Genomic DNA, 72,089 nt, shown 5'->3' on the forward strand with positions numbered 1-72,089 from the left:
GCGCCAATGGATGACCATTGATCATGATAGCCAGGCTTAGCTAAGTGCATCCCCCTTTGGGAGCTGGTTTCTTATCACAAGAAAACATCTTAAATCAGCTTGCATGAATTCTTTCTCTGTGGCTGCACCACAGAGATGAACAGAGAAATTAGGCCTAATTTGGGAAAGCTCAGAAACACTTAATTCTGCCTTATTAATAAGCCTCACCGCTACAAGTGTGTCAGGAATGGTCAAATTAATTGTTGAAAGCTATTCTTTCATTGGACATTTTGGGTTGAACGGAGTGCTAAATGAATGTACGTTAAGGCTCAAGTGGCCTAAAAGTCCGAAACAACTAATACATTTTAGCTCTATTTGTTAATATGCCTGTGATTTCAAAGCCCATGGCAAGAGTTTGAAAGCTAAATCAGGTTCTTTCGAACTGTTGTCTGTTGCGCAATTTAGACGCCATTCCTTTCTGGGGCAAAGCACTGTATATAGCCATATAGGTCAGAAAAAAATGTTTAGAAAACATTGAAAGGACTATATTCCTACGTATCTTTTCAGCCCTAAAACACAGCCATGCCATCAAAAACTGTCTACATTGTATGGGAATTTAAACCCTAACCCTAGCTTAGGGTTTTGCTAGTTAGGGTTAGGGTTCAAATATTTCTCAAAGACAATCTTCTCAATATTCCACTCATTAGACTGGAAAATGTCCTTCTCTGAATCAAAACATGAGTCTGAAAAGACAATACAACACTGCCAAAACCAAAAGAGTGTCAGGAATGGTCAAATTAATTGTTGAAAGCTATTCTTTCATTGGACATTTTGGCTTGAACGGAGTGCTAAATGAATGTACGTTAAGGCTCAAGTTGCCTAAAAGTCTGAAACAACTAATACATTTTGGCTCTATTTGTTAATATGCCTGTGATTTAAAAGCCCATGGCAAGAGTTTGAAAGCTAAATCAGGTTCTTTCGAACTGTTGGCTGTTGAGCAATTCAGACGCCATTCCTTTTTGGGGCAAAGCACTGTATACATCCATATAGGTCAGAAAAAAATGTTTAGAAAACATTGTAAGGACTATATTCCTAAGTATCTTTGAAAGGACTATATTCCTAAGTATCTTTTCAGCCCTAAAACACAGCCATGCCATCAAGAACTGTCTACATTGTATGGGAATTAAAACCCTAACCCTAGCTTTGGGTTTTGCTAGTTAGGGTTAGGGTTCAAATATTTCTCAAAGACAATGTTCTCAATATTCCACTCATTAGACTGGAAAATTTCCTTCTCTGAATCAAAATATGAGTCTGAAAAGACAATACAACACTGCCAAAACCAAAAGAGTGTCAGGAATGGTCAAATTAATTGTTGAGAGCTATTCTTTCATTGGACATTTTGGCTTGAACGGAGCGCTAAATGAATGTACGTTAAGGCTCAAATGGCCTAAAAGTCTGAAACAACTAATACATTTTGGCTCTATTTGTTAATATGCCTGTGATTTCAAAGTCCATGGCAAGAGTTTGAAAGCTAAATCAGGTTCTTTCGAACTGTTGCCTGTTGCGCAATTTACACGCCATTCCTTTTTGGGGCAAAGCACTGTATACATCCATATAGGTCAGAAAAAAATGTTTAGAAAACATTGAAAGAACTATATTCCTACGTATCTTTTCAGCCCTAAAACACAGCCATGCCATCAAAAACTGTCTACATTGTATGGGAATTAAAACCCTAACCCTAGCTTCGGGTTTTGCTAGTTAGGGTTAGGGTTCAAATATTTCTCAAAGACAATCTTCTCAATATTCCACTCATTAGACTGGAAAAGTTGCTTCTCTGAATCAAAATATGAGTCTGAAAAGACAATACAACACTGCCAAAACCAAGAGAGTGTGTCAGGAATGGTCAAATTAATTGTTGAAAGCTATTCTTTCATTGGACATTTTGGCTTGAACGGAGTGCTAAATGAATGTACGTTAAGGCTCAAATGGCCTAAAAGTCTGAAACAACTAATACATTTTGGCTCTATTTGTTAATATGCCTGTGATTTCAAAGCCCATGGCAAGAGTTTGAAAGCTAAATCAGGTTCTTTCGAACTGTTGTCTGTTGCGCAATTTAGACGCCATTCCTTTTTGGGGCAAAGCACTGTATACAGCCATATAGGTCAGAAAAAAATGTTTAGAAAACATTGAAAGGACTATATTCCTACCTATCTTTTCAGCCCTAAAACACAGCCATGCCATCAAAAACTGTCTACATTGTATGGGAATTTAAACCCTAACCCTAGCTTAGGGTTTTGCTAGTTAGGGTTAGGGTTCAAATATTTCTCAAAGACAATCTTCTCAATATTCCACTCATTAGACTGGAAAATGTCCTTCTCTGAATCAAAACATGAGTCTGAAAAGACAATACAACACTGCCAAAACCAAAAGAGTGTCAGGAATGGTCAAATTAATTGTTGAAAGCTATTCTTTCATTGGACATTTTGGCTTGAACGGAGTGCTAAATGAATGTACGTTAAGGCTCAAGTTGCCTAAAAGTCTGAAACAACTAATACATTTTGGCTCTATTTGTTAATATGCCTGTGATTTAAAAGCCCATGGCAAGAGTTTGAAAGCTAAATCAGGTTCTTTCGAACTGTTGGCTGTTGAGCAATTCAGACGCCATTCCTTTTTGGGGCAAAGCACTGTATACATCCATATAGGTCAGAAAAAAATGTTTAGAAAACATTGAAAGGACTATATTCCTAAGTATCTTTGAAAGGACTATATTCCTAAGTATCTTTTCAGCCCTAAAACACAGCCATGCCATCAAGAACTGTCTACATTGTATGGGAATTAAAACCCTAACCCTAGCTTTGGGTTTTGCTAGTTAGGGTTAGGGTTCAAATATTTCTCAAAGACAATGTTCTCAATATTCCACTCATTAGACTGGAAAATTTCCTTCTCTGAATCAAAATATGAGTCTGAAAAGACAATACAACACTGCCAAAACCAAAAGAGTGTCAGGAATGGTCAAATTAATTGTTGAGAGCTATTCTTTCATTGGACATTTTGGCTTGAACGGAGCGCTAAATGAATGTACGTTAAGGCTCAAGTGGCCTAAAAGTCTGAAACAACTAATACATTTTGGCTCTATTTGTTAATATGCCTGTGATTTCAAAGTCCATGGCAAGAGTTTGAAAGCTAAATCAGGTTCTTTCGAACTGTTGCCTGTTGCGCAATTTACACGCCATTCCTTTTTGGGGCAAAGCACTGTATACATCCATATAGGTCAGAAAAAAATGTTTAGAAAACATTGAAAGAACTATATTCCTACGTATCTTTTCAGCCCTAAAACACAGCCATGCCATCAAAAACTGTCTACATTGTATGGGAATTTAAACCCTAACACTAGCTTCGGGTTTTGCTAGTTAGGGTTAGGGTTCAAATATTTCTTAAAGACAATCTTCTCAATATTCCACTCATTAGACTGGAAAATTTCCTTCTCTGAATCAAAACATGAGTCTGAAAAGACAATACAACACTGCCAAAACCAAAAGAGTGTCAGGAATGGTCAAATTAATTGTTGAAAGCTATTCTTTCATTGGACATTTTGGCTTGAACGGAGTGCTAAATGAATGTACGTTAAGGCTCAAGTTGCCTAAAAGTCTGAAACAACTAATACATTTTGGCTCTATTTGTTAATATGCCTGTGATTTAAAAGCCCATGGCAAGAGTTTGAAAGCTAAATCAGGTTCTTTCGAACTGTTGGCTGTTGAGCAATTCAGACGCCATTCCTTTTTGGGGCAAAGCACTGTATACATCCATATAGGTCAGAAAAAAATGTTTAGAAAACATTGAAAGGACTATATTCCTAAGTATCTTTGAAAGGACTATATTCCTAAGTATCTTTTCAGCCCTAAAACACAGCCATGCCATCAAGAACTGTCTACATTGTATGGGAATTAAAACCCTAACCCTAGCTTTGGGTTTTGCTAGTTAGGGTTAGGGTTCAAATATTTCTCAAAGACAATGTTCTCAATATTCCACTCATTAGACTGGAAAATTTCCTTCTCTGAATCAAAATATGAGTCTGAAAAGACAGAACACTGCCAAAACCAAAAGAGTGTGTCAGGAATGGTCAAATTAATTGTTCAAAGCTATTCTTTCATTGGACATTTTGGGTTGAACGGAGTGCTAAATGAATGTTCTTAAGGCTCAAGTGGCCTAAAAGTCCGAAACAACTAATACATTTTGGCTCTATTTGTTAATATGCCTGTGATTTCAAAGTCCATGGCAAGAGTTTGAAAGCTAAATCAGGTTCTTTCGAACTGTTGCCTGTTGCGCAATTTAGACGCCATTCCTTTTTGGGGCAGAGCACTGTATACAGCCATATAGGTCAGAAAAAAATGTTTAGAAAACATTGAAAGGACTATATTCCTACCTATCTTTTCAGCCCTAAAACACAGCCATGCCATCAAAAACTGTCTACATTGTATGGGAATTTAAACCCTAACACTAGCTTTGGGTTTTGCTAGTTAGGGTTAGGGTTCAAATATTTCTTAAAGACAATGTTCTCAATATTCCACTCATTAGACTGGAAAATGTCCTTCTCTGAATCAAAATATGAGTCTGAAAAGACAATAGAACACTGCCAAAACCAAAAGAGTGTGTCAGGAATGGTCAAATTAATTGTTCAAAGCTATTCTTTCATTGGACATTTTGGGTTGAACGGAGTGCTAAATGAATGTACTTTAAGGCTCAAGTGGCCTAAAAGTCTGAAACAACTAATACGTTTTGGCTCTATTTGTTAATATGCCTGTGATTTAAAAGCCCATGGCAAGAGTATGAAAGCTAAATGAGGTTCTTTCGAACTGTTGGCTGTTGAGCAATTCAGACGCCATTCCTTTTTGGGGCAAAGCACTGTATACATCCATATAGGTCAGAAAAAAATGTTTAGAAAACATTGAAAGGACTATATTCCTAAGTATCTTTGAAAGGACTATATTCCTAAGTATCTTTTCAGCCCTAAAACACAGCCATGCCATCAAAAACTGTCTACATTGTATGGGAATTAAAACCCTAACCCTAGCTTTGGGTTTTGCTAGTTAGGGTTAGGGTTCAAATATTTCTCAAAGACAATGTTCTCAATATTCCACTCATTAGACTGGAAAATGTCCTTCTCTGAATCAAAATATGAGTCTGAAAAGACAATAGAACACTGCCAAAACCAAAAGAGTGTGTCAGGAATGGTCAAATTAATTGTTCAAAGCTATTCTTTCATTGGACATTTTGGGTTGAACGGAGTGCTAAATGAATGTACGTTAAGGCTCAAGTGGCCTAAAAGTCCGAAACAACTAATACATTTTGGCTCTATTTGTTAATATGCCTGTGATTTCAAAGTCCATGGCAAGAGTTTGAAAGCTAAATCAGGTTCTTTCGAACTGTTGCCTGTTGCGCAATTTAGACGCCATTCCTTTTTGGGGCAAAGCACTGTACACAGCCATATAGGTCAGAAAAAAATGTTTAGAAAACATTGAAAGGACTATATTCCTACCTATCTTTTCAGCCCTAAAACACAGCCATGCCATCAAAAACTGTCTACATTGTATGGGAATTAAAACCCTAACCCTAGCTTAGGGTTTTGCTAGTTAGGGTTAGGGTTCAAATATTTCTCAAAGACAATCTTCTCAATATTCCACTCATTAGACTGGAAAATGTCCTTCTCTGAATCAAAATATGAGTCTGAAAAGACAATAGAACACTGCCAAAACCAAAAGAGTGTGTCAGGAATGGTCAAATTAATTGTTGAAAGCTATTCTTTCATTGGACATTTTGGGTTGAACGGAGTGCTAAATGAATGTTCTTAAGGCTCAAGTGGCCTAAAAGTCCGAAACAACTAATACATTTTGGCTCTATTTGTTAATATGCCTGTGATTTCAAAGTCCATGGCAAGAGTTTGAAAGCTAAATCAGGTTCTTTCGAACTGTTGCCTGTTGCGCAATTTAGACGCCATTCCTTTTTGGGGCAAAGCACTGTACACAGCCATATAGGTCAGAAAAAAATGTTTAGAAAACATTGAAAGGACTATATTCCTACCTATCTTTTCAGCCCTAAAACACAGCCATGCCATCAAAAACTGTCTACATTGTATGGGAATTAAAACCCTAACCCTAGCTTTGGGTTTTGCTAGTTAGGGTTAGGGTTCAAATATTTCTCAAAGACAATCTTCTCAATATTCCACTCATTAGACTGGAGAATTTCCTTCTCTGAATCAAAATATGAGTCTGAAAAGACAATACAACACTGCCAAAACCAAAAGAGTGTGTAGTGATTCATAGCCGTTCAGGGACGCCAAATATGTAAGAAAACTGGCTCTCTGAAGGCACCAGTTCTGTAGGGTTTGGGCATTTACTGAGACAATTATTAATTGTAGCAGTAAATCACAAAGTTGATTCTTTTGATGGCTTTAGAATCCAACCATGCGACATAACTCAAACAACGCTCACACACAGGTACTAATACACGAGGATACATTTATTAATACATAGAATATGCCTTAAACTAACAGATCTTATCGAGAGGGTTATCAGAATACAAAAGATATATATTCAATCAGTTACGAAGTGTTACATATATCAAGAGGACATACGTTCAGTATATCATTCATTAAGACCGTTTCATAAATGAACTTGGTTATAACTTCTACATTAGATACTCGAAACAAGTACATAACTCTTAGGAATTAAATTGATATCAACTGGTTGGGATAACAATTGAATTCTTGAGCTGTAATGCTTTGAAGTTGAATACTCATCCAATCTTTGGGGATTCAGATCTCCTGCGGGCACAAAGAAACAGTTGCAGGCTGTTGCTGTCCAATCCGCGCTCTCTGGCTCGGTGCCAGGCTGTGCTGTGCGGCTTGCGACGGTGCGCTGCTGATGCTCACTGACCGGCTAGTTAGTGTTGGCTTTAACTAGCAAAGTTTGTGCACAGGAGAAAAGATGACTGTGGGTCCCAGCAAGTCAGGAAGAGGACTGGTTCGTTCCTGATGAAGAGCTAGTTCTGAATAGTGATTCAGCTGTCCACAATTCCGACCTGTTCACGAGGCCTGCTGCTGGTTACTCTCTGGCAACCTCCACTCTAGACTCTTAGAACAAAGGAAAGTTCTGGCACTCGGACACACTGGCCGTTCCGTGGTTGTCCGGGCTGAGTCTCAGGATGGTCAGGAGGCGCGCTGCGAGGATGTCCTGCCCTTGGGAGCCTTCTGCTCCTGGGCCGTCCTGCCCTGGAATTCTCCTTTGAATTCCCTTTAGAACAGTCCACAGAATCCTCTCCAGAATCCCTTCTGAATCTTGTTGAATCTCTGTGTTGCCTGTTTTTACCTGGAGGAACTTCAGCTCATTGATTGGCTGAAAGTTCCATGGGCATCAGAGTCCCACGTGGGTTACTCGGCCCTACCAGTCCCTGATTGGTTGATCAAGGTGAGATATGAGTCACTTACTCCTGACACTTAGGAATGCAATCCAGATGTCCAACTCGCACTCCCTAAACAGATAGGCGCCAATGGATGACCATTGATCATGATAGCCAGGCTTAGCTAAGTGCATCCCCCTTTGGGAGCTGGTTTCTTATCACAAGAAAACATCTTAAATCAGCTTGCATGAATTCTTTCTCTGTGGCTGCACCACAGAGATGAACAGAGAAATTAAGCCTTATTTGGGAAAGCTCAGAAACACTTAATTCTGCCTTATTAATAAGCCTCACCGCTACAAGTGTGTCAGGAATGGTCAAATTAATTGTTGAAAGCTATTCTTTCATTGGAGATTTTGGGTTGAACGGAGTGCTAAATGAATGTACGTTAAGGCTCAAGTGGCCTAAAAGTCTGAAACAACTAATACATTTTGGCTCTATTTGTTAATATGCCTGTGATTTCAAAGCCCATGGCAAGAGTTTGAAAGCTAAATCAGGTTCTTTCGAACTGTTGTCTGTTGCGCAATTTAGACGCCATTCCTTTCTGGGGCAAAGCACTGTATACAGCCATATAGGTCAGAAAAAAATGTTTAGAAAACATTGAAAGGACTATATTCCTACGTATCTTTTCAGCCCTAAAACACAGCCATGCCATCAAAAACTGTCTACATTGTATGGGAATTTAAACCCTAACCCTAGCTTCGGGTTTTGCTAGTTAGGGTTAGGGTTCAAATATTTCTCAAATACAATCTTCTCAATATTCCACTCATTAGACTGGAAAATGTCCTTCTCTGAATCAAAACATGAGTCTGAAAAGACAATACAACACTGCCAAAACCAAAAGAGTGTCAGGAATGGTCAAATTAATTGTTGAAAGCTATTCTTTCTTTGGACATTTTGGCTTGAACGGAGTGCTAAATGAATGTACGTTAAGGCTCAAATGGCCTAAAAGTCTGAAACAACTAATACATTTTGGCTCTATTTGTTAATATGCCTGTGATTTCAAAGCCCATGGCAAGAGTTTGAAAGCTAAATCAGGTTCTTTCGAACTGTTGCCTGTCAGGCAATTCAGACGCCATTCCTTTTTGGGGCAAAGCACTGTATACAGCCATATAGGTCAGAAAAAAATGTTTAGAAAACATTGAAAGGACTATATTCCTACCTATCTTTTCAGCCCTAAAACACAGCCATGCCATCAAAAACTGTCTACATTGTATGGGAATTTAAACCCTAACCCTAGCTTTGGGTTTTGCTAGTTAGGGTTAGGGTTCAAATATTTCTCAAAGACAATCTTCTCAATATTCCACTCATTAGACTGGAAAATGTCCTTCTCTGAATCAAAATATGAGTCTGAAAAGACAATAGAACACTGCCAAAACCAAAAGAGTGTGTCAGGAATGGTCAAATTAATTGTTGAAAGCTATTCTTTCATTGGAGATTTTGGGTTGAACGGAGTGCTAAATGAATGTTCTTAAGGGTCAAGTGGCCTAAAAGTCCGAAACAACTAATACATTTTGGCTCTATTTGTTAATATGCCTGTGATTTCAAAGTCCATGGCAAGAGTTTGAAAGCTAAATCAGGTTCTTTCGAACTGTTGCCTGTTGCGCAATTTAGACGCCATTCCTTTTTGGGGCAAAGCACTGTATACAGCCATATAGGTCAGAAAAAAATGTTTAGAAAACATTGAAAGGACTATATTCCTACGTATCTTTTCAGCCCTAAAACACAGCCATGCCATCAAAAACTGTCTACATTGTATGGGAATTTAAACCCTAACCCTAGCTTCGGGTTTTGCTAGTTAGGGTTAGGGTTCAAATATTTCTCAAAGACAATCTTCTCAATATTCCACTCATTAGACTGGAAAATGTCCTTCTCTGAATCAAAACATGAGTCTGAAAAGACAATACAACACTGCCAAAACCAAAAGAGTATCAGGAATGGTCAAATTAATTGTTGAAAGCTATTCTTTCATTGGACATTTTGGGTTGAACGGAGTGCTAAATGAATGTACGTTAAGGCTCAAGTGGCCTAAAAGTCTGAAACAACTAATACATTTTGGCTCTATTTGTTAATATGCCTGAGATTTAAAAGCCCATGGCAAGAGTTTGAAAGCTAAATCAGGTTCTTTCGAACTGTTGGCTGTTGAGCAATTCAGACGCCATTCCTTTTTGGGGCAAAGCACTGTATACATCCATATAGGTCAGAAAAAAATGTTTAGAAAACATTGAAAGGACTATATTCCTAAGTATCTTTTCAGCCCTAAAACACAGCCATGCCATCAAAAACTGTCTACATTGTATGGGAATTAAAACCCTAACCCTAGCTTCGGGTTTTGCTAGTTAGGGTTAGGGTTCAAATATTTCTCAAAGACAATCTTCTAAATATTCCACTCATTAGACTGGAAAATTTCCTTCTCTGAATCAAAATATGAGTCTGAAAAGACAATACAACACTGCCAAAACCAAAAGAGTGTCAGGAATGGTCAAAAAAATTGTTCAAAGCTATTCTTTCATTGGACATTTTGGGTTGAACGGAGTGCTAAATGAATGTACGTTAAGGCTCAAGTGGCCTAAAAGTCCGAAACAACTAATACATTTTGGCTCTATTTGTTAATATGCCTGTGATTTCAAAGTCCATGGCAAGAGTTTGAAAGCTAAATCAGGTTCTTTCGAACTGTTGCCTGTTGCGCAATTTAGACGCCATTCCTTTTTGGGGCAAAACACTGTATACAGCCATATAGGTCAGAAAAAAATGTTTAGAAAACATTGAAAGGACTATATTCCTACGTATCTTTTCAGCCCTAAAACACAGCCATGCCATCAAAAACTGTCTACATTGTATGGGAATTTAAACCCTAACACTAGCTTCGGGTTTTGCTAGTTAGGGTTAGGGTTCAAATATTTCTTAAAGACAATCTTCTCAATATTCCACTCATTAGACTGGAAAATTTCCTTCTCTGAATCAAAACATGAGTCTGAAAAGACAATACAACACTGCCAAAACCAAAAGAGTGTCAGGAATGGTCAAATTAATTGTTCAAAGCTATTCTTTCATTGGACATTTTGGGTTGAACGGAGTGCTAAATGAATGTACGTTAAGGCTCAAGTGGCCTAAAAGTCTGAAACAACTAATACATTTTGGCTCTATTTGTTAATATGCCTGTGATTTAAAAGCCCATGGCAAGAGTTTGAAAGCTAAATCAGGTTCTTTCGAACTGTTGGCTGTTGAGCAATTCAGACGCGATTCCTTTTTGGGGCAAAGCACTGTATACATCCATATAGGTCAGAAAAAAATGTTTAGAAAACATTGAAAGGACTATATTCCTAAGTATCTTTGAAAGGACTATATTCCTAAGTATCTTTTCAGCCCTAAAACACAGCCATGCCATCAAAAACTGTCTACATTGTATGGGAATTAAAACCCTAACCCTAGCTTTGGGTTTTGCTAGTTAGGGTTAGGGTTCAAATATTTCTCAAAGACAATGTTCTCAATATTCCACTCATTAGACTGGAAAATTTCCTTCTCTGAATCAAAATATGAGTCTGAAAAGACAATACAACACTGCCAAAACCAAAAGAGTGTCAGGAATGGTCAAATTAATTGTTGAAAGCTATTCTTTCATTGGACATTTTGGGTTGAACGGAGTGCTAAATGAATGTTCTTAAGGCTCAAGTGGCCTAAAGGTCCGAAACAACTAATACATTTTGGCTCTATTTGTTAATATGCCTGTGATTTCAAAGTCCATGGCAAGAGTTTGAAAGCTAAATCAGGTTCTTTCGAACTGTTGCCTGTTGCGCAATTTAGACGCCATTCCTTTTTGGGGCAAAGCACTGTATACAGCCATATAGGTCAGAAAAAAATGTTTAGAAAACATTGAAAGAACTACATTCCTAAGTATCTTTTCAGCCCTAAAACACAGCTATGCCATCAAAAACTGTCTACATTGTATGGGAATTAAAACCCTAACCCTAGCTTCGGGTTTTGCTAGTTAGGGTTAGGGTTCAAATATTTCTCAAAGACAATCTTCTAAATATTCCACTCATTAGACTGGAAAATTTCCTTCTCTGAATCAAAATATGAGTCTGAAAAGACAATACAACACTGCCAAAACCAAAAGAGTGTCAGGAATGGTCAAAAAAATTGTTCAAAGCTATTCTTTCATTGGACATTTTGGGTTGAACGGAGTGCTAAATGAATGTACGTTAAGGCTCAATGGCCTAAAAGTCCGAAACAACTAATACATTTTGGCTCTATTTGTTAATATGCCTGTGATTTCAAAGTCCATGGCAAGAGTTTGAAAGCTAAATCAGGTTCTTTCGAACTGTTGCCTGTTGCGCAATTTAGACGCCATTCCTTTTTGGGGCAAAACACTGTATACAGCCATATAGGTCAGAAAAAAATGTTTAGAAAACATTGAAAGGACTATATTCCTACGTATCTTTTCAGCCCTAAAACACAGCCATGCCATCAAAAACTGTCTACATTGTATGGGAATTTAAACCCTAACACTAGCTTCGGGTTTTGCTAGTTAGGGTTAGGGTTCAAATATTTCTTAAAGACAATCTTCTCAATATTCCACTCATTAGACTGGAAAATTTCCTTCTCTGAATCAAAACATGAGTCTGAAAAGACAATACAACACTGCCAAAACCAAAAGAGTGTCAGGAATGGTCAAATTAATTGTTCAAAGCTATTCTTTCATTGGACATTTTGGGTTGAACGGAGTGCTAAATGAATGTACGTTAAGGCTCAAGTGGCCTAAAAGTCTGAAACAACTAATACATTTTGGCTCTATTTGTTAATATGCCTGTGATTTAAAAGCCCATGGCAAGAGTTTGAAAGCTAAATCAGGTTCTTTCGAACTGTTGGCTGTTGAGCAATTCAGACGCCATTCCTTTTTGGGGCAAAGCAAGGTATACATCCATATAGGTCAGAAAAAAATGTTTAGAAAACATTGAAAGGACTATATTCCTAAGTATCTTTGAAAGGACTATATTCCTAAGTATCTTTTCAGCCCTAAAACACAGCCATGCCATCAAAAACTGTCTACATTGTATGGGAATTAAAACCCTAACCCTAGCTTTGGGTTTTGCTAGTTAGGGTTAGGGTTCAAATATTTCTCAAAGACAATGTTCTCAATATTCCACTCATTAGACTGGAAAATTTCCTTCTCTGAATCAAAATATGAGTCTGAAAAGACAATACAACACTGCCAAAACCAAAAGAGTGTCAGGAATGGTCAAATTAATTGTTGAAAGCTATTCTTTCATTGGACATTTTGGGTTGAACGGAGTGCTAAATGAATGTTCTTAAGGCTCAAGTGGCCTAAAGGTCCGAAACAACTAATACATTTTGGCTCTATTTGTTAATATGCCTGTGATTTCAAAGTCCATGGCAAGAGTTTGAAAGCTAAATCAGGTTCTTTCGAACTGTTGCCTGTTGCGCAATTTAGACGCCATTCCTTTTTGGGGCAAAGCACTGTATACAGCCATATAGGTCAGAAAAAAATGTTTAGAAAACATTGAAAGGACTATATTCCTAAGTATCTTTGAAAGGACTATATTCCTAAGTATCTTTTCATCCCTAAAACACAGCCATGCCATCAAAAACTGTCTACATTGTATGGGAATTAAAACCCTAACCCTAGCTTTGGGTTTTGCTAGTTAGGGTTAGGGTTCAAATATTTCTCAAAGACAATCTTCTCAATATTCCACTCATTAGACTGGAGAATTTCCGTCTCTGAATCAAAATATGAGTCTGAAAAGACAATACAACACTGCCAAAACCAAAAGAGTGTGTAGTGATTCATAGCCGTTCAGGGACGCCAAATATGTAAGAAAACTGGCTCTCTGAAGGCACCAGTTCTGTAGGGTTTGGGCATTTACTGAGACAATTATTAATTGTAGCAGTAAATCACAAAGTTGATTCTTTTGATGGCTTTAGAATCCAACCATGCGACATAACTCAAACAACGCTCACACACAGGTACTAATACACGAGGATACATTTATTAATACATAGAATATGCCTTAAACTAACAGATCTTATCGAGAGGGTTATCAGAATACAAAAGATATATATTCAATCAGTTACGAAGTGTTACATATATCAAGAGGACATACGTTCAGTATATCATTCATTAAGACCGTTTCATAAATGAACTTGGTTATAACTTCTACATTAGATACTCGAAACAAGTACATAACTCTTAGGAATTAAATTGATATCAACTGGTTGGGATAACAATTGAATTCTTGAGCTGTAATGCATTGAAGTTGAATACTCATCCAATCTTTGGGGATTCAGATCTCCTGCGGGCACAAAGAAACAGTTGCAGGCTGTTGCTGTCCAATCCGCGCTCTCTGGCTCGGTGCCAGGCTGTGCTGTGCGGCTTGCGATGGTGCGCTGCTGATGCTCACTGACCGGCTAGTTAGTGTTGGCTTTAACTAGCAAAGTTTGTGCACAGGAGAAAAGATGACTGTGGGTCCCAGCAAGTCAGGAAGAGGACTGGTTCGTTCCTGATGAAGAGCTAGTTCTGAATAGTTATTCAGCTGTCCACAATTCCGACCTGTTCACGAGGCCTGCTGCTGGTTACTCTCTGGCAACCTCCACTCTAGACTCTTAGAACAAAGGAAAGTTCGGGCACTCGGACACACTGGCCGTTCCGTGGTTGTCCGGGCTGAGTCTCAGGATGGTCAGGAGGCGCGCTGCGAGGATGTCCTGCCCTTGGGAGCCTTCTGCTCCTGGGCCGTCCTGCCCTGGAATTCTCCTTTGAATTCCCTTTAGAACAGTCCACAGAATCCTCTCTAGAATCCCTTCTGAATCTTGTTGAATCTCTGTGTTGCCTGTTTTTACCTGGAGGAACTTCAGCTCATTGATTGGCTGAAAGTTCCATGGGCATCAGAGTCCCACGTGGGTTACTCGGCCCTACCAGTCCCTGATTGGTTGATCAAGGTGAGATATGAGTCACTTACTCCTGACACTTAGGAATGCAATCCAGATGTCCAACTCGCACTCCCTAAACAGATAGGCGCCAATGGATGACCATTGATCATGATAGCCAGGCTTAGCTAAGTGCATCCCCCTTTGGGAGCTGGTTTCTTATCACAAGAAAACATCTTAAATCAGCTTGCATGAATTCTTTCTCTGTGGCTGCACCACAGAGATGAACAGAGAAATTAGGCCTAATTTGGGAAAGCTCAGAAACACTTAATTCTGCCTTATTAATAAGCCTCACCGCTACAAGTGTGTCAGGAATGGTCAAATTAATTGTTGAAAGCTATTCTTTCATTGGACATTTTGGCTTGAACGGAGTGCTAAATGAATGTACGTTAAGGCTCAAATGGCCTAAAAGTCTGAAACAACTAATACATTTTGGCTCTATTTGTTAATATGCCTGTGATTTAAAAGCCCATGGCAAGAGTTTGAAAGCTAAATCAGGTTCTTTCGAACTGTTGGCTGTTGAGCAATTCAGACCCCATTCCTTTTTGGGGCAAAGCACTGTATACATCCATATAGGTCAGAAAAAAATGTTTAGAAAACATTGAAAGGACTATATTCCTAAGTATCTTTGAAAGGACTATATTCCTAAGTATCTTTTCAGCCCTAAAACACAGCCATGCCATCAAAAACTGTCTACATTGTATGGGAATTAAAACCCTAACCCTAGCTTTGGGTTTTGCTAGTTAGGGTTAGGGTTCAAATATTTCTCAAAGACAATGTTCTCAATTATCCACTCATTAGACTGGAAAATTTCCTTCTCTGAATCAAAATATGAGTCTGAAAAGACAATACAACACTGCCAAAACCAAAAGAGTGTCAGGAATGGTCAAATTAATTGTTGAAAGCTATTCTTTCATTGGACATTTTGGCTTGAACGGAGTGCTAAATGAATGTTCTTAAGGCTCAAGTGGCCTAAAAGTCCGAAACAACTAATACATTTTGGCTCTATTTGTTAATATGCCTGTGATTTCAAAGTCCATGGCAAGAGTTTGAAAGCTAAATCAGGTTCTTACGAACTGTTGCCTTTTGCGCAATTTAGACGCCATTCCTTTTTGGGGCAAAGCAATGTATACAGCCATATAGGTCAGAAAAAAATGTTTAGAAAACATTGAAAGAACTACATTCCTAAGTATCTTTTCAGCCCTAAAACACAGCTATGCCATCAAAAACTGTCTACATTGTATGGGAATTAAAACCCTAACCCTAGCTTCGGGTTTTGCTAGTTAGGGTTAGGGTTCAAATATTTCTCAAAGACAATCTTCTCAATATTCCACTCATTAGACTGGAAAAGTTGCTTCTCTGAATCAAAATATGAGTCTGAAAAGACAATACAACACTGCCAAAACCAAGAGAGTGTGTCAGGAATGGTCAAATTAATTGTTGAAAGCTATTCTTTCATTGGACATTTTGGCTTGAACGGAGCGCTAAATGAATGTACGTTAAGGCTCAAATGGCCTAAAAGTCTGAAACAACTAATACATTTTGGCTCTATTTGTTAATATGCCTGTGATTTCAAAGCCCATGGCAAGAGTTTGAAAGCTAAATCAGGTTCTTTCGAACTGTTGCCTGTCAGGAAATTCAGACGCCATTCCTTTTTGGGGCAACGCACTGTATACAGCCATATAGGTCAGAAAAAAATGTTTAGAAAACATTGAAAGAACTACATTCCTAAGTATCTTTTCAGCCCTAAAACACAGCTATGCCATCAAAAACTGTCTACATTGTATGGGAATTAAAACCCTAACCCTAGCTTTGGGTTTTGCTAGTTAGGGTTAGGGTTCAAATATTTCTCAAAGACAATCTTCTCAATATTCCACTCATTAGACTGGAAAAGTTGCTTCTCTGAATCAAAATATGAGTCTGAAAAGACAATACAACACTGCCAAAACCAAGAGAGTGTGTCAGGAATGGTCAAATTAATTGTTGAAAGCTATTCTTTCATTGGACATTTTGGCTTGAACGGAGTGCTAAATGAATGTACGTTAAGGCTCAAATGGCCTAAAAGTCTGAAACAACTAATACATTTTGGCTCTATTTGTTAATATGCCTGTGATTTCAAAGCCCATGGCAAGAGTTTGAAAGCTAAATCAGGTTCTTTCGAACTGTTGCCTGTCAGGCAATTCAGACGCCATTCCTTTTTGGGGCAAAGCACTGTATACAGCCATATAGGTCAGAAAAAAATGTTTAGAAAACATTGAAAGGACTATATTCCTACCTATCTTTTCAGCCCTAAAACACAGCCATGCCATCAAAAACTGTCTACATTGTATGGGAATTAAAACCCTAACCCTAGCTTTGGGTTTTGCTAGTTAGGGTTAGGGTTCAAATATTTCTCAAAGACAATCTTCTCAATATTCCACTCATTAGACTGGAAAATGTCCTTCTCTGAATCAAAATATGAGTCTGAAAAGACAATAGAACACTGCCAAAACCAAAAGAGTGTGTCAGGAATGGTCAAATTAATTGTTCAAAGCTATTCTTTCATTGGACATTTTGGGTTGAACGGAGTGCTAAATGAATGTTCTTAAGGCTCAAGTGGCCTAAAAGTCCGAAACAACTAATACATTTTGGCTCTATTTGTTAATATGCCTGTGATTTCAAAGTCCATGGCAAGAGTTTGAAAGCTAAATCAGGTTCTTTCGAACTGTTGCCTGTTGCGCAATTTAGACGCCATTCCTTTTTGGGGCAAAGCACTGTATACAGCCATATAGGTCAGAAAAAAATGTTTAGAAAACATTGAAAGGACTATATTCCTACCTATCTTTTCAGCCCTAAAACACAGCCATGCCATCAAAAACTGTCTACATTGTATGGGAATTAAAACCCTAACCCTAGCTTTGGGTTTTGCTAGTTAGGGTTAGGGTTCAAATATTTCTCAAAGACAATCTTCTCAATATTCCACTCATTACACTGGAAAATGTCCTTCTCTGAATCAAAATATGAGTCTGAAAAGACAATAGAACACTGCCAAAACCAAAAGAGTGTGTCAGGAATGGTCAAATTAATTGTTCAAAGCTATTCTTTCATTGGACATTTTGGGTTGAACGGAGTGCTAAATGAATGTTCTTAAGGCTCAAGTGGCCTAAAAGTCCGAAACAACTAATACATATTGGCTCTATTTGTTAATATGCCTGTGATTTCAAAGCCCATGGCAAGAGTTTGAAAGCTAAATCAGGTTCTTTCGAACTGTTGCCTGTCAGGAAATTCAGACGCCATTCCTTTTTGGGGCAACGCACTGTATACAGCCATATAGGTCAGAAAAAAATGTTTAGAAAACATTGAAAGAACTACATTCCTAAGTATCTTTTCAGCCCTAAAACACAGCTATGCCATCAAAAACTGTCTACATTGTATGGGAATTAAAACCCTAACCCTAGCTTTGGGTTTTGCTAGTTAGGGTTAGGGTTCAAATATTTCTCAAAGACAATCTTCTCAATATTCCACTCATTAGACTGGAAAAGTTGCTTCTCTGAATCAAAATATGAGTCTGAAAAGACAATACAACACTGCCAAAACCAAGAGAGTGTGTCAGGAATGGTCAAATTAATTGTTGAAAGCTATTCTTTCATTGGACATTTTGGCTTGAACGGAGTGCTAAATGAATGTACGTTAAGGCTCAAATGGCCTAAAAGTCTGAAACAACTAATACATTTTGGCTCTATTTGTTAATATGCCTGTGATTTCAAAGCCCATGGCAAGAGTTTGAAAGCTAAATCAGGTTCTTTCGAACTGTTGCCTGTCAGGCAATTCAGACGCCATTCCTTTTTGGGGCAAAGCACTGTATACAGCCATATAGGTCAGAAAAAAATGTTTAGAAAACATTGAAAGGACTATATTCCTACCTATCTTTTCAGCCCTAAAACACAGCCATGCCATCAAAAACTGTCTACATTGTATGGGAATTAAAACCCTAACCCTAGCTTTGGGTTTTGCTAGTTAGGGTTAGGGTTCAAATATTTCTCAAAGACAATCTTCTCAATATTCCACTCATTAGACTGGAAAATGTCCTTCTCTGAATCAAAATATGAGTCTGAAAAGACAATAGAACACTGCCAAAACCAAAAGAGTGTGTCAGGAATGGTCAAATTAATTGTTCAAAGCTATTCTTTCATTGGACATTTTGGGTTGAACGGAGTGCTAAATGAATGTTCTTAAGGCTCAAGTGGCCTAAAAGTCCGAAACAACTAATACATTTTGGCTCTATTTGTTAATATGCCTGTGATTTCAAAGTCCATGGCAAGAGTTTGAAAGCTAAATCAGGTTCTTTCGAACTGTTGCCTGTTGCGCAATTTAGACGCCATTCCTTTTTGGGGCAAAGCACTGTATACAGCCATATAGGTCAGAAAAAAATGTTTAGAAAACATTGAAAGGACTATATTCCTACCTATCTTTTCAGCCCTAAAACACAGCCATGCCATCAAAAACTGTCTACATTGTATGGGAATTAAAACCCTAACCCTAGCTTTGGGTTTTGCTAGTTAGGGTTAGGGTTCAAATATTTCTCAAAGACAATCTTCTCAATATTCCACTCATTACACTGGAAAATGTCCTTCTCTGAATCAAAATATGAGTCTGAAAAGACAATAGAACACTGCCAAAACCAAAAGAGTGTGTCAGGAATGGTCAAATTAATTGTTCAAAGCTATTCTTTCATTGGACATTTTGGGTTGAACGGAGTGCTAAATGAATGTTCTTAAGGCTCAAGTGGCCTAAAAGTCCGAAACAACTAATACATATTGGCTCTATTTGTTAATATGCCTGTGATTTCAAAGCCCATGGCAAGAGTTTGAAAGCTAAATCAGGTTCTTTCGAACTGTTGCCTGTCAGGCAATTCAGACGCCATTCCTTTTTGGGGCAATGCACTGTATACAGCCATATAGGTCAGAAAAAAATGTTTAGAAAACATTGAAAGAACTACATTCCTAAGTATCTTTTCAGCCCTAAAACACAGCTATGCCATCAAAAACTGTCTACATTGTATGGGAATTAAAACCCTAACCCTAGCTTCGGGTTTTGCTAGTTAGGGTTAGGGTTCAAATATTTCTCAAAGACAATCTTCTCAATATTCCACTCATTAGACTGGAAAAGTTGCTTCTCTGAATCAAAATATGAGTCTGAAAAGACAATACAACACTGCCAAAACCAAGAGAGTGTGTCAGGAATGGTCAAATTAATTGTTGAAAGCTATTCTTTCATTGGACATTTTGGCTTGAACGGAGTGCTAAATGAATGTACGTTAAGGCTCAAATGGCCTAAAAGTCTGAAACAACTAATACATTTTGGCTCTATTTGTTAATATGCCTGTGATTTCAAAGCCCATGGCAAGAGTTTGAAAGCTAAATCAGGTTCTTTCGAACTGTTGCCTGTCAGGCAATTCAGACGCCATTCCTTTTTGGGGCAAAGCACTGTATACAGCCATATAGGTCAGAAAAAAATGTTTAGAAAACATTGAAAGGACTATATTCCTACCTATCTTTTCAGCCCTAAAACACAGCCATGCCATCAAAAACTGTCTACATTGTATGGGAATTAAAACCCTAACCCTAGCTTTGGGTTTTGCTAGTTAGGGTTAGGGTTCAAATATTTCTCAAAGACAATCTTCTCAATATTCCACTCATTAGACTGGAAAATGTCCTTCTCTGAATCAAAATATGAGTCTGAAAAGACAATAGAACACTGCCAAAACCAATAGAGTGTGTCAGGAATGGTCAAATTAATTGTTCAAAGCTATTCTTTCATTGGACATTTTGGGTTGAACGGAGTGCTAAATGAATGTTCTTAAGGCTCAAGTGGCCTAAAAGTCCGAAACAACTAATACATTTTGGCTCTATTTGTTAATATGCCTGTGATTTCAAAGTCCATGGCAAGAGTTTGAAAGCTAAATCAGGTTCTTTCGAACTGTTTCCTGTTGCGCAATTTAGACGCCATTCCTTTTTGGGGCAAAGCACTGTATACAGCCATATAGGTCAGAAAAAAATGTTTAGAAAACATTGAAAGGACTATATTCCTACCTATCTTTTCAGCCCTAAAACACAGCCATGCCATCAAAAACTGTCTACATTGTATGGGAATTTAAACCCTAACACTAGCTTCGGGTTTTGCTAGTTAGGGTTAGGGTTCAAATATTTCTTAAAGACAATCTTCTCAATATTCCACTCATTAGACTGGAAAATTTCCTTCTCTGAATCAAAACATGAGTCTGAAAAGACAATACAACACTGCCAAAACCAAAAGAGTGTCAGGAATGGTCAAATTAATTGTTGAAAGCTATTCTTTCATTGGACATTTTGGGTTGAACGGAGTGCTAAATGAATGTACGTTAAGGCTCAAGTGGCCTAAAAGTCTGAAACAACTAATACGTTTTGGCTCTATTTGTTAATATGCCTGTGATTTAAAAGCCCATGGCAAGAGTATGAAAGCTAAATCAGGTTCTTTCGAACTGTTGGCTGTTGAGCAATTCAGACGCCATTCCTTTTTGGGGCAAAGCACTGTATACATCCATATAGGTCAGAAAAAAATGTTTAGAAAACATTGAAAGGACTATATTCCTAAGTATCTTTGAAAGGACTATATTCCTAAGTATCTTTTCAGCCCTAAAACACAGCCATGCCATCAAAAACTGTCTACATTGTATGGGAATTAAAACCCTAACCCTAGCTTTGGGTTTTGCTAGTTAGGGTTAGGGTTCAAATATTTCTCAAAGACAATGTTCTCAATATTCCACTCATTAGACTGGAAAATTTCCTTCTCTGAATCAAAATATGAGTCTGAAAAGACAATACAACACTGCCAAAACCAAAAGAGTGTCAGGAATGGTCAAATTAATTGTTGAAAGCTATTCTTTCATTGGACATTTTGGGATGATCGGAGTGATAAATGAATGTACTTTAAGGGTCAAGTGGCCTAAAAGTCCGAAACAACTAATACATTTTGGCTCTATTTGTTAATATGCCTGTGATTTCAAAGCCCATGGCAAGAGTTTGAAAGCTAAATCAGGTTCTTTCGAACTGTTGTCTGTTGCGCAATTCAGACGCCATTCCTTTTTGGGGCAAAGCAATGTATACAGCCATATAGGTCAGAAAAAAATGTTTAGAAAACATTGAAAGGACTATATTCCTACGTATCTTTTTAGCCCTAAAACACAGCCACGCCATCAAAAACTGTCTACATTGTATGGGAATTAAAACCCTAACCCTAGCTTCGGGTTTTGCAAGTTAGGGTTAGGGTTGAAATATTTCTCAAAGACAATCTTCTCAATATTCCACTCATTAGACTGGAAAATGTCCTTCTCTGAATCAAAATGTGAGTCTGAAAAGACAATAGAACACTGCCAAAACCAAAAGAGTGTGTCAGGAATGGTCAAATTAATTGTTCAAAGCTATTCTTTCATTGGACATTTTGGGTTGAACGGAGTGCTAAATGAATGTACTTTAAGGGTCAAGTGGCCTAAAAGTCCGAAACAACTAATACATTTTGGCTCTATTTGTTAATATGCCTGTGATTTCAAAGCCCATGGCAAGAGTTTGAAAGCTAAATCAGGTTCTTTCGATCTGTTGTCTGTTGCGCAATTCAGATGCCATTCCTTTTTGGGGCAAAGCACTGTATACAGCCATGTAGGTCAGAAAAAAATGTTTAGAAAACATTGAAAGGACTATATTCCTACGTATCTTTTCAGCCCTAAAACACAGCCATGCCATCAAAAGCTGTATACATTGTATGGGAATAAAACCCTAACCCTAGCTTTGGGTTTTGCTAGTTAGGGTTGGGGTTCAAATATTTCTCAAAGACAATCTTCTCAATATTCCACTCATTAGACTGGAAAAGTTGCTTCTCTGAATTAAAATATGAGTCTGAAAATTCAATTCAAAATTGCCAAAACCAAAAGAGTGTGTCAGGAATGGTCAAATTAATTGTTGAAAGGTATTCTTTCATTGGAAATTTTGGGTTGAACAAAATTGGGTTGAACCTTTACTTTATCAACAAAACCGCAAAAGCAAAAACAGCAAAAAAAGTATATATATATTCCATGTTTTTACCTTATTCTGAAGCATGATATATATCCAAAATAACCCAGACTAGCTTATCTCCAGACCTGGAATCTGTTGAACGTTATTGACTTTGTAGTAAATGTTTGAAGAACAACCACAAGAAATAAGGCGATCTGATTAGTAAAATTTCAGAGCCCATAGGATGTAAGACTTCCTCTAGAAGCCTTGAGCTGCATTCCGTCTGCCTTTTAGCTGTCAATCATTGACTCAGAAGGGGTACTCAATCAGTTTCTTATCAGTGCTCCTTTTTTTCACACCAGAAGGCAACTCGGAGATTTTTTTTTCATTGCATAACAGCAGATAAAGGCTCTCTAGCAGTGTCTAAAGGTTTTTATAGCAATTGCAATGGTTTCTATTCTTATTATTTTCAATATTTTTATGATTTTTTATTATAGGCTTGAAATTTCATTCCAGGTCCAGTCTTCACAAAACATGATGTAGAATATATTCTAATTGATCAATTTGTCCCAGATTTTTATCCAAGCTAGTAGTCACCTAGAACAAGGTTTTCAAATCATTCCCAGGGCCTTAACATGCATATAGTTTAAAAATCTGACCTCTGAAGACCAAAAACACATTTTCGTCTGCTTTTTTTTTGGGGGGGGGGTTTCCATATGTTTGTCTTCTGAGTGGACACATTAAGAAATATAAGACATTTGACTGTTCACACTCAAAGCCAAGGGGGTTACCTTCAATTTAAGACCTGAACCAGGCTCTTGCTATGTTCTGCTGCAGAGATATAACAAATGTTTAAGGGGGAGGAAATTCCAGGTGGAAATTGGCTAAATGTATCAATGGTGAGAACAGGTAAATACTACAAAAAAAGACTTATAGAAAAATTGATACATTTGGAGTTTTGTTATAAGCTTACTTTTGGAAAACATTTAAAATACATATACTGTATACAAATATGATTTTTTGTTATTTATTTCAGCTAAATTCCAATATTTACAATAATACATCACAAAGTGTTATTTCCATAGACAAAGATTTATTTAAGAAAAAAATGCAACAATGTAATGTTTTGTTTTTTTTTTATGATAATTTCTGAAAGTACTCCAAATAGCTCTGCAGGGAGCACTGTATTTCCAAAAAAAAGGTCCAGGCTTATCAAAATAAACAGCACATACTTGTTAAAACATACATTAAAAGAGCTAGCTGTGTTCTGCTGAGGCACAAGCTTAGAAAATTCAGAATGAAAATTCAACAAGGAGAGTTAAACATGGAAAATGTTTTAAAAAGAACTTCATGCCTGGTAGTTATGCAAGTACTGCTATCGTTTTTACTTCTAAGGCTGTTGCAGATTAGCCATTTTGAATAGTTCCATCAGAGTGACTTTCTCCTCTGTCTCCAGATTCACAGTTGTCAATGTCCAGTAACTCAAGGCCTTCTTCAATGACTGGTCTTTCAATCTCTTGTTCCAGGAGCTCTATTTTCTTGCATTGAAGAATCCCTGTCAGATCCATGTCTTTAATGATACTGTCTCCTTTTTCATACCCTGTGACTCCAAAGGGGTGGCTGGTCTCTGTGTCAGAGGGAGAATTGTTCACTCAGTAAACAGATTTCAAGAATACTAAGAATTCCTCACATCCTTTTCATCATTTTTCATAGACATTGAAAGACGTGCATAGACATGTCAGACTACGAAAGTAGTTAATTTCATAACAATGATTTTCAAAGTATTTTTTTAGAGCAAAAGCTGCTCTTCAGTTACTGAATGCAACCCTAAAACCATGATGGAAATGGCAACTAGGATTAAGAAATTGGGAAAACAAATGTAAAATTGTTTTTCATTTACCTGTAGGCTTGGGCGTTATTACGGGGGGTGTTTTTGGAGAGAGACAGTTTTGAAAGTTCTTTTGTGGGTTTAAACAGAACATGTCAAACTGTGCTTGTGTACAAATGATATCTTCTCGAGAATTTCTTGAGCACTGATGCATCCTAACAAGTTGCAGCACAAAGCAAGGTTGAATTAGCTGAGTTTAAACATCAGGCAATTGTACTTAATGTTTGCAGTGCTCTATCTGATTTGGGCTAAATGTATTTTCTCATATTTAGTGAAAAAAGGTTGATATCGGCAGGCTAAGAAAAATACTTGTAACTAATATGCCATATCAACCCTGTGCTAGAGTCTATAAAATCCCATCAACACCCCCTCTGTCTGACCCTTAGCCTTACCTGTGCCAAGAGGGTTTATTTCCCAGGCCGAGTTGCTACCCTGTTCTGGGTGAAACACACAGTCGTTATCCTGTTCTGGGTGAAATTCTTTGACCACAGTGACTGTGGTACAACATGACAGCAGGAGCATCATGTCTTCGAAGAGGGAAAACCTCATGTTGGTTTTCTTCCTTTTCTTCTTCTTGTTCTTGTCCTGGCCTGGTTTAGGTTTGTCCCAGGCTACTCTTTGAATGCCAGATTTGCTCTGGTCAAACACCTGAAATTCTGCCTCCAGTTTCCCTGCTTCACTATGATTCTGACCCATAGCAATACAACTGACAGAATTAAAATCACAGCATAAGTTATCCCGTGTTAATTGTGCACTAGGCAGCAATTCACTGAATCCAGTTAGTCTGAAGGTGTTTTTATAAGCTTGTATAGTGGAGGAATCCATGACATCACATCCAGCAATTGTGATGTTGGCATCACATAAGTTATGTCATAATAGGCTTTATTGTGATGTAACTCTTGTTATTAACAACTAATTAACTGTTTAGTAATTTTAGTGATTGTTTTTTTCACTGATTTTAGCAATCCTTTTATATCATTGGTATCCCAACCTAATCCTAAATGACTAAGTGTATCTGTAATTTTTCAAGATCACAAGAAGAGCTGGGAGAAGCTGTTAAATTGGTCTAAATGAGCCACTAACTAGCTGATTTAGCTTATTAAGAGCTGAGATGTAATGAGTCTCTGCAGATGAATCCCTGTAATGAATCCCATTGCTCAGTGTCCATCAATATGTTGAGAACAAAGTGTTATTTTGGTGGGCTAAAATCTAAAAAAAAAGCATCTGGTAGCTAGTGGGCCAGTTGCAGTCAAAAGACACACAAAAAAAGACTTCAATACTTCTCACCTCCCTGAAAAATGCTGTGTCAAGTAACTGACCAAACACTAGAGGGAGCTTTTGCACACTAAAACAAAACCTCAATCTGATGGGAGGCATGGATGGTGAAGATTATTAGTATTGTTTATGTCACCTTGAAGTCCGTGCAAATTAAAACAAGTATTTACAGTATTTATTATTCATTACAGATTTTCACATGTGTTAATAAGTACTGACTTACTAGTAAATAGAATATCCATGACACGCAGTTAGATAATATATTGTTCAAATTTGATTCTAAAGCCTTTTCAATGATTCCCATCGAAGGTATTATATATGCATGTATTATTTTATATGTACATCTACTGTATAATGCATGTACCAATTATTTAAATGTGAACAGTAAATGTTTTTATTGTCTAAAATCGTATTCTGGACTCATTTGTTTTAGGCATATCATACAGTATTACTGAAAATATATTGCATATTGACTTTCAAAGATTCCTGAAATCCAAAATATGAGGAATAAAGTGATTTTATTTCAATTAAAACACACGTGGTTTACTACATTATAATATTTTTATTCTTTATTCATGCTGGGTAAAACCCGTCATGACTTTCCTCTAAAGGCAATTTCCATCTCCTAGAAAAAAAAAAAAGTTTTACTCAAAAGTTTAATTTAAGGACATTTTAACTAGTTAACTAGTCATAAAAATATAATTACGACATTTTATACTCACATTTTGAAACCTGATTATAATCATTACTCAACTTAAAGCAGAAATACAAATCAAGTTTATAAAATAAAGTCATATCAAAGTGTTTCACTGTTAAATATTGTAAGCATTACTCCAGTCCTAAATTAGAAATAAGCTGTTTTTTTTCTTTTTTAACCTTTTTCTTCTTATTTTGATAGGAACAAGGTTTATTTTCTCAGTGTACCTGAAATCGGAAGATCTACATGGGGCAGGGAAAATGAGTAGGTCTCGTTTGTCAAAAACAATTAGAGAACATAACAGAGAAATTCAGCACAACAGAAAAAGATTTTAGTAAATGACTAAAGTTTGCAGACATCATCTTCTTACCTGTGTCTGACTAGTCAAGTCAGACCCAGGTAAGACCACTCTTGAGAACTTATAAGAATACTGCAATTGCACAATTGTTTTTAGAGAATATCAGCAGTAAACACACAGAAATAAGATTACTTCAAATCATTAACTGTGAGGCAAAAATGAAAACGATTTTCTTGTTTTTCCCCAACATTGATCAGCTGCTTTTGCACTCCACTCTTATGAAAAACCATCTGAATGAGTGTTTAAATTGTCACATGGATATAACCTGTAAGTCTATTTTCTACTTACATTCATCAGTTCATTAGATGCAGCTATCAAATTCTCTTTCAGTGTGTCACTGATTTCAACATCTGAAAGTACTATCCAGGCCCCATTCTGGAATTTTACAGGCATGGAGAAAACTAGCCCCTTGGGAATTCCAAACTGCCCTGCAACCAATCAGAAAAGTATTCCAAATTAATATTAAATACTCCAACAAAATGTGATTAAAATAATTATCAAGATCATCTAATGGCATAATAAGGAATGGCATTGCATTATGTCTGAGCTGTTCATCTCAGACATCTTTTTAAGGTGTGAAGCTGATCTACCTTCACTAATGACCCCAAGAGACAAGACATCATCAACCGGGGAGTCATGATTCCAGCACTGCAGGACAGTGGCTATCCCATTAGCTGCAGACAGTCCTGCAGGCCGATGCATTTTGTCCTCCACGGCGCAACGTTGAGATCTCACAGAGGCTAGAAAGTCGGTCTCCAGCCATTTGCTGTGAAAAAAAGGGCAGAAACACTGTTAAAATAGTGTGAAAGTGGTTTGAATAAAGTCTAGAATGTAAGGAAACATCTGAGACCATGCTGTTGTTCAAATGGGACACTGGGGAACACTTTCAACATTTCTTCAAATGAGAAATGTGTCCTTGGGTTCAGTGTTCTCTAAATCAGAAAAATATTAGTGCAACGCTTTACTGTTAATACCCAGTGTAGATCAGTTAAAATAATAACTAAAATCAGTCTATGATATTGCAATGTGGCTGTTTTATTGAACTGTAAAAGCTGTAATATGTTATATGGTACATGGCATACTGTAAGTAGGTGTAATAACAATAGTAGCTTGCTTCCTTTTGCTTTGCTGGGTGTGATTAGGAAAGGGATTTCACTGGATCCTACCGGTCATATATGACTTCCAAAACTGGTTGAGAGAAATCTGGAGGCCCAAAGATAGCACCATCGTATCTAAAAACTTTGGCTCTTTGGAGATCGATGTAAGAGTTCCCAGTTATGTTACCCCACACAATGACATCTTTCACATCTGTGAAGACAAGAAAGGGTAACAAAGCTTCATTCCAGGATAAAAAATGGGACAAATGGAGGAAAAGATTTGTTTTTAATTTAGTTTTTCATGTTTTCAATTGAGAGTGTTTAGCACTAGGCAGATTTTCTGAATCCTAAGCTTCAGAACTAGCAATTAAGGAAGTATTGATCAAATCGAAAAGACTCCAGGATTTTTTATCTTATGTAGAAAAAGGTAGGACTGTTTCCTTTCAAATATGTTTTTATTTCTATATCTTTTCTCTATATAACCTTCAACTCTTATCTAAACTCTGTCCTCTCCATGCCAGAAGATCTATTCTGAATTTACATATAGAATCCTCTACCAGCATTTCCAGATAAAGTCCTTCAGAACAAACATGTAACTGGTTTCTACATGTTTTAGCAGTGTCCTGTGACTGAAAGTTTTTAATTCACAAGGATTCTTCAATGACCTCGCACACTTTGATGAGTCCCACCAACCACTTTTTTCCTCTCAGCTACCATTTATATATTTTTTGTCAGAATTCATTAATCTCTTGCGATGCTTTGAACATTAATAAAACATTGGTAACATAACACATTTTCCAAAATCATTCAGTGCCATATTCATCCTTAAAATATAATCTAAGCTTCAGTACTCAATATTTGGCAGCCATGTACAGTGCACATTCAGAAAACAATATTCTCGATATACAGTAAACACTAGAATATAGGAATATAATTAAGTACTTGTGAATTAATCTTGCAAGATGACATAATATCAACGTGTTAGAATGGGTAATTTAAAATGAGAACATTAATCACCACTACACTACAATTGTCAAGCCAAAAAAACCTGGTTTTGCACTGTTTCTTTAAACACGCTTTCAGTTTGGAACATATCTTAATAATTACAGTACTTACAAATATGTCAAATGTTTTTATGGATGTTTAAATAGTGATACACTGACGTATGTTGTTTTTTAGCATTAAAACTGAAATATTTAAATACTAGTTAGTGATTTTCCCCAAACTGTAAGAAACCCTATAGTATGTTTTTTCCCCCATTAGAACCAGTTTTACAACAACAGAAATCACAGTGGGTTTTGTTGTGAAAGATGGGCACACAATTGTCAGATCATGGAGCAAATGAAACATAAAATGTATAACATTTGTTTTTTTCAGGTTCAACTTGGGGGAACTCTAGAGAGATTGTGAGTGTTACTCACAGTGAAAATCAAGAGAGTAAAAGATTTCCTGTGCCGTAAAAAACAATGAAGAACTACACTTCTAAACCTTATGAAATTTCTGAATAAGAACTGTGACTATGGCTCAGTTCGGTCTGAAATTTCATACGATTAATCAGGCTAGTTTAGTGAAACCCATCTAAAAATGCTTATGGAATAAGCATACTGTATAATATTGGATAATTATAAATGGTATTTAACAGTGAGGGATGTTTATGCGCATCCATTAATGTAGAATAACACTAGACCATCACTGTTTCTCATTTAATTTACAGCAATAAGGCTGTTAAGTTTTTAGACCGATACACATGATACTTGGCAAAGGTCAAACTCCTTTCGCCAAACGTAAAAAAAAATTTTAAAAAGTTCAACAAAAACCCCTACCTGCAGTATTAACATTTAATTTCTTAGCCAGCTGAGCCCTTGCTTCATTTTCCAGTTGAATAGCAGTGGCAACAAACTGATGGGGATTAATAGAAGGTGCATTTTGCATTACCACGAGGCATTTTAAGTTGACGTAAGAATTCCCAGCAACCACAACGCGCACCTCTTTGTGTGAATGGCTGTCGATGAGCAGGCCGTAGTTTTGGCAGCGGTCTGCAAGTTCTTTAATGGCCCTCTCTCTAAGAGCCTGATCTTCCTCTGGCTGAATGTCATCCAGAATGAGCACAACATCGGCATCGCGAAAGGCCTCACTTAGCTCAGTGTGGATAGTGATCTCATGGAATATGGGCAAGGCTAGGTCTTCAGCCTCTGTCTTCAGACTGCAAAGCTCTTCTTCTGAACCACCGATGTCTAGAAGGTGTAGACTTATCACGGTGTTTTCTGAAAATAAGTCTCTCTTGCCCAGCATGGGGAGCAAGGCATAGCATACTGGACTCAATGCACTGAAACAAGGAAAGAACTGTCAGCTTATATTTTGATCCCTCATGATCCTTTATGAAACACCGTTATCCATAGCGTTTGAAACCATTAATTATAAAAACACCTGCCCTCAGTGTGATATGTTTCAATAGCCCATGGCCTTATGACCTGCTGCTTACACTGAGCCTAGTCTGAAAAGGTTAATTCTCTTGAACACTGGACTTTACCTGATCCATGGATCATCAGATAACTGATAGCAGGAAAAACATTTTTAAAACTGTTTACAAAAGGTCCTACAGTATGTTACTATGGAAATAACTTTAATTATTACAAATTTTACAGGCTTTAACCCTTCAAAAAACAATGCATCTTTGTTAAAGATGGTCAAATGAGAGCAACAAACTTTACGCTCTCTAATCATGTTTAATGATTCTGATTTACTTCTTCATTCTTTTCAACCTTTTGTGACCTTCAATATTCTTTTCTGACCCTTACTGCTTATAATTTATCCAGCATGAGAGATATAAAACTGGTACTTTTGCCGACATTATTGGTGTTCATTAAAAATCAGTGAAAGAACCATTTCGATTTAACCTGTGCTTTTTAACCGCATTAGGGTCACTGCAGATGTGGGCCTTTAGCACTGGAGATTGGTCTACATTTTACCTTGTGATCCATATGTGCAGTGGTTTGATCAGACTCCTATAATACGCCTCCTCTTCCATGACATCTATTTTGGTTTGCAAGTTCTCGGATGCAATGTTCTTCATCATCTCAGTCATCATGTCTGAGCTAACGCCATAGTAACCCTAAAAATAAAAATAGTGTGTGTGTGACACAAAACGATTCAACGGGTTTCGTTTTCAGTTCTAGCCTAAATTTATCAGATGATCAGAGGGGGCAATCCCTGTCTTGTCTGCCAAAACCAAAATCTGATAAATTTGTCATAAGCAGTAACGTAAGGCAACTGCAAGTAAAATGACCAAAAAAATGAAAAGTGATTAATTTAGTTTGCAATTACTTAACTTTGCGCACATTTAAGACTGTAAATTTAACTTATAAGCTTGATTACACAACAATACATTTCAATATTACTATTATAATGATGACTGTTTTAGTCAAGCAATCCTTAGGTAGCCAATTTAAATTCCTTACACATTATTCAGTTTAAACAGTATTCATGACTGTTCTGGCCTGTGCTATGTTACATGGGTCTGCATCCCAAGTCTTACACAGCCATGGGTATTGCCCTTTTGTTTTAATTAATAATTGATTGGACCAATTATTTCCATACATACTGTAACACAATAGATCACTTTATTAGCCCTATACAACTTCTTGCATTAGGAATTTGTCTTTTTGCATACCCGAGCTTGCTCTCCATGAGACACATAGACACTTGGATCATAGACTCAAGCTCCAAGTCTCATTCAATTCAAATTCAAAGCTATCCAGTTACCTAGAGGGACTGTCTCGTCTACTCAGTAGTCACAAATAATGTCTTCAACACCGTGGCTCTCAAGACTAAGGACTACAGACCTTTGCGCCAGACGTTTTGTAATCCATTAAAGAAGCTGGAATAGAAACTCTCAAACGGCTGTAAACATGTTGAAAGAAGTGCAAGCAATAGTAAAGAAATTATCGGTAATGCTTTAGAAAAATTAGTCCTACTTGCGCATGCTCCAGAAATTCACTAAAGCCACCTAGCAGAAGTTCCTTTCCTCCTCGGTCAACAAGCTCTCTCCATACAATAGGAGACCGGTCATGTTTCCAGCCATTCTTTTCACAAGTCTCTTCAAGCCATTGCTGGGGAGGGATTTGGAAAGCTTACACTGTATTCCATAAAAAAGCAGGATTCTCAGACTAGGATAGTGTACACTGCAGCAGAACCACAGCGGTTAAACAAACAAGTAAATAAATGCATCCACTTGGTATTCTAATTTTTACAACAATATATGTAATGGAAGCAAGCTATGCTTAAAATACAAAAAAATCAGCCTTTCATTTAATTTGTGTATCAGAAAGTTCAGGATAATTTTTATTTTACTTAGAATATTTACAGTATGTAAGAAACATGCTAAGGTATGGTTAAAGAGTCAAATTAGGAATAAGAAACAGCAAACCAGGCTTAAAAAATGTACAATATATGAATAAGCACAGTAAAGGTTAATTTCATGCTGAAAAGTAGAAAGAAAAGTCAAGAACAAAACTTTTTGGCTGTTGGGATTTTATTATTTTTACATTGCAGGCAATGCATGCTGATTCAGTTCAAACCACTTAACATACAAAAATGGACTTCCTCAAGACAACCAGTGAAATATAATCTGTAGAGCATAAGTAATATATACTGTTAGTGTAACAATTACACTGTACTAGTGCACTTACGTTAATGGAATTAGTGATACTACTATTAGTATGCTAGTGAAAATGCATTTAAGAATGAGAATGGGTGGCACTTCAGGGGGTAATGGGAGTCTGTAACCAGCTAGCCAGAAAATTATTAAAGTTATTGAAACAGAAGGACTTAGTATACTTCAAGAAGCAACTGTATGAGATAAATTATCTACCTACTGTACCAAACAAACTACAAGGACACAATGGCTTCTTCTCATTACCTACTGTATGTTCTTAACACATCATGTTTAAGAGCTATCAAATCTCACATGATTCTCACATGAATACGAATCTGTTAAAGTTCTTACCTCCCAGTCCTTTGGGTGGTGGCAAATTTTGTAGATGCTAAAGCTAGGAAGGTTTCTTTGAAGCAAATCTGCAAGCAGCTCTGCTTTGGCATAATACGGACAGTCTGCCCTACCTAGAGAGAGAAACAAAAGCATTCTTTAAATAGGCTGGCCTGTCAAGTCAATATCAGAGCCATGCATTGTACTGTAAAAATGTGGCCACTAAAGGTACTTTGTGAAACAGTGTTCTACATTTTAAAATGAACAGAATTGTTCTGTATCATTTATGATTTTTAATTAGCATCATTCCATCTGTCAAAAGCAAAAGTAAAGGCATTGGCTAATCTTATTTGTACTATGCAAAGATACTCTTTGTACATTCATTATAGCAAAGGGCACATAATAAACATCAAATCACTTGTCTATCGGTGCACACACGAACAGTCATTTATAAAACAATGTTTTCTTTGCAAGTTTCAACCTGAAACTATAATTAATTAAATATTCGGTTTTAAACATTTCAATGCCGGCAATATAATACAGTATATCGCGCCATATCTTCTCTAAATTAATCGAGCAAATGGCATGAGAATTAATTGAAGACTTAATGCAAATATCTCAAAGTGGAACAATGAGGTATGTCAGACAGTGTCTCAATAACTTATTTTAATAAAGCCAGTCCTATAATTGATCCATCAATTAAGACAAGGCACTATGTTTTATTTGGACAAATGTTAGAACTATTCCAAGATATCCTTTATATAAACAATTATTTCAGAATTTCAGTACGTTTTACAATTTCTCTTACCAGCTAGTACGAATTTAGCCATTTTGCTGTGAGTTGTTTATGATGGTTGCCTGGTAACCCAGTGGTGTCACATAATATGTCGTCCTCTCAGAAACGCTTTGCTGTGTTTGTGGTTCACAAATATACACTTTATTACTTCATAACGATTCATTACTTTTAAATCCCTTTTAAATATTTAATAAATATATACCATTGCCCCAAATTCCATTATCTACAGAGGTGAAAAAATAATTTAAACAATATATTTTCAGTACCCATCTATTTATGGCTATTGCACAAATAGTATAACTAATATAGGTTTTTCTATTAACTATTTTTATGTTAATTACATTAATATTACCGACTGTGTACGTAATAGTATAAAATGCAAGAAATGTAGAGGTTTAAAAGGATATTTATAATTCAGCAGGATGTACAAAGTGTTGTTCGTGTTTTCCCCGAACTAGTGAGACAGGTCACGTGATTAAACTGTCATGGTTGCCCACATTGGGCATGAGGTGAGTGTACGTAGATGAAGGTTATAATTCACTACTGCTTAATCATACTAGTTCTGTTTGAAAACGTTATTGTTATGAACATGTATTTATTATATATAAACTGTAAAACGTACATTTTTCTGAGTATCTGAGTAGCTCAAACCCACTAGTACACTAATATCCGTTTTGTGAGTTATGATATAGCTCTTCGTTTTTCTTATTCAGTTAAACTGTTTTCAATTTCATTCGTTCAATAAATTATTTAGTTCTTCTACAGGAAATATGAAACGAAATATGAATATTGAGTATTATCAGTCCGTTCTTCGGATAGGACCTAAATCAGACAGTATCCGCTAGTCGTTCTGAATTGTAATACGTATTTTCACCTTTCGTCTGTGTTGGTTGTTTTGAATAAAATAGTCTCCTGTATGATAATCATTTAAAAGTGACTAAGAAAATTTGGGGGGAAACGTTTAGGATTCATCTCTATAGTTTTTGTCAAAGCCTGACCGTTTTGCCTGTAATCATCTTTAATCTCACCTGACTGCTTTTTACAAGATTGCTTTTTTGTTTCACCACACATTCATGGATCCACAATCTGTCAAACAGCTGTGCTGTTCATTCAGCTTTCACTCTTAGACATTGGCTTGTAGACGCGAGAGTTATATTTTTTAATAGTAGTATGCACTCCCATTTCTTATCATTTCAGGTGATGCTTGCTAAAGTCGTTCCAACGTTGTGCAGCCTTTGCTTAGCAAAATGAGTGTCCACAAATCAGGAAACCGGTTAATTCGACACGCATTTCTATCATACAGCAGCTCTTGTCAGCGGTGTTTTAGTTCTTGCTTATTGAGAAACGGCATACCTTCACCGAACCAGCTCACTGCCGGACATTCAAGCTTTTGGAGAGTTCATTCGAAAGCCAGTTCCACCAGGTGCTGTGTACCTAGAACCTGGTCTAGAGTTAGGTTTTACACACAAGATGGTACACAAGAGAATATTTTAAAGACAGAAGAAGAAGGACAAAGTACAGAACACCTTAAAAATGCCACACGTCCAGCTGTGGAGAAGGATGCAACAATTGTCCTTCATCCACTCTCTGAAGAAAATGAACCTGGGTTTCAAGGCCCAGAGAGGCGTGGGGCATTATTTTATGACTTGCTGACAGCCTGCCAGTCTCCCTCTGATGTGCTGGATCTGGCGGAGAAATACACTCTGACCTGGAGGCGAGTGAGTAACAGCTTGACCAAAATCTGGGAGACCACCAAGAAGTTGTCAGAAGAGCAGAGACGATATGAGAGGAGGCTGATGTTCGAGCACCCAGTTTTCGAGCAGCTTTGTCAGCGCTTGATGGAGGATTCCCACAAGATGCGAAGTGACGATCTGGCCTATAGCCTGCTGGCTTTGGTGAAACTTGGTGTGTCACAGCGCAGCCAAGTCATACAAACACTTCTTAGAGTCATCCAGGTATGAGAACCCATTTTCAGGATTTAAAATCTTGTAGATAAGACAATAAGAGCTTGTTTAAAATGGTGAAGAAACTTTTAAATTGTTATTTTTCCTTTGGGATTCAACACAATTGGTTAGTGTATTATTTTGGCATTTTAATGAAACTTAAGTAATCAGGTATGTTTGCTGTTTGTGGTATTTTTTTAACGTCAGCATTTTCAGTTTTTCTTTTCTTGTTCCAAAAGAGTTGGCCACTATATCAGGGTGTGCCCGATTCCTACATTTATTTTGGTTTAAAATGAGGAAAACAATCCTGATTATCTTTTTTTTTTCTGATATTGCACTCTTTCACGAAATATTGCCGATGACGTCTCAGAATCTTGCGTTTTAGCTCACAGCCTTCTGTGCGAAGTAAAAACAAAGATGTCAAACAGAATTAGGATTAAATTCATTTTTCACAAAGATAGGTGGGGATGCTGCCAGTTTTTGCTGATGCATCAGTTCATTTTAGTTAAATACTTATCATCGTTGATCACACAAAACAGAGTCATGATAAACAAATGTAAAGTTAATTTGCATTAACAGATGTAACATTCTGGGTTTGCAGTAGATACTGATGCTGTTCTCTTCCTGCAGGAGAACCTGAATAAGTTTGAAGAGAGAGCTCTTTCTGTGCTGGCAAATTGCCTGGAGGAGATGGAGGGGAGTATAAATGTTGATGCCCTGAAAGCTGGTCTGAGGTTAGTTGTTACATTAGAACTCTGCCTCTATGTGGAAGTTTTCTCTTCTGTTATCCCTTGATTATCTCCTTGTTACTTCATATAATTTGAATTTGGTAAGTAATGAGCATACAAATTTCACATGAAACAATATAACTATTGTGAGAGTCAGGTCGTGTGATTACACTGTCATGGCTGCACACAGTGTATTCGGTGAGTGCACATAAAATAAAAATATTATTTGAAAATGTTGTTGTTATGAGCTGGGTCTTCTAATATTAAAAGCCATAAAACATACTGTAAGTTTTTCTGAATAATGGATTGAACCCACTAATAAACTAATAATGGCTTTATGATAAGCATCATTATAGAGCATTGTTTGTCATTTACAATTAAGCTTTTATTCCATACATTATTTCATACATTCAATAAAATGTTTACTGAGTACAACTGAGTACTGTTATATTTGCTAGTTTTTTGGAGGGGGTGGGACCTTAAACTAATTTGCCTCTGGAAGTGATTCTGAAGTTGGAGTTATGCATATTTTTGGTTATGCGAAACTGGATGCCAAGTATTTTCAGCTGGGGTGTTTGCCCTCTAAACCACAGGCTGCTGGTTGAGATTCGCATTCCCAAGATTAAAAATGTGGCAGCCCTGCAGACCATGATGAGATGCATTGGCAGAGATGCCCCGGTGTCCCTGAAGAGAAAACTTGAGGTAAACCGTTTTATAACCAAGCTGCTTTCATGAAACTGCATGCATCTCTCGACAACTAATTTTTAAAAAATCTGGCTTTCAATGTTTCCTTAGATTCTCCTTGTGTCAATTTGAATTTCTTTATTAGTTATATCAGTCTCACATGGGCACTGACATATTGCAATTTTCTAGTGATTTGTAGAGTTTATAGAACTGCCAAAGCAAAGAACTCTCGCTTCTTTGAAGAATTCTTGGTCAAGTCCTTTTACAACTTGATTATTACTGCCGCAGTTTGTTTTTTCTCTTCAGTAGCTCAAGGCATATCCTATAATATCTTTCAATAAAATTATTTTCTTTTTTTTTAACAGCACAAAGCACTGTCTATGGTAAGACAGTTCTCTGTCCCCAATTCTCAGTATATGTTCACAACACTGGCAGCAATGAATTTTCCATCTAAAGCTTTACTGGACTTCTGCAGTAACAAAATTGCTGGTAAGAGGAGCTTCAATATGTACAAAGTTGAACAGCAAAGAGTTGCAAGATCAGAAAAGCAGATTGCAAAAATTTGGTTGTGACTGAAAAGATTCATGAAGGAGAAGAAAAAAGTAATGAGATACCTACATCATGTGAGAAACAAACACTAAGTATAGGAAGAGACACAATCATACCCGTAGTCTATGATGAATGACTGCTTCTTTCTTAACTTCAGTCTCGGTGCACAGAAATGTCATTCAGGTGACAAAATGAAAAACGTTTCTTCCATAAAGCCTGCCAAAATTGAGGTGAAGTTCTTTTTTTTCAAATACAGCATTGGCAGTTAAATGGTTAAAGAAACCTAAATGAAGTGAGGTTTTCCTCTTTCAAAAACTAACATTTCTCGCTTTAGAGGGTTTGTATTTGCCAATCAATATTTGAAAAAACTGCCATTCTCCAGAAATGTGCAATCTGGAGGATTTTTTTAATGATGTTATATCAGGGGTAAAAAAAAAACAAGCTGAAAACAACATTATTTTTTTTTAAATTTGTTATGTGTACAGATAAGTACTCTGTTGCTGCCACTAGATGTCTGTATTTGGAATGTGTATTTTTCTAAATGGCTATATAATTATGTTGGTTGTATCTGCACTTCGGGTCACAAAGTCAGATTCTGTAATGCAGTGTAATCCATTTAGCAAGTTTGTTTTGCCTCTGAAGTGCTATATGAATGCTTGCATGCTTGCAATGCTTGCAGTTACCCTGCATAATTCCTGTTTTTGGGAAACAGCTGAATCCTCTTCAGTTCTCTTGAGTATCCAAATGTGCATGACCTGTGTAAAAATGTACGTGAGATCACTTTGTTTATTTCCTTCCTGTACAGAGAACATTCATGGGATCCCCTTCTGGAGGTTGATGTATGTGCTGCAGTCTTCCAGAGACCTGCGGTACTACAATTACACCCTTCTCTCTGCTATTGGCAGTTATGTGGCATCCACCTTTGACATGTGGAGCAGTAAGCAGGTGAGCTCCGCTTTTTTTCTTGTGCCTATGATATGGCCAGTATATCTAGTCTTTATATCTTTATAATGCTTTTTAAAAGGATTTTGGCAAACAGCTATGTTACTTATCATCCCCATGACAGTTGGACTACTTACTGTATTTAACTAAAAAGTTAAAAACACAACGCTGAAAGTGGGAGCAATATTAACAATATTGAAATAGTGTCTCTTTCTGGCATTGTACCAATATGGTTACCAACATAGTGAGAGAACTGCATCGTTCTGCTGAGGTTACTGTGTACACAATGTGTGGAGGTTCATCAATCCCTTATCTTTTGGCAAGAGCAGTGGTTGTAAGTAAGACGGACTTAAACCTCTATCTTTTTTTTTTTGCAGGTTATCCTCTTTCTGTTGCTGTTTGAAGATCATGGTTTCCGCCATGTTGGGTTAATGGACACCTTTGCTGAGACAGTGATGAAGGACCCAGACTCCTTGATTCTGAAGGATGTCCTGAATATTTTGAAAGTATACTCCCAGTTAAACCATTTTCCTCAGAGACACGGACAGCAGTAGGTGCCCTTGTAATACTTGTTGGGGTGACTTTTATTACTGTATTTTTATCAAAATGTTTACTGGTAAAATATACAGCACCTGATGCATTTGTCATGTGAACCCAATTGAGCTGAAAACTAGAGATGATAAAACGCAGAGGTTGTGATGATAGTGGTGATAGATTATCATACCTTTTTCAGTGTGTTAAATTATCTAAAATGGGAATTGTGGACCCATATGTTTTAAATACCATGATTCACTGCATATAAGGTCCTGTAAAACTACACAGTCCTCTGGTTTTCATTCCAGTCAGATTCATGTGTTCTAAACTGAACCAATAATTGACTTAATTAACAAAGATTAACGCATCCTTTTGCCACCAAATGAAAATGCCAGGACTTGGGACCAGAGTTGGAAACAAGTCATTGGAAACAAGATTAGAAATGTGCTGGTGACTTGTTTCAACAAAAGAGACATTTACTGTACTTTAATGAAAAGTAAAAGTACACCTGTCCTTTAAGGCATGGGAAGTTCTTTGATATGAAAGAGAAGAAATCGCTGTGACTCAAATAAAAAATACCAAATGGAAGTGTTAACCCCAGGACACAAGACCCAGTGAATTCTTAGCCCTGCTGAGCCCTGCTAAGTTACAGTGAATACGAGCTGCCTCCCTCAGCCTTATTTAATTGGAGGTGGCTGCCTGACAGTTGCATCTATCCAATCAGTCAGACAGCTAAATGGTGCTTTGCTTACTAGTGAAGGAAAAATCATCAGACTGCCTGCCCAACAGCTCTTATAAGCATTGTGAAAGAATAATTAATAATAATAATAATAATTGCTTACACTTATATAGCGCTTTTTCTGGACACTCCACTCAAAGCGCTTTACAGGTAATGGGGACTCCCCTCCACCACCACCAATGTGCAGCATCCACCTGGATGATGCGACGGCAGCCATAGTGCGCCAGAACGCTCACCACACATCAGCTATCAGTGGGGAGGAGAGCAGAGTAATGCACAGAGTAATTCACAGAGGGGGATTGTTAGGAGGCCATGATTGATAATAGCCGATGGGGAAATTTGGCCAGGATGTTTACAGTATAGTGTCCCCGTCACTACACTGGGGCATTAGTACCCACATGAGCCACAGGGTGAGCGCCCCCTGCTGGCCCCCCTAACGCCTCTTCCAGCAGCAACCTTAGTTTTTCCCAGGAGGTCTCCCATCCAGGTACTGACCAGGCTCACACCTGCTTAGCTTCAGTGGGTTGCCAGTTGTGAGTTGCAGGGTGATATGGCTGCTGCAGGGTGATATAGCTAGAAATTTTAGCTATGTTTTTATGACGATCCCATTAATAGATGAAGCTTAGATTTGTCTCTTTCTTAAATAGAGCAATGATTTAATGGGACACTGTGAAGAAACTGAAGTGATATTCGTGTTTGATGCAGGTTCCCAGAAAGTCTGAGCAATGTGTTGGAGACATATCTCTCTAAGATCCTCCCTGCTGAGCTCCTGAGGGGAGTCTTCTCCCTCTGTCTGCTGGGACATTTCTCAAATGTGCTTATGGACAAACTTCAACAGAAGGATGTGCTTGATGAGCTGCTCTTTCAAGGTCAGTTCTAGAAGTCACTGCTTTACCCATACTAGTCCTATTCCATATCTGCCATGGTCCACAAGGCATCTTGTAGAGTGTTACATACTCTTATAGCCAAGCATATATTAGAAGTTAAACTGAGACGTTTTCACTTTTTTATGTAAGGAGTAATCTGAAGTTGATTTTAGCTGTACTAGAATGTGACACTACAGAGAGCTGAATCCCATGGTTACATCAGAGATGCTGACCAGATTAATGAGATGTTCATGATATTGGCCTCAAAGTGCTGGTACAAGTCAATGCAAGAGATCATTTATGCTCCTCATGAACAGTGTTAAGACTAGCCTTGGTTAACTGATTGAAAAAAAAAAGACTGCATGTTACAGTACATAATTTTTACTTATGTGGAACAAAGATAGTCTTCTGATTCCCAAGTGCCAGACAGCAGATGCATTGTTGCTGACCAACTCAATATCCTTTTCTGCAGAGGGCAGAAACCAAGGAATGCATGAGCGGATGTTGCACTATGTGAACCTTTGTCTGCAGCTGGATAGTCCCTTTGTCTCCAGCACCACAGCGCTGAGTGTAGCCAAGCCACCCTCAACAACATTCCCTGTGAACCTGGAGCTGCTTAGGACTCTGCAGGTTATTCTGGAAGGGAGATCATTCCAGAAGGAGGTGCTGTTGGAGAACGGCTACTTCATAGGTAACTGAACACCTGCAGATGTTTTTTAACCTCAGGCTGTTTTACTTGGAAATCCTGAAAAATGGCATCCTTCATGGCAATTAACAGAGTACAGACACACTCTCACCTTAAATTTTGGAAAAATGTTTGGGATAAATTGTTACAAATCCATGTACATGAAAAGAAAATATTTTCTGGTACGTAGCTCTTTCTTATAAAATTTCCCCTAGTTGATTGATATTTTTTATTTTTACAGTGTAGGTATAATCCCTGCATGATTTTCTTTCCCCTTTTATTGCAGAATACAGTGTATTCCTTATTACAGAATGTGTTTGTGTGAACAGAACCAATATTGCCTTTATATTGTTTTACATTTCAGATTTTTCAATTACCCTGGAGAAGACCGTGAAAAATATCTGTGATTCGACACAGGAAAATGAAGCAGCTATATCTGAAGACTGCCGAAGGTAACAGTTTTAGTTTTTTAAAATTGTCTTGGCCTTTCATCCTGCAGGTTTCCCCCACCATGTGTTGTTTCTCGTTTAGGTTTTTAATTACAAATGTGTTTTGTTAAATCTTTTGGCCTGGCTGTGAAGTTTGTTTTTTATGCAGTCATCTTGTGTTGTTGGTCACAGAAGAGATCAGATTAACCTCAATTTCCAGCTCGTTCCCAATTGCGTCATCGGAGTTTCTGCAGCACAGAGAATATTCCCTCCTCCAAACGTGAGCCTAGGTTTGTTTTATTCACCACTACTATCTTCTGTAGGTCCAGAGTAAAGTGAACAATGTGAGAAGTAGCAGCAACTTCAAGAGGGACTCCTTATCTTTCAGATGGGTTAGAGATTGAGGGAACAGTAAAAAAGGCTAGTGTCGAAAGGTTTGTAGCTACATACAAAAATAGCCCTTACAATTATCCAGGTATTTCAAGTTAAAGTCTGGTTCGTGTGTCTAGCCTACTCTGACCACTGGTGCCCCGCTGGACGTAGGATTGACACAATTGAAATGTAATTGAAAGCTCTGTTATCTGTAAGCGAAACAGCAGCTGCTGCACACCTGCAGGCATATCCACAAGAGATTCACCACTCCTCCAGCTGCATTTCAAAAAGACGTCTATCCTCAGTCTCTCTGTACACTACAAGGAGTCATTGCGGTGAGCTGAGATGTAAGTTCCAATGAAATTCCATGAATTCCAATGGTTGGAATGAAAATGAAAATACCAACAGCGTTAAAAATTGACTATCACATTTTTGGGAAGGCATGAAATGTGGCAATTAGCCAGGGTGGCGAGGAAAACGGCACATTTACCTTTGAAAAATATACGTTTGAGGTTCTCTAATGGATTTGAAATACAGTGTTGGGTTTTGAAGCCTTGACTAAAGCTGGGAACTTTGACTGACAGTGTGGATAAATTCTGCATGAAACGATTTCTAAAGCACAATGTATTTTGCATGTAATAATCTTGATCAATGTCATTCTTTTTTTTTTCTTCCGAAACAGAATATGAAATGCTTATCTTTTGGGCAAGCAGGGTGATCTTATGATAATGGATAAAACTATTAATAATGAATAAGAGGGACATCCTGCGTCACGGTTCTGTAAACTGTGAAAAGAAATGATTCATCGACCACATGATATTAAACTTATGCAGTGTGACTCGAAATGAGAACATTTTTCTGTGAGGCAAGGTTTGACAGGGAAAGAGTTACGTCTTTAATTTTTAAGTGAGCGCTGTGTGAGTCATGCACGTTTGTCTGCATTGCATATTTGCTAAAGGAACTTTTCAAATTTCTGTCAAAACCCAAGGTTTGTCCCAAGGTATTGGGACATTTTTTCTATTTTTTAATTTTCTCTAAAATCAATACCTAGTGGTTTGGTACATCGTTAGGTGTTAATTTGTCTTGGCGTCGTACATCGAATGGTCTAAGGCTCCAATGTAACAGTGCTGTTTTAAGTGAGTGCCCTGCTTTTTGAAAAACTCTTGAGTAAAACGCACTTTAGAAAGATCATGGTAAGTTCACTGTAAAAGTGTCATGTCTCATCACAGCCTCATTCGGCATGTGAGCTCAGACACATTCGGTTATTTGATGCCATCACCACACAAAACACTGTTTTCATTTAGTTAAATATTTAGTTGTTTTTATGTGAGCAAGGAAAACCGTGTCAGGCTCATTTCCTTTTATACAGAACTAAAATTATTTCTTTTTTATTTTTACCCTCCCTATGGTTTTGCTTAAAATTGTGCTGAAACCACCTTTATAACTTTCCCAGAGCTAATTTATGCAGAGCATTACTGGGAACATTGCACTGAGCAGTGTTAGAGGGTCATCATGAATTAAATGCAACATTTTCTCAGTGATAACATTTCAGCTGCTTTTATTGTTGTCTCTCTTTGTTCTTCAAATAGATAGAATGTGCTACTGCATAGTGAATTTGTTTCATTTAAATTTTACTGCAGAGGTAAACTCGTTAAAAAAGCTTCCACTGATAATTACTGAAGCGACCGCAGTTTAAGACACAAAGGTTCAAGGTAGTTCATGCTGAAAGACTACCTCCAGTGGGAGAACTTTGAATCAGCTCCTAGGCATTTTAATCACATGCAATTCTGAATTAAGACTACTGACTACTGATCCCAGTTGATGTCACTGATCACTAGTCAGGTCCACAGCTGAAATCAAAATAGGAGGATTAGCAAACACTGCAGAAACACTGAAATGGAAATTCAGAAACACCTGGCAAATGGCGTTCATATAGACATAAGCAGAGTACTGGCACATGTAGCACTCAAGTTAAATAATTTACACCACCACAAGTTAGTTTAAGAAAACTTAGTTTGACATAAATTGTTATGGATATACAGTGCCTTGCGAAAGTATTCGGCCCCCTTGAACTTTTCAACCTTTTGCCACATTTCAGGCTTCAAACATAAAGATATAAATTTTTTATTTTATGTGAAGAATCACCAACAAGTGGGACACAATTGTGAAGTGGAACGAAATCTATTGGATTTTTGAAACTTTTTTAACTAATAAAAAAATGAAAAGTGGGGCGTGCAAAATTATTCGGCCCCTTTACTTTCAGTGCAGCAAACTCACTCCAGAAGTTCAGCGAGGATCTCTGAATGATCCAATGTTGTCCTAAATGACTGATGGTGATAAATAGAATCCACCTGTGTGTAATCAAGTCTCTGTATAAATGCACCTGCTCTGTGATAGTCTCAAGGTTCTGTTGAAAGCGCAGAGAGCATCATGAAGACCAAGGAACACACCAGGCAGGTCCGTAATACTGTTGTGGAGAAGTTTAAAGCCGGATTTGGATACAAAAAGATTTCCCAAGCTTCAAACATCCCAAGGAGCACTGTGCAAGCGATCATCTTGAAATGGAAGGAGTATCAGACCACTGCAAATCTACCAAGACCTGGCCGTCCCTCTAAACTTTCAGCTCAGACAAGGAGAAGACTGATCAGAGATGCAGCCAAGAGGCCCATGATCACTCTGGATGAACTGCAGAGAACTACAGCTGAGGTGGGAGAGTCTGTCCATAGGACAACAATCAGTCTTACACTGCACAAATCTGGCCTTTATGGAAGAGTGGCAAGAAGAAAGCCATTTCTCAAAGATATCCATAAAAAGTCTCGTCTAAAGTTTGCCACAAGCCACCTGGGAGACACCCCAAACATGTGGAAGAAGGTGCTCTGGTCAGATGAAACCAAAATCGAACTTTTTGGCCACAATGCAAAACGATATGTTTGGCGTAAAAGCAACACAGCTCATCACCCTCAACACACCATCCCCACTGTCAAACATGGTGGTGGCAGCATCATGGTTTGGGCCTGCTTTTCTTCAGCAGGGACAGGGAAGATGGTTAAAATTGAGTGGAAGATGGATGCAGCCAAATACAGGACCATTCTGGATGAAAACCTGTTGGAGTCTGCAAAAGACCTGAAACTGGGACGGAGATTTATCTTCCAACAAGACAATGATCCCAAACATACAGCAAAATCTACAAAGGAATGGTTCACAAATAAACGTATCCAGGTGTTTGAATGGCCAAGTCAAAGTCCAGACCTGAATCCAATCGAGAATCTGTGGAAAGAGCTGAAAACTGCTGTTCACAAACGCTCTCCATCCAACCTCACTGAGCTCGAGCTGTTTTGCAAGGAAGAATGGGCAAGAATTTCAGTCTCTCGATGTGCAAAACTGATAGAGACATACCCCAAGCGACTTGCAGCTGTAATCGCAGCAAAAGGTGGCTCTACAAAGTATTAACGCAAGGGGGCCGAATAATTTTGCACGCCCCACTTTTCATTTTTTTATTAGTTAAAAAAGTTTCAAAAATCCAATAGATTTCGTTCCACTTCACAATTGTGTCCCACTTGTTGGTGATTCTTCACATAAAATAAAAAATTTATATCTTTATGTTTGAAGCCTGAAATGTGGCAAAAGGTTGAAAAGTTCAAGGGGGCCGAATACTTTCGCAAGGCACTGTATGTACTTAAAAGCAAACTACTATTTGGTATCACTTTATCTATGACCAAAGAGTATGTAGCTCTTTCTTAATTCATGTCCTGTATTTGATACACAATTTTTTATTTTTTAAAGAGTATGTGTAATCCTAGATTGTTTTTTTCTTATTGCAGAATACAGTGTATTACAAAATGTGTTCATGTGAGCTGAGCAGGGTGTATTATAGGAATGCACACCATTGAAGTGTAACAGACATAAAGGTGCGCATGACTCAAAGATAAAACCAGTTTCTGGCATTGAGGTCTTATGCACGCACACACCAAAACCATAAACTTTAGATATACAGTGCAACGTATCCAAATATGTGAAATGGAACTACTGTACTAGCTACAGCCTTGCAAGCAGACAAATGACTGAAAGTAAAACTGTTGAGCAAGCAAAAAAAAAAAGAAAGAGCAAGCCGTTTTTTCCTAAATGTTTTTTCTTCTAACGGATCTTTCAGAGTGGCAGTGCTGTGTGGACAATCTTCTTCTTTCTGCCTTGGTACCCTCCACCCCAGGGGCAAGCTGGCCATGAAAATGAGGCACCTTGCAGCCTTGGGTTATGACACTGTACTGGTGAGTCACTGCCCATATCAAGAGAAAATAAGGAAATGCCAACAGTTAGCCACCCTGATTCATCAGCAACAAAGGTTGCTGGTAGTAATCTTTCTGCTCTTAAACACCTAAGGAGTCAACAAAGTCACAGTGGAAACAGGTAGGCATGTATAGCAGCCATATCACCCTGCAACTCAGAGCTGGCAGCCCACTGAAGCTCAGCAAGTGCGAGCCTGGTCAGTACCTGAATAGGAGACCTCCTGGGAAAAACTTAAGGTTGCTGCATGAAGAAGTATTTGAAAGTCCAGTAGGGGACGTTCACCCTGCGGTCCATGTGGGTCCTAATGCCCCAGTATAGTGACGGGGACCACTGTACTGTAAAAAGATGCCATCCTTCAGATGAGATGTAAAACCAAGGTTCTGACTCCGTGTGGTCATTAAAAATCCCAGGGCTTTTCTCAAAAAGAGTTAGGGGTATGTCCTGGCCAAATTTCCCCCTGGCCTTTACCAATCTTGGCCTCCTAATAATCCCCATCTATGAACTGGCTTCATCACTCTGTTCCTGGTGGCTCACTGTATTTGCTGTTTTGTTTTGCAGCTGAGCTCTACATAAACTTGTGTTATCTTGTGCTTGCTTGTTTAGACATATGGTTTACTTGTTTCTGCATTCAGTCCTAAGTTTCAAACAATTCCTACTTCAATCATATTATTTCCTGCCACTTAAACATGCTGAAAAGTAAGCAGCATATCATCGGCTGGCTTACCATTATTTTTGACTAAACAAGTCTTAATAGGTGATTGTTTAGTTAGGATGAACAGACACAGGTGAGAATGACAATGAGCTGATGAGATACAGTTGACAATTCAGCCAACACATGTGAATAAGGGCGGTTATTCAATTCAGAAACTGGCACACAGATGATAACATTTAATGTTTTAAGAGCTGAAGGGACATTGAAAACTACGCCTCAAATAGAATGTTTAAATCAGTTTGTGATTAAGAACTCAGAGCAGAACACTCCTAGGAGTCATGTTGGAAGCTACAGGCTCATAGGAAGCTTAGTGATGTGTAATTGAGATGTGTCAGGGGTTAACTTGAGATTGTTGATAATACTGTAAATGTCTGTGGTACGAAGATATTGCAGCCTTGCCACAATTTGGTTTACTCTGGTTTTCTAGGTTCCAAAGCATGAGTTTGAGACCCTCTCAGAAGAAGAAAGAGTGGAGTTTCTAAAGAAAAGAATATTTGCACAAACAGAAACTACAGGAGTTGTTTCAAACCAAGAGTTTGAAACAAGTCATCGTTACTAACTGAGCAGAGAGCTGCACAGATGCACAACTCATTCAAATAACCTTATCTGATATTGTGTATGACAGAGCTGGGGAAAATATACTGTAATTGCCTCAGAAGATCAACGAGCAGGTCGGTGATAACTGAGCATCAAAATCGAATATCTGTAGTAACAAGGAAATGGATGAAGTAAGAAACAACTGTTTGACCTGTGACCAAAGAAAGACTGGCTGCTGAGATCTGGTATTTCTAAACTTGTGACCATCCTGTTAAAAAAAAAATGTACCAGAGAGTAAACAAACTCCACATCTGCTGTTACCAGCTTTCTGTTTCTGTCAGGATTTGCTGCATTTGTATGTAAAGTCTGTTGTCTACATCGATGATATAGACATCAGAAACCTCTTTTAATAAATAAAAGTGCTTTGAAACCATGTAACTTGTTTTTTACTGTAAAGCATACTAGCTCCCACTTCAGTTCATTCGTGTGCTATTATACAAGCATGCTATGTTTGTGTCTGAATCTGATGCGGATCCACGGTATTGGTCAAAATTCCCATAAAATATATTTGTGTCTTCATGAAACATTTGATTCTAAAATTAATATAATTCAGCACAATATGCTGCAGTGTCTGTGTAGGGTTAGATGCAAAGGGTGCAATTTGGTTTCAAGGCAACATTAATTTAAGGAATGGATGCTTTTTAATGAAATTTAATTTAACATTCAATATCTTCACAATACTTCTGATAAGCTGACTACAAGGAAAGATGACTAAAGGTTAAGATGATAGTAGGTGAGTAGGTGGTTAGATGTTTAAGTACACTTTGCAGTCGATATAGAGCAAATTCATATTATTAGTAAATCTTAAAAAACAGTAGCCAAAGTGGTTTAATGGCTGCATTCAGAAACTGTTGAAAGAATGCAATTCACCACAGAGTGGCTCAGCAAGTAATTGTTTTATTACCCAACATGAATCTATGCTATGTCATTCTTAGTCGTAAGAAGACTTTACCAGGTGAAGTTACACAGTAGGCAATGCTCTGAGGATGGACAGATTTGAGTTTGCCAAGGTGATGAGAAATTTCTTTGAAATAGACCCCTATTGTATGCATCTATGAGCTATAGGTAGTATGCATGAAAAAATGGATCTCTTAAGTGTACATAATGTATCAGTGGCAACATATCAAAAGCAATTAAAAGAGTATTCTGACAATGGGTTTATGACACATATAGAGGGAAAATTGTAATACACTACTTCTGGAGAAAAGCCACAAGCAGAATATAAAAATTTCACACAAAAGACAACCCGAAGCCCAAATGCTGTGAGTACCATACAAAAAAAAGAGTAAAAATCAAGTTGTCTTGGCCAGGAAATCAGTTGTCATTTTCAAAGCACGCTTGTTTGCACTATTGAATTGACTTCATTCAGAGGATACTAATTTTATTTAATTTTATTCAGTGTGTGAAATGCCACACAAGAATGGAGTTTTCTTGAGAAGTCTATATTTTCAAATCTTCCATCATTGTAATTGTTTTAGTACGAGGTATTCTAATAATCTACATATGAAAAGGGATTCTAATATTGAAAGTGACCTAGTTTAAAACGTATCTGTTTAGTGGCATTTTTACAAACCAAAAGTTTTTTTGAGTAACAAAAATGCTGGTAAATACTGGCACATCTAAATTGGCTTTGGGTAACATAATTAGGGGAACATTATACATTTATGACTTACTTAAAATGATGTATTTTGTGCTTGGTTAATAAGTGTAGTTTCCATTACAGCTTCAAGTATAAAATCTTTCCTTCCCCAGGATGCTTGAGGGTATTTACATTGTTTATTAAAAGCTTGTTTCAGTTTGATCAAGTTATTGATGCATCATTTCTGCTTTGTTTAAGTATAGCTTTCATTTCTTACATGTCATACTTTTTACGATGTGGTTCTTAATAACACCTATGATTCAGGGAAAAAAATGCACATTCATTCAAACAATTTTAGAATTTGCCTTTATTGTGGTTTTTTTGTTTTGGGGTGATTAAGCAAATTTTTAAAGACTCTCATCACTCACTTATGTGTCAGTTTACATCCCATATTTTTACACTTGTGAGCTCGTATCATTTAACATCTCTTATCAGGAAAAAAGAGATGCAACCTAATCGGAATCAGTTCAGGGTCAAATATCCTTTAACCTACACGGTGAAAAAAAAATATTGTAGTGTAAATGCAAGTATTGTTCTACTGGAAAAAGCTGTAAAGTCGATAACTATGATGGCTTTTTTCAGAACAAAAAAAATGTATTCCCTTATGCCTCCAGAAAATGTCTTGTAGGAAAGCTGAGCAGAATAAACAATGTTAAATGAAAATAGAATCAAAGGATTGCAAGATGGAAATTAATTTTACAACAGCCTTTCTTTTGTAATAGTTGTTCATTACCATGTCGTAAATAATTATTCTCTAGCCTGGAATAGCAATTACACACTAGTAGAACTATTTCTTGTAAATGGGCTCAACACCATAGAAGTCATAACCACTCCCCTCTTACACTAAAATGTGACTTTATGTGTCCCAGAAGTGTAGATGACACAATAGGAAATAGAATCAAACACTGCTCGTGTAATTTGTTGGTCATACGTCTGATCTTTTTTATGGGTATTTTTAATGTGTGAAGGACTCCCAATATGATGTTTCCTGTTAAGAGAAGAGTAAGTATGCAATGAGATTTAAAACCACTGATCTTCAGGTTCACCCCACAAAATTAGCTGACTCTGCTGAAGGCTGTGCTATTGGGAACAGTTCTTTACAGGAAACGATTTGTAGAAAAAATATTATCCATGTGACAAAAATGATGAATATAAGCAAATATTTTTGTCAGAAATACTGCCACTGTTCTGTGCTTCATTCTATGACTAAAATGTAACTTAAGTAATAAATGCATTAGGAATTAACTAGTTCTGAACTGTAAATTGTACTAAATGGGTCAGGTGACTCAAAAATAATTCTGGGCATTTGTATTCAAAGTGATTTTATTTGCTGGCTACAATTTCAGACTTGAAATTATTACTCTGGATATGTGCATTTTTGCAAGAAAAGGAATACATTTTAAAGCTATTTGATTTTCCACAAAGTGCCATAGAATATTATTTAGTCTTGCTAGTTTTATTAAAGAAAGTGGTTAAACTTGCTATGATCTTAGTTAATAAAGCAATGTCCCTAGTTCCATGCTAGTAGTGGTTTGAATCTTTTAATATTTTAGCATTTATAATTACAGTATTTAATTCTATTATAGTTTTCTATTATATCACGCTGTGCTAAAGATGATTTAAATACTGAAAAACTAGGGAAAAGAAACTTTTCTTCAAGTTTCATGATGTGTTTTCAAATGCTTTGCTCTCATGTTTAATGAAATGTAATTTGAGTATTGGAATGAACGGAATGAGTCTGTAGTCTAAAAAAGGTACCTTCATTAGTTCCCAAATGGATGTGCCAAACTTGTTGCAACCTAACCAAGATGCTGTGATTTAGGCATGTAAAACAGGTCACTGTACAATACAAGACCCACTACAGGACAGTCTCCTTTCTAAAACTGATACCTGACTAGAACCATTTTCCTCAACCAAATAATGCATCCCAGATATGCTAGCTCCACCTGGCAGGTGCTAAAAAGAATATATTTGACCCCAAATACGGCTTTATTTGTTGGTCTCTTCAGTGCTGAAAAATGACTGCTAGGTTTCTGTCCTCAAAGAGTAGGCCCAAATTTCTAGAGCTTCAGACAGTATATTGATGGAACTTACTTTACAGTCTCTTGCTTCTTCACTTTGAAGGACGAGAGAGTTTGATGAGACCAAACCTATTTTCTGAGCTGCCCATCAGGACTTCCCATGCTTCTCTTAGCTTGCTATTTCAAATCTATATTTACCCATCTTTCAAAGGCAAGAAGGTCAGTTACAGTATGTGCCTAAACTCAATATGCCAACTTCAGTGTTCTATTCCAGGATCCTACCTAAACGACCCTTTAACTAAGTTATAGACAGAAAGCAACTGTTTGTGTAGTCCATATTGATATAACTAGTAAACCCCCCAACTATTTAAATCAATAACTTGTGTAGTCACACCATGTGTGTTAAGAGATGGCTGTTAATGTGTTCTCATCTCAGGTTATAAGTATGTAGTAGAAATACTACAGTTCAAAGAAAAAATGAGCAGTTAAAAAAAGATCAATGTTTTTTTTTAATCCAAATTTCTAGCTCACTTCAGGTCTCATTGTTATTGTTAGGTAAACGTATCTTAGATTTTACAGTGAAAATGTAGGCTTTACATGTGTGGAATGGCAGAAATTACAGAGCGAGAAGATGTTTGAATGTTTCTTTAATGATGAAAAAATGGCCAGCTAATGCCACAACCGACACCAGAAAAATGAGAAAGGGTGACAAAAACAGGAAGTACCAGCAAGCGAGTTCAGTGTGGTTGGAAGTTTGGTTAGCTTGGAGTTACCCTCTCCCAAACAGGAGGAGTGAACAGAGAGTGACTCTGTAGTACGGAGGTGTATCTTACTATCATTGCACATTCTTTCATGTTATCTGGAACATGAAAAACCTCAGACTCTTTTAAGTGTAAATCGAAACACTAATTCTGAGCACACTTTTGTATATATTTTAGATTTTGCAACTGGATTGTATGTTTATACTTTTAATTTGGTTTATTACCAAAACGCTCTGGGCTGTTTTAATGTGAAGGATGCTATATAAAATCAAACGTGCATTGCATTGCACCTTACAGCATGTTTGTATGCACTAAACCTAGCCTTTTGTGATGTTTAAGCTGTCGTGCCCATTTGCAGATCCATTCATCATTTGACGCATGTGCAAGCTGCATGGTGCCTAAAAGGACAGTTAGCAGAAACTGATGGAGTAAGGCCTCTCTTTCTGGTGTTGCTGTTGCTCTTGCACTGATAACCAAGGTTACACTGGATGAGGACCAACGCCCACCCCACCTACAGTACAGTACAAAATCATGGCTACCATTCAGGGAATCCCTTTCACAATCACACAGCTTCCATCTGGCGATGTCCATTGGACCATTGAGCTACAAGTGAATGTGGTTATTGGTTGAGCCAAGAAGGAGCTACACATCATTACTATTTTTATCAAAAAGGGTTATGCTTATAGTTTGCTTCTATAGTATATTGTATATATATACTATATATTAGTATATAGTATATTATAGTATACTGTACATCTACTGATGCGTCCCTTAGTATTAACTATTGCTGTTGGCCAGGAATCAATGTCATCAGATAGAACCCAGGTGTTGTCACTCTTATCCATAATGCCCACCTGCTGTTGGGTGGCGGTGATGGCCAGTCTCTGCTCATCTCCTCCTGGCTTCCAGCTTCACTCCTCTCCTACTCCAGAGCCAGCCTGAGGCTCTCTCCTCAGCCTCTCCCAAGCTTCGAACTGCTGGTTTTCTGTCCCTCCCAGTCAGCCCAACGGCTGTCAACTCAATGAGGACGATTCCCTGTGCCTCTGGGGACCACATCACCACATCTGGACTTAGGGATGTTGGTACAGCCTCAGGAAACTGCAGTTATCTTCCATTATTAAGTGTGGCTTTGTCTACATCAATTCATCTCTTTTCAATTTCCCAGTGCTAACCAGGTTTGCTTTGCCTCTGTGAAATTAAAGCTTATAAATTTTAATTTCACAGTCATATCATATTAATTATAAAGGGGTGTTGGATGCACTGTGCTAATTGTTTTAGCAGAGCAGAGCAGAACGCATTGTCTCACAAAACTATGCAACAGAATTCCTCATTCCTCTGCCAGTGGTGTCTATAAATATGTCATTTTTGACATTTTTACTTTTTTATTAAAAGTGGCAGGAAGATGACAGACATGAGAGTGTAAGTATTGATCTTTGAAAAGATTGATGGTCAGGGAAACACCTTTTCCTTCTGTGTAAAGAAACTTCTATAGTGTAGTCAACTGCAGCCATATGGAACCAATATGGAAGAGAGATGTTTTGTAAGGAAGAAAATTGTTTTGAGAGGGCAACAAAATATCGAAAAGAGGTTCGTGTTAAAACAGTATTAGCAGTCAGTGGTAATTAGTCTTTGCATTTATTTTCCCCAGCATTTACAATTCTGACCAGCAGGTGGAGAAATGAGAAGCTAGTTTGCCTATTGATACATGAGGGAGCTACAGTACTGTAGCCAGATTGTATAATCTTGAAGTGGAACTGGGCCAGGACAATTTGATGACAATTTAATGCCAGTAGTTAAATAGTGAGGGTTTCAGTTTAACATCTCATCCAAAGACAATATTTCCCACATACTTCCAGGGCAGTTAAATATACATAATGCACTGTGAGAATCAGATCCTCTCTGGATTTCTTATTTTTTCAGAAATAGTTTATATTTCCCCTACTGTTCTTCTTTTTTGTCTTTCTATTTTTTTTCCACTGCATTAAAAATATTTTTTCTTTATTTGAAATACTGTACTTATCTCACAGGTTCAAGTGAGCTGCTCTTGAAATGCTTTTGTGAGCATGCGGACAAACTCCTCAGTTGTCTGTATCTTCTACTGTCTTTGTATTTGTGCTTTAAAAAACAATCACATTTTGTCGTTTTGGCAAGTTCATGGGCTAATTCAAAACTTTTTTACCATGCAATAGCATATTGATAAGTGTACTGTACAATCATGTACAGTACACTTATCAGTACACTTCAGTACTATCAGTACACTTATCAATATGCTTAAAGCAATAAGCAAAAAGTGTGTAGTCGTTTTAAGTATGACTCATACTGTACTTCTGAATCGATGAAAGCTACTCACTAGTCACTATACCATATTATAATAATTAACATGAAATAACTGTCATTATTGTGTTTAAATGACATAACTGCATTTATACACAATAAGCATTGCATCTACAGTAAATGGCATTATATTACAGTATGCTTAAACAAGATCATATTGTTTTTTGGCTTCTGTAGAAAACCTCTTTATCTCCACAAAAAATGCCTGAAAAGTTTCTTTATGGTTTCATTCCTCCAGGGTATTTCCTGATAGGTCACGTGTTATAAAACACTGTGATATACAATATTACATAGTATCAAATACTGTAAATGTATTCTTACATAATGCTTCTACAATGTTTTAAAACTGCATAAAGCAAGGAGAGAGCTGTTTCTGCCAATTCACATTTGCAGATAAAACATGAATTATTTTTTCTCACTGCCGCTAATAAGCTTCCATAGTTTTTAGTTTCTGATTTCCTTTTTTAGTGAAGTCACCAGAATGTATTTAAAAAGAAACCATTTTTTTTATTATACTTTAAGGGAATTTGTAAGCATTGAGAGGGAGTAGATGGCTTACACAACACATCATTTAGCTTTTTTAAATTTTTTAATTCAGAAATGTCACTTTGAGAACACATTCTCATTGTCCATGACAAACCAAAGGGCACTCATTTGTACATCAAGCATCTTGACTTATAATCACAGGTACCTGTTTTTGCTTTATAACAGTCTTTTAAAATGAAGGACAGAATCTGTCCACATCAACAATAAAACAGCAAAACTCCAAACTTAGCATTAGAAGGTGACAGACACAATAACACACTGGCATCGTCTGGATTTGGCCTTTAGTGGGTGTGCTGAAGTTTCGCTGCAATCTTTCAATTTGATGCCTAGCCCACTTCTTCATTGTACAATAGCTTGAATCCTTATTGACATTTATATGTAATCCTGAAAGTGTCTCTGCTACAGGTATGTCATCAACATCATCCTGAAAGCTTTGCGATGTTCTGTGTAACACATCACAAATACAGTAATATTAGTGAAAAGCCTACAGTATAGTAAGGCTACAATAAATTCTGCTTATATTAATATTGCTATATTAATAAACAGATGGATTATACAGCAGCAGTGTTTATGTAATGGGTTAAAGAAAACATTTTAAAGCTTTCCTCAACAACCACTGTAAAGACTGGATGGTCTGTTAGTTAAGGCCATAGTTAAGATATGGCATGTTCATTTTTATTGTGGGTTTGTTTTTTGTCTTGAATAGATTGTGTTGAATCTTATCAGTTTCATGTTTATTTTTTATACAGTTCTATTTTCATTTTCTAAACCGCAAGCCTCACACAGCATTCCCCCTATTACCCAGCGGAGACCCTCAACAGCCAGCCACCCAGTTAGGTGCTGACAAAGGTCTTTTTAAAAGCGATGACCCACCTTTTAACCTGAACCCCCAAACCCAGTGCTAACCCTCTGAACACTTGTAGTATAGATCGTTCACAAGTGCTCTTGAAAGGAAGTCAGTTGTGGTTCATTTTCTCTGCATAAGAGGAAGAAAGAAAAGCCACAAAGCCCATGTTGTTTTTCGTTTACCACACCAATAATGCAACTACTTACTGACTGAATTGAGGCCCATTTAACAATCAGCTTTGAAAATCCTCAGTAATAACTACATTTACAGAAAGAGCAGGTGTTTGCAATGAGGGAAAATTGCATTGTGAGTTTTTTTCCCACTTTTTTTGTCATTCTTCCTGTTTCTGTGTTTATATATTGTCATTAAGTGAAACGCAGGAAGAACAATTACATTCAAAAAGTATGGTTCAAGCTTGAGAGGTTCCAAAAAAATAACCAAATTAAAAAGTGTTTGTTTCAATTCCTCCTTCTTGGAGGCAAACACCAGCAAAGCAAACGTTCAGTAATAAAACAATCAAGTACTGTATATACTAATGCCAAATCCAGTAAACTTTCATTTTTCCCCCCCTGGGCACTGGCAAAGTAAAAACTTTAATTAAATAAGCATCTTGAAAAAGGGAAAAACTTCTTTATCGGGGGGTAAATAAAAAAGCAGCTGTTTGCCAACAGATTGTACATGTGCTCACTATTACTCAAAATACAACAGGCTTTTTAGTACATTTTAATAGTAAATTGACAAGTCTATAATATTGTCAAGTCTAATGTAGACACTGAAGTAGTACAAAAATAAGCTTGCTATCTTGAAAATCTAAAACAGTTTGGCAGTTGTTCAACTTAAAGTAATTGAGTTTAAGATATTTTCTGCAACCAAGTAAAAAAGTAAAAAATAACTTTTTTAAACAAAAATAGAAGCAAAAAGTACCATACTTAAAAAGCGAAAGGAAAAACAGCAAACCTTAAAACACGGTGACTCTAACAATACACTAATGTATTAATAATAGGCAAAACTTATGTCTACAGTGCCTTGCAAAAGTATTTGTCTTCTTCCTATGATGTCTCACTTTGTTGAATTTACCAATGTCATATGTAAACTATAAACTCAAACTTAACACTTGAATGCGTGAAACAAAATCTGCAAAAACATCAAGAAAAATCAAAACTGAACTGCTGACTGCTTAAGTATTTACCTCCACCTCTGTGCTGTGGTGAACCGAAATTACGTCAGGGACACAAAATTACTTTGAAAAGTCTCGCAATTAGTTGAATGGCCACCGTGAATATGTCACGTAGCAAATTCCAAAGTCACTGAATATCCCTTCGAGCACGGTGATTGTCTATCGTGAGATGGATGAAAATGTCAGTTTTAATATCCCAGTGACTCCAGAAAGCTGTTCTACTGTATACTGTATGGCAGAGTGATGAACCCATCTCAAATCCTGTTTCTTTTAGCTTAACAAGACAAATGTCCTTGGTGACCCAGTGAATCTCTTGACTTGAATCGGATTGAAAATCAGTGGAAAGACTTGACAATTGTTGGCCGTCAACAATCCAACCAACTTTACCAAGCTTGAGCAAGTATGCGAAGAAGTGAAAGGGTGAAAACTCCAGTTTATAGAGATGTATCTAAGACGATTTTCAGCTGTCATTGCTTCCAAAGGCACTTTCACTATTGAATTCAATTAGGGCTGAATAATTAACAGTCAGCATATGTTAGTTTCTGGTCGTTGTTTTTGTTAAATATTGGCTGACATGCTGATATGTAACTTCCTTCCCCTCCGTGAGCTAGATTGGTCAGATTGCGCAACAATATTTGGTTTAAAATCTGTGTATACATTTCACGTATATAGCTGTATTGTGAAATGGTACAACTTGAACTTATGAGTTTAAAATTGAATAATTCAACAAAACGGGGGTAAATTTAGTTAACTCATTCCACGAAAAGGGGGGTATATGGGTTTGAAAAAACCATGAATATAAATGCTTCTTTGCTATTATTGCCCATGAGGAGAAACGTGATGATGGTGCAGTACTACCAATATTAGAGTACTGAATGCATTTTACATATTCTTCTCTGTGTACACTATTCAGAAGAGAAAGGACTCATTTAGCCTTGACTCAAAAAAAGCAAAAGTGTCAACAGGGATTCATATTAACAGAAAAATATACATTCCAAAAAAGGAACTAATATGGAAATGCATGAGCTTCATACAGTATATGCGTTTTTTTGGTACAGATTAGGCATTCAGGAAGACTGAACACGAGATGGAACAGTTCTGAAACCTGAAATAATAATTTTGCTACCTTGTCTGCTCTGGCTACTGCTCATCATAAAAAAAGTGATACCGCAAATTGTGCTTGTAGTAGACAAGCACAAATTAATGTGGTGATCTACCCAAAAAATATGATTTAAGTGCATCATTGCTAGCATTTGCATATATTTCATCCAAAGGGACCTTAAGTGCTATATTTAAAAAGAGGTCCACGTCACCCACCTCTGATGTGACTTATGTGACCCCTAACTATACCTTAATGATGCCCAGTAGTCCAGCCACCCAGCCATGTGAAGAAGATAGCCACTACCCAGGGTTACATTTAGCTGGGAAACTGGGGTCAACTCCCTATAGTACAGTAGCTGTTGAAGGATAGCAGGGGGGGATGTATAGTTGAGCCATCTAGAGAGCCATGAATGGTTAATCGGTTGTGAAGGTTCTTAAGGCTGATCTATGCAGCACAGCTGCAGATGATACTCATTTTTGGTCTCTTTAAACAGAGAGGAGACAAAGAAGAGGGAAGCAAGACAGGAGTAAATGGGGAAAGTTCACAAAGAGAGCACACAAGGGTAACATCAGTAATGAGAGAGAGCAGTGCTCTTATCTTATGAAGGCTCTGGAGCAGCCTCTTTGAGATCTTCCATTCTTGTCAGAAACCTTGAGGAACTTTTTAACACAGTATGGTCACTGCTCATGGAAAGGCAGAAAAAGTAACAAATGGAGATCAACGAAGAAGTCAAATATGAAAATGTTGGGAATTAAAGTTCCTGTCCCTTGAGGGCTCCTGCATTCCGGCTTGGACTTTCCTCATGTCCATATATTCGCTGTTTGCATCTGGATCACCTCGTCTTCTTTTCTGAAACAGATTTTGCCATAGATTTGGAAGCAATCTTAATGTAAAATGTTGAGCTTATCACTCTGCAATGGGGAAAACAAAATGACCCGAAGATAAATGTACACAGTCAAGGGCAGAAATATCAGACCGTACGGCACTGTACAGCAGTACAGACATTGTGCGTAAGTTCTTTTTTTCATTGCAATGAATACCAAAATCGAACCCACTGGTGTGCTCCATTGGAATTTTCAAACCAGACTGTGCCACTGAGTTCTACCCTTTAAAACCAGTTTTGAACCATGACCTATGATCTCATTTATCGAAACAGTTTCAAAGCAATATGTCAAACCTTGTGATTTTTTTAGGACAAAAATGCTAATGTTGTCTTTTGTAAGGATTTGAGAACTTTTAATTGAGTTCTCCCTCTCCTGTTCTCCATGCAGAGTACAGGTAATTGATTCATTTATTACTGCCTGGACCTGTTGTAGGTGAGCAGACAGTGGGTCTGGACAAGGAGAGCAGGATCTGGAAGAAACTGCAGGAAATGGTTCAGCACACAGGCAAGCATGCACAAAGAAGTACAGTAAGAGGCACTCCAAAACAAAGGGTGATCTCTCCGCCACCTCTCTCCTGTGCTGATCGATTGTGTTCTGTCTTTCTCTTTGGTGGCTTATTTTCCAGTTTTATCTCCAGGGTGTTCAATAAAATGTCTACTTTTTGGGCCTACCATAATCCTAGGGTGTGTATACTCTGTAAGAGTGCCGCTTCTATGTGAGAAACATAAAAAATATATATATAAAAATAAAGACTTTGACTGGCAGATATAATTTAGAGAAAATATTTCAACAGTATATTAATTTCTTATTATATTGGTTTCTTAACTCTAAATTCAGTAGTTCAGTCAAATTCCAATAACAATGAATCAAGCTGACAAACGTGCAGTAAAGGGATAGCATATTTAATGTGTTTAGCCTGCCCGTCTGGGGAAATAACAACGCTTGCTGAAAATCAACCCCATCACAACAGCCCTCGCTGACAAGGAATGTACCAGCTGCAAGGGTGCCGTTGGGGTGGAGGGAGGTGATTTAGAAAAGATGCGATCAGAGCTATGGGCAGCCAGCGAGCATATATACTCTATAGAAGAGTTGTGCAAGATCAGAGTGTGACTTCCTCTCAAACTTCTGTTACAGTATGTAACCACCACCTAAAATAAAGGTTAGTGGGAAATATTCTCCACAGATTATGTTTGCCAAAGTATTTTCCTGTATTTCTCACATAATCTCACACAATCTTACTCAGTATGTAATTGTAGAGTCAGTGCATATAGAAACATACGGTATGTCGGAATTACGCCAATATATGAAATATGTAAGTGAATGTGAAATTCTACTTTCAAGTGAAGTCTTAAAATCCTAAAATCTGACCACAGCTAATCCCTATTTCCGTCATCTTTATCATATTGAGAGCACCTGATTCACACATGGATAGGAAAATCACATGATTATACTGTATATGCAATATGTTTTTCATTTGGGTATGAAGTGGGATATATATACTGTATACATTGCACACAACCAGCTCTACAATATTCTTTCTGAATCACATTGTGGAAGGCATTAGAGTATTTGCTGGGATCTGTTAATTTAGCCTTTGCCAAAGGTATAGTAATGCAGAATAAAGGTAACTTACTTTAACAGCTGTACAAGGTGCTGAGAGTAGAAGGAATCACATCTAATGACATGAGTAACTCTGATAGTGTGAAACCAACTTTTGTCACATGTGAAAGACAGTATCAACACTCACACGCGTCTTACAAAAAGACTTCGAAGTGTGAAAGAAACCTCTTTCTGAACCTGTGTACCTTATATAAGAGTTGGGAAGCCCTTGCAGTTGGTCTGTTCTGCAGGGCTGATCCAGTGTGTGTTACAGTCCTTAATGAGCTCAAAGACACAAGATGAATTGAACTATTACTTAATCGCATCCATCACTAATTATTGTTTCGATTTTTCAATTGGAAGTGAGTGAGCATCGCAATTTGTCTACCGTTAAGCTGCATGTGTTCGGCAAAGTGCCTTTGCTCATTTTATTTTCCTTCTCAGACGTCAGGTTGAGTGTTCTCTAAATACCTAGCCTGTTTTTACCTGTTTGCAGGAGACAGAAAATCTCAAATCTTATCACAAAATATCAACTGTAATTCTTTCATAGAAAACTGACAAACGTTTGCAGTCTTAGCCTCTACGAAGCCTGTTAAGAAGCACGTATTTACATCTATTATATATTTCTATATCTTGTATTTATTACAGAACTAAAATTCTATGTGGATGGCACAGTGGTGTCTCGCAGAGCTCTGGGTTCCTTGTGTAGGGTTTGTACAGTGAGTTCTCTCCATGCTCACGTGGGTTACCTCTGGGTGCTCTGGTCTCTTGCCACAGCCCAAAGACATACTGGTTTGTTAGTGTCTGGGAAAATTGGACCTGTTGGGAGTGTGTGTATCAGTGTGTATGCTCATGATGGACTGGTGTCCTATCCAAGGTGTACCCTGCCCTGTACCTGTTGCATGCCAGGCTAGGCTCTGGCTCCCCAGTAACCAAAATGTGGATGAAGACATTAGAAAATGGATGGAATATTACCGTATACAGTTCCATGTCTTATTGGCAAAATATGATATGTAAAATTAGCATTTTATATTTTGGCCCTATTGTATCCGCACAAAGAAAGGAGATGGCTGATACTGTTTCCATCTCCTCACAGGCCCAGACACACTATGAGCCCCTGGTCCTTTGCTGCTGTTTTAGTGTGGGGACTGCTCTCTAATGCACGCCCACTTTCCTTTTTTAAACATCGTTAGCGCATCGTTAGCACAACAAAAGAAACAAATCTGAATTTTACCTGTCTCGATGGTCTGTCTCCAGCTTGCAAGTGGACCTGAAAGACAACATTGAGGGAGAGGTTAAGAGTGGGAACAGGCGACCCCCCACAGCCTCCGCAGAATACAGTCAATGGCAACTATACTCTGCTGAGTCTCTCTATTTCTCGTGCAGGCATCACAGTGTGAGTGTGTACATGATATTTTCAGCAGTCACACTGGGGTTATGCTCTGGTCTCCCTGTACTGTACAGTACCTGCCCATTGCTGTGTGCCTCAGAAAGGTCCATTTCTTCATCAAGAGAAACCTACAGTATACACAAATAAAAGGTCTTGGAGTGAAATTGAAGGATGCAGCTTGTCAAATAATGCTTGTCCTTAAAGAAATCATTGCTTTACATTTAAAAGCTTGCATGCTTCACTGTGGATTCTGAAGAAAGCCCCCTGCATTGATTCTGTTGGTGCCTTCAAGGATTTTGTATCCTTGTACCAAAGTATTGGTAGTTCTTCAGCAGAAGCCCGTGAAGAAGGACGAAACCAAATTGCTTTTAAAAAATCCCAGTGAACGTCAATAAATATCCCAAGACCAGACTCAGCTAAAGAGAGAACCAATTTCTCTTTTTTCGTACAGTTTTCGCTGGGTATATACATTGTCTCTTGGGTGGGTCATATCAGATGCTGGGGTAAAAACAATCCTATTCTACCTAACTATCTATATGTGCTGGTGGCACTGAGCAGTGAAGAGCTCGCCATCAGCATTACATTCCTCTCAAGCAGTAATTGTCAAGCAGGTACAAGAGGCATTACATTACTCTATACAGTACATTAATATAGATTTAACGACTGTTTATATTGTATACACTAATACACTCCAGAGAAGGGAAACCCAGTAATGTACTTTTGACTTGATGTCCTACCCTGACAGGGTAAAGGAACGGAGCCTTTTAAGCCTTGTCGAGAGCATCCGAAATCCTTAGAGACCCTGACAAAATTAGGAAAGTAGACTTATTCAGACTGAACAATGGAACACGTACAGTACCAGTGAATACAGGTGCCTATGTGTAAATGCAATAAAAACTAAGAACAGGAGGCACTCCTTTAAGCGAAGGATTGTGGGAATGTGGAACAAGCTACCCAGCCATATTGTCAACATTGAAACCCTGATTTTTCAAGAAATGACTGGATAAGATCCTGGGATCAATTAGTTACTAACTACCCAATGATGTATTGAATGGCCTATTTCCTCTGTAAAATTCCGTGTGTTCCTATATTCTACGTGGCTCACTAATTTCACTGTTTTCATTTCCTTTAAAAATGTGTAAATAATCTATTCTTGGTATGGAAAAAGTTATTTTCTTAACAGGGGCATCTGTTAGAAATGGCTCAAAGTATTCTGCTTTCCAATTACAGTAATTACTTACGGTACCATTGCATTTCTGTTCGATCAGTATAATAGTTAACTCACTTATTTTTACTTGTTAACTTGGTAATACTATACTATACTCTAATCTTCAATTTCCCTTCAGGATCAATACAATCCCATCTTATTTTATCTTATACCTTGATACGATACCAGTTATATCAAACACTTGCTTATGACTTTGCTTGTTGTGATTGGTCCACAAGTCTGCTATCTGCGTACACTTTAGTGCATGTGTGCATCCATGTGAGCACATCTGTGTATGTGTGTCCATTTTTTGGTATGTGGCAAACCACTTCCCCTACCAAATATTTCTGTTACAACATGAAAGTCATTTGGCTGGACAATAATAACAGAATTTCAGATCAAGGTAAAATACTATATGTTCATAGCTTGTTTTGCTTTTTGGGTCGAGAGTTAGTGACTAAAAACATTTTGAATATTTTATCATGAAAACAGGTGCATGGTTCAGTGATCCTAAACAATTTTACAAGTTTTAAAAGGGTTTCTAGTTACCTCTCAGTAACTGAATGTTTTTGCGTTCAGAAGCTCAGCTTGGAAGCATTTTTTTATTAGTAGATCTTCCAAACCTGAACCTCCATACATACCCTTATCTTGAGTCTTGAATCAAATGACATTTATGTTATAATTGTTTTGCGTACTTGTCATGCCTTTCAAATGCTTCAGGAAATAGATAGTGGGACCTTTAAAGACCCTTTGACCAGAACACTTTCTTAGTTCTTAACTTACAATACAGTGCCAAATACAAGCCAAATTTACTGTACATACTATGAAAATGTTACATTTCCATCATTTATTTTACTATTTAATCTCATTTATAGGAAGAACATGCATACATTTGTGTTGAATTAAGAGTTACATATTTAGTGCTTACACTTACCTTCAGCTTCAAACAAGCAAAGGTCACACTTATGCTGTAAATAATGGAAAATGCAGCAACTCCAACCAAAATCCATAGAAGACTATCATCCAAACATATAGAAGGCTTTGTGTCTTCTGTTTTAATTTCTAGGGAAGGAAATAAAGACAAATCACTATATAGTCTTTTTGTTTTTGTTAGTTCTGTTAGTTCTAACATTAATTGTAACATCCTCCTGGTAAAGTGCAAGAGATTCTTTGGAATCCAATGCCTTATTGCTGGGAGGAAAGTAGCAGTTCTGAATACTTATTATTTCGTTATTATTAGCAGTTGTAGGTTAAGGGTCAATGCATGAGTTCTGTCCCTAACAGAACTTGTGCCACACAAGTAATGTATAATGTAACAAGAACCAGAAAGCCAGTTTAAATCCAATTTCAATATCAAATGTACCAGTAGACCTGAGAGGTAGATAGCACCTATTTCATATCCTTTAGCCAATTAGGAAGAGAAATATAGTGAAACAATCTGAAACTTTATTTTAGACGCATTCAAGTAGAAATGACGGCATAAACATCACAGTGTCAATTAAATTATCTGATATTCAAACACATTCATGCTCTTTTGAACACATTTACAAACAAGTCCAATCTCCATTTTGTTATTGTAAATTACAATACATTGTAAATGCGAACTTTCAAGGATTTTAAAAGTTCATTTTCTTTTCTTTTTTCCACTTAAGAAATAACATTGGGTCTGTTAGATATCATGTCCTGGGACACCTTTCATTCACAGGGGAAAGGGGTCATTCTCTGGCTTTCAGGACATTCTCTAGCAGTTTTGAAAATAAAACATCCAGATCATGTTATTGAACTTATACATCTCCAAATGCTGGTAGATGAATCCTTGATGAGTTCCCATGCTCATATGGATTTTTCTAATATACGTATCGCATAAGCACAATGTTTTTAATCAAAAGATCACATAACCAACTGAATCATGAATCTATAAAATATCAACAGGACTTCTCCATCCAAGCCTAAATTTAGCCCACGTTTTCTAACCCTTGTTCACTAAACTAATAATATCCTTTCTCTTTTCGTAAGTACTACTGGGAATTCTGCTTTTAAAGGTTTATGACTACTCATAGAGAAAATACAGAGAGAACCCTTTATTAAAGCTATTATAGCTACCCTGTAAGCTTCTTCGGAGTTCATTGTGGAGGAAGGAATAAGCACCTACCAGGAAAGACCAACAATGTCCCATCACCATCTCTGCTCACAAAAGGAAGTGGGAGTTTTCTGTGCACTCTGCAAACATACAGATCGGTATCGTTGTGTGTAAAATTGAAGATGTTGAAAGTCACACTGCCTTTCTTTTCAGACATGAGGCAGCTCACACTTTTCTGGATATCATTGCGTAACTTGGCACAGGGTAGGGAGTCATTGTGTACTCTCCTCATCAAATGAACTTGTACGTCTGAAAAGTTTTTTGTGGGGCTTGTGTAGCTGCACGTAAAGGTTACAGTTCCATTGGTGCTTGCAGTCTGTCGATGGGGTTGTGAAACCTGGAAGGCTTTTAGAAAAAAATCAAGAAATTAGACACATTTCTCCAAGCCCTTTGGGTTAAACCCAACTTACACCAGTACACCTATAAACAACTGGCATTTTAGCAGAGCAGAGAGAGCAAGGTAACTCAAGTTGGGTCTCAAGTCTTTTGGCCAAACTGGAGGGTTGGTGGAAGTAGGTACTAGCAATTTGGCCCCATAACAGTGTGTTTTTACCTCAAATCAAAGCTAGTTTTATTTTTGTTAACAAAACAAACAATAGTGATCATTGAAACCTGTGTCTTGTGTTATTTTATGTCTCCATCAAAGCCTACACATCGTTAGTCATCAGCATTAACCATCAACATGAATTAGCATAGCTTAGCTAGTTATTTAAATAGGTGACACATATCCTTGGCATAACTGAAGCTCATTCTTCAGGTCTGCATGCTCGGCCCTAGAACTGTAAGGACAGGTTGGTTGTTGCCTGCTCCTTTTGCTTATGTGGGGATTCCAAAGTTCCCACAGAGCATGGACAGGAGCCACTGCTAACAGGGTCCACTCATGCTTGTCGACCTTAGACATTGTGAAAAGACAGCACTGCATAGTAAAATAAAAAAGACAGCAAAATGAAAACCTTTCAATTCCTCAAGAAATGTTACTTAACTCCGTCACAATTTAATCTGACATTCCCTTGAACAGATCCCTGGTTATTTGCAAGAACAAATAGCCTAAAATACCATTATACCTAGAGTGCAGCGTTACACACTTAGAAGGACATTTAGCAGTAAAGCAAACATAGAATGTTAATATTACAGTAGAAAGTGTAATCATTTTGTTCCCAGCAGTCTATTCAGAACAGCAAAGACATTCTCAAACCGGGATTTAAGTGTACTGTACATGACATTTCTGCAATTTTGAAGGGTACTACCAGTCTGTGTCTCTTTGTAGGTGTGTACTGTATTTGATGGGTTAATCTCACAATTATTTTCAAATGGTAGAGTGATTCATTGCCCGTGTGCTTCAATTATACTGCAGGCTAAACATTGTTTCTGTTTATCTGTGCTTGAATCTCTGGCCTGTTTTACAGATGTGTGCGCACCTTGTAGACAGTTTTATCACCTTCGGGTGAAAATTTGGAATTGCTGTCACATTGCTTTCAGATCGCATGAATCTAATGTAATGAATCTTTATTTTTCAAGAAGGTGTCTGTCTCATCTACTATATTTTTCCCAAGATTTGTTTTAAGTATTAACATTTTTTTTAAATTGTTTTAAGTAAAAAAAACCTCAGTGTAGTGCAGTTTCAATTAGATGGGGATCTTCAACTCAGTAAAGCAACTGAAACTATAAAGAAACAGAAACAGGACTGTTGTCCTCTTTATTTTAATCAGATATGCATTTTTGGGGCATTGAGCATTTTTTACAAACTGCAATGTAACATTATTTTAGTTTCTGTTAATGTTTCATCAATCTGAGGTATGGTCTGGGATTTCCAAGTCATGATATTGTTAGACTTGAATGTCAGAATGAAAGAAACACAGAAAACTCTGCCAGATAGTTTAGAAGAGAATTAAGGTTTTTGATCCAAAATCTTTTCTGTGAAGCAGTTTCCTGAAAAAGGTGCTATTTTTACCATTCCATGATGGATATACTTATGTCAAGTTAAACACAAAAAAGTCTCTATAACGTAATTTTTGAAAATTGTGCTTTGCTCAGTCGGGCCATCAAAACAGCCACAACATGAACAGGATTACCTTTAACAGACTGAAACTGTAAACAGTTAGCTTCAAATACACATTAAACTTTAATCACATCCCTGCATCATTTCAGAACATGTTTTTAAGTAATTCTGTCTTTGTGGGAAGAATGGAAATAACTTTGACTATAAAGCCTTAAAATAACGTTGTAGCTAACGACGAATGTTTAATCTCTTGCATGTGCTCTTCATCTTCAGATCACTTTGAAACTTCAGCCTTGCCTTGAGAGAAATAAAAAGGCTGTGGCAGTAGGGACTAAATTGTGACTAAATAAGAGAAACAGCTGAGCGAGAAAAAATAAATACTTACCCTTTAAGTGACCAAAGCAGAGATAGAAAAGAAAAAGTCTGGACAGCATGTTCAGCGATTCCAGCTCTCTCAGTCACACTGCTGTTTTTTTTTTAACTTTTTGGCTGCTGCTGTAGTTTCTCTGTGGGCGGTTCATGTATGATGATGACAATGGAAAGGCTTGGAAGAGTTTGACTCACCTAGATGCGAAGCTTTGCTTTATGAAGGTGTCTTTTGTCACCTTTGATCTCATACATTTGAAGTGTGTTTAAGGTAATGCTTATACATCAGTAGGAGAAAAGAGCAGTGGCCTTTGCTTTGCATTTCAGAAAGAGGAAGCCTTAAAAATTTGAATCTTTGCGAAAAAGAGTTAGTCTCATAAGAAAGTTATTGAACATAAATATGAAATAGGTCAAATATCTAATAGGTTAAATTTCTTTAAGAAGGGGATCATGGAGCTGATTGAAAACAGAAATGATTCATTTTGTTCTAGTTTAAAACTCAAAAAGCATAAAGGAAATGTGTGGGCCAGACCGCTACTGATACTGTGAAAACACAAATGTTGTGGAAAACAGTGTGTGGAAGATCCTTTTCTTAGTCAAACCTGTAAGATATACATAGGGGCTTGGTCAGGTTAATGAGGACAAAGTGTAGGAGAGTCTATAATCTTCAGAAGCTCTTCCATATCCAAGTTCCATCTCTCTGATGTCTCAGCTCAAAGGAGAAACATTCATCAGAAACCTTTCGAGCTTATGAAAAAGTTGAACCTTGATGCGATGAGATAAACTGGACATGTAAAAGTTTGGTATTTGTGGTGGAAAAGTGAGAAACATATTTAAACACTTTTGCTCCTTTGTGTGCCTGAAAAATTAGTTTTTCCTAATGTTTCTTAAATTTATAATTTACTATTTATCATATAATCCCAGGGGCCTACGTCTTGACCACCCAGAAAAACACCAGACTGTTATCAAGTATTCAACTTCTCTAATATAATGCCTACACAGACCAAAGAGAAAAGATGCCTTTAAACCAAACAGAATCTGATAGCTAAATCTCTCTCCTGTAAACCCATATGTTACAAAATGAATGGGAACCTATCTTCCTTTTCTAAAAATACACCCAATAGCCAGGAGAGGCCATTTTTACCTGAGGGATTCTTTATACAGGCAAGTTTACTTAACAGGGTTCAAATACAGTACTTAACTTCAATTCGGTCTTTCCAGGCGATCTGGACAAGGACCTCTCGGGTCTTTGTGTTTTTGTCTCTTGTTGTCCCTCCAGTACCTCTCTCTGTTTCTCTGCACCTGCATGTTTTATGCTCTGTTTCTAGACTGCTGATGATAAACGAACTTAATTAAGGCAAACAAGGTAAATTTCAAGAATTGCGTTGATCAGTGAATCTCACACCTTCGCATCTCAGCATCTCAGTAAACATCTCCTCGCTTTGAAGCTCTTGAGAACAGGAAACATTGACATTAGCTAGATGTTACCCATTGTATAGTGGATCCTTAAAGGCGCTTGAATAGTCGCAATAGCTGTAACAATATTAAAGCAAGGTTTTCACTTAAGCAACATACTGTTCTCATGCAGATGAGATTTAGAAAATCAGTGTGCACCTCTATTAATTCTACTGCAGGGCTTAATTTTTCCATCTGTTTTGCAAATCTTCTTAGTAACGTGATGCAGAATTGCAGAGACGTGTAAATAATATGGAATACTAAAACAGAAAACGTCATCTGTCATTGACCTAGTTAATTTTTCATTGAAATTTAAGTTGCCCTTATTTAACTGGATTTTAGAATGAGACTGTTTTACGAGGAAAATCCAAGAACCAAATCCTTTGTGAACATGTATTGAGGATTTTAACTGTGGTAAGTTTTGGTTTAGCGTTTTAAGGGGCAGCCCTTTGGCCGTGGGACAAGGAGGCTGGAACCCCATTCAGAGAAAAAAGTTAACAAGTTAAGTTTAATATGAGAAGAGTTGTGAGTGTTACAGTATATATACATATATATTGAAAGGCAGTAATGATTGTGATGTGTGAAATTGGCTGTGTGAAATTGGCTTTTTTGATAGTTATCCCTTCCAGACTTCAGTTAAACAAATTCCATTTCAAAAGTATAAATCGCCATTTTGTCCCAAGTGGGACTGAAGGACACCTCACGTGACCAAAATATTTTTTATTGTTTCTCAAAGTATCGCAAATGCAAATGACCCCCAATATCCTTACAATACAACCATTAAGTTTGTTTTCATAGCAACAGAACTAGTTTGTAATAAACAAATCAGCAGCATAATGCTGACAACAGCACTTCAGACAGAAACTGCAAAGTGGGTGTCTTATAATTATTTACTTGCAACATCAAAACACAGCACCACAGATTTTATATCACAAGACAAAAGGCAACCTAAGCTTTTCAACAGCGTGTTTCATAACCAGATATGACAGCATAAAGCAAATGTATCTTTTCATAGGGATATTTATCTAGCATATCAGTTTAGCGAAGTTACAAAGTCCATCAATAATTTATTAATTCACCAGCAAAATACAATCACAAAAATAAAAATTCGCCAAAATGCATAAAAACTTGTGTCTCCTTCCTATAAAAAAGTAAATTTGCAGAGTAAAATTTAGTCCTGTGTGCTAAGGAAATATAAAAAAACAAGAATTGGGTGCTAAAGACCCCATTTTTTTTTAATCCAATACAGAAAAAGATGATCTAATAGTTAGAAATAGCTGTCATTCAGTGAATTCTAACCATTCAGAGACTTAGGGAGAGTGCTTAGCTGTCCTTTTATTTTTGCCTGTCAATGAAGTTAATAAATATCACATACAGTAGCCTCTTGTCATTCTGTCATAAATAAACACATACCTGTAAAGGTGTGCAAAAATGTGCAAACCACTTTTTTTCTCTCCATAAACATCATACAATAGACTATCAATGTCATATGTCAATGCAATAGAAAAAAATAATTAATACTTTTCAGTATTTTCTGTTATTTATTTAACATTTTTGGGAAGGTGGAGAAAATCATTCCATGTCCAGTCTTCATAAAAATCCATCACTCGCAAATTTGTATCCAAGGTAGAAGACACATTAGAGAAGACCTGAAAGGAGAAAATTACATCATAATTTAGGTAGCTGTGTCACAACCTGATATATTGCCTTTTGAAGAAAGACAATACAACTTGTTTGTTGTTTTATTATGTTTTTGTTGATTTCTTTCTAATGTATGCATTGAGTAAAACTTTTTAAAAATCTGGAGGCTCAGGTTGGAGGTACTGTACAGGGAGTGTCCCTTATTTAAAGACCCTGACCAGGCTTGTACTCTGTATCCTTTCCAAGTTAATTCAGGATTATCAAAGGGTACATCCTTTCCCAGAATACACTGACTTTGAGTTTCATTTAGGGGTTAAAAAGGATAATCTGAGCCCTAGAGGAATAATCCCACTCTCAGGGGACTTGCTGTCTTAAATTCAGAATTTCATAATTGTGACATCTTTCGGCTAAAATACATCTCTCATTGTTTAGAGGTGCTCTATTATGGAATAGGAAAATTGGATCATTTAACATCTGTTTAAGGTAATGATTTAATCCTGGGCAGGATCCTTCTTTGATAAAACACCCATTTGTAGGTGTCTGGATGTCAAGGAGAATTCTGTGTTTTCTGCAGGTGGTAGAACTTTATTAACTCACAATAATGTAAATATCTGTATACTGTATAACATAACTTAAATGTTGAGTGATATATTTGTGTAACTTATTGTAATAAATATTTGTTTATTGATAGCCATTTTGTTCACACACCTGATGTCTAATGTCTCCTCTGTAGTCAAAGATGCAAACTACATTGCAATTAGCTTGCTGTCCTGTTCTGTTTTTGTTTTCATTTGTAGTCTATTTTAAGGTTTTTAAATTGTTATCACTTACGTTTAATTTTGGCGATACTGTTTAGACAATCGGTAGTGTGGACAGTCTAAAACAGAATTTTAAAATGGACTAGAAGGACAAAATAACCACCTGTCATTCGTTACCTTTCTTATGTTCTTAAGTCCTTATGCGTGCATTCTTTCCCTGTTGTCTTTGTATGAAAATAAAATTAGGATGCATTTGATAAGGCTGGCACTGTATGTAGGATGTTTTATTTTCTGTAAAGTTCTTTATTGATATACACTATGACTTTGTCCATCAAAAAGGGTGGAAATCTGTCTTCAGCATCCCCATACAAAACTATAAAAAAACGCACTCAATTTAAAATAAATACATGTTAAAAACAAATAATAGTCCTAGCCATGCAACAATACATATTCACAGATCTCTCGCCGTCCATATTACACTCTCATTACACTAATCCGATAGATTCACATACAGTAGGAAACAGTCACTTAGCTAAGTTTAAGATACCAGTTGCACAGGGAACAAAATATTTATTGTACTGTATACATTTTTCTGATCCATAGACATTCTAAACCACCTCCTGAAGGTAGCAGTTGAAAATGGGAAAGAATAGGGTGGGGATGATCTTCAATGACAAACTGAGCTT

The 72,089-nt window shown here is 37.3% G+C and overlaps 3 protein-coding genes across 6 annotated transcripts; 1 reads left to right on the forward strand and 2 right to left on the reverse strand.

Moving 5' to 3' along the window:
* Positions 1-23,452: 23,452 nt before the first annotated feature.
* On the reverse strand, positions 23,453-33,829 carry mdh1b (malate dehydrogenase 1B, NAD (soluble)). 3 transcript variants are annotated; one of them, XM_088606643.1, is made up of 11 exons: positions 33,487-33,661; positions 32,700-32,812; positions 31,669-31,803; positions 30,664-30,806; positions 29,681-30,020; positions 29,518-29,593; positions 27,764-27,905; positions 27,188-27,363; positions 26,886-27,025; positions 24,660-26,167; positions 23,453-24,006 (listed from the first exon to the last, which is right to left on the reverse strand). In XM_088606643.1, exons 1-10 carry the CDS (start codon positions 33,506-33,508, stop codon positions 26,135-26,137), a joined length of 1,320 nt encoding a protein of 439 aa, XP_088462769.1. In that variant the 5' UTR covers positions 33,509-33,661; the 3' UTR covers positions 23,453-24,006; positions 24,660-26,134. The 3 variants fall into 3 exon arrangements, with proteins under 3 accessions (XP_088462769.1, XP_088462768.1, XP_088462770.1); XM_088606642.1 differs by having other exon boundaries at positions 29,518-30,020; positions 33,487-33,658; XM_088606644.1 differs by lacking the exon at positions 31,669-31,803 and having other exon boundaries at positions 29,518-30,020; positions 33,487-33,829.
* A 68-nt stretch (positions 33,830-33,897) lies between these two features.
* Positions 33,898-47,910, forward strand: fastkd2 (FASTK mitochondrial RNA regulator 2). The gene is made up of 12 exons (XM_088606641.1): positions 33,898-33,983; positions 34,672-35,429; positions 36,048-36,151; positions 36,739-36,847; positions 37,195-37,318; positions 38,184-38,323; positions 38,698-38,870; positions 40,299-40,462; positions 40,932-41,150; positions 41,509-41,596; positions 46,095-46,209; positions 47,368-47,910. Exons 2-12 carry the CDS (start codon positions 34,722-34,724, stop codon positions 47,497-47,499), a joined length of 2,076 nt encoding a protein of 691 aa, XP_088462767.1. The 5' UTR covers positions 33,898-33,983; positions 34,672-34,721; the 3' UTR covers positions 47,500-47,910.
* Positions 47,911-54,862: 6,952 nt separating this feature from the next.
* Positions 54,863-67,768, reverse strand: LOC148648761 (cytotoxic T-lymphocyte protein 4-like). Of its 2 annotated transcripts, XM_088606646.1 has the most exons (6): positions 67,569-67,768; positions 65,197-65,529; positions 63,979-64,106; positions 61,915-61,965; positions 61,682-61,717; positions 54,863-58,813 (listed from the first exon to the last, which is right to left on the reverse strand). In XM_088606646.1, the coding sequence occupies exons 1-6, from the start codon at positions 67,615-67,617 to the stop codon at positions 58,694-58,696; spliced, it is 717 nt and encodes a 238-aa protein (XP_088462772.1). In that variant the 5' UTR covers positions 67,618-67,768; the 3' UTR covers positions 54,863-58,693. The 2 variants fall into 2 exon arrangements, with proteins under 2 accessions (XP_088462772.1, XP_088462773.1); XM_088606647.1 differs by lacking the exon at positions 61,915-61,965.
* Positions 67,769-72,089: the final 4,321 nt, after the last annotated feature.

This window comes from Lepisosteus platostomus, chromosome 14 (genome assembly GCF_059453375.1).
Source record: "Lepisosteus platostomus isolate fLepPlt1 chromosome 14, fLepPlt1.hap1, whole genome shotgun sequence".
NCBI lineage: Eukaryota > Metazoa > Chordata > Actinopteri > Semionotiformes > Lepisosteidae > Lepisosteus > Lepisosteus platostomus.

Coding starts and splice junctions, on each gene's coding strand:
- mdh1b (XM_088606642.1), bottom strand. CDS start 33,508: ATGGCTAAATTCGTACTAGCTG. Junction 27,906..29,517: donor ATTAAATGTTAATACTGCAG/GTAGGGGTTTTT, acceptor TTGTCTTCACAG/ATGTGAAAGATGTCATTGTG. Junction 27,364..27,763: donor TTGGAAGTCATATATGACCG/GTAGGATCCAGT, acceptor TTTTTTTCACAG/CAAATGGCTGGAGACCGACT.
- fastkd2 (XM_088606641.1), top strand. CDS start 34,722: ATGAGTGTCCACAAATCAGGAAACCGGTTAATTCGACACGCATTTCTA. Junction 38,324..38,697: donor ACATGTGGAGCAGTAAGCAG/GTGAGCTCCGCT, acceptor TTTTTTTTGCAG/GTTATCCTCTTTCTGTTGCT. Junction 41,597..46,094: donor ATATCTGAAGACTGCCGAAG/GTAACAGTTTTA, acceptor CGGATCTTTCAG/AGTGGCAGTGCTGTGTGGAC.
- LOC148648761 (XM_088606646.1), bottom strand. CDS start 67,617: ATGCTGTCCAGACTTTTTCTTTTCTATCTCTGCTTTGGTCACTTAAAG. Junction 64,107..65,196: donor GACATTGTTGGTCTTTCCTG/GTAGGTGCTTAT, acceptor TTCCTTCCCTAG/AAATTAAAACAGAAGACACA. Junction 61,718..61,914: donor AGGCACACAGCAATGGGCAG/GTACTGTACAGT, acceptor GTTGTCTTTCAG/GTCCACTTGCAAGCTGGAGA.